Consider the following 56,862-nt stretch of genomic DNA (forward strand, 5'->3'; position numbering starts at 1 on the left):
ATCTGCTATGGAATTATACACATTTCTGAGGCTATATTTGAATCAGACTGCAAGGAGAATCAGTTGTATTGATGATTCGAAACATCAATGTCCTTGGGAGATTAGTGCTTTGGTGGAGGATATAAAGGTGTGACCGGCTTCAAGAAATGGAAGTTTGAATGGTGCTGCTGGGCGAAGAACAAAGAAGTGCACTGGCTTGCTTCGAGTAGTCTTAATAGGAGAATGTTTTTTCAACTGGGTTGTATTCCGCCCGAGTTAGATGCCCTTCTTGCTAGCGATTTTGTCGTCTTAGGGCTGTTTCTTTGTCTTTGATCAGGTCAATAAAAATAAATAAATAAAAGGGTGCTTCTGTTGCAATTTCTTGTGCATTTTACTTTTGAAAGATCTATTCCAGCATATTTGTCGTTGCAGATCCTAAGAACTAATAAATTCGAAGAATCGGTTATCATACATTTGCCTTGAGTGATCATAGAATAAGCTTCTACCATAAATTAAATGGCAAAGATTTTTGCACTCCACTTTCTCATAAATGCACTCTAAAATGTGACATTTAGTGCCAAAATCATTTTTTTATATACGCCAGGTTCTTTTCAAGCAAATCCTTCAGGATATTTTAAAAAATTTAACTGCGGTGGGCTTGCCATAAGTTCAATTTTTGCCAGTGGGGCATAGAGATTTAGTTTTAAGCAAATTATACTTGCTTGGTCAACTAGAGAGTCCAATATGTGGCCACCAAGATTACTTGGTCATCAAGTTTACTTAGCCTACATGACCAATTGGTCAAATAGAGAGTCCAACATTTGGCCACCAAGATTACTTGGTCGTCAAGTTTACTTAGCCTACATTCCCCAAAAAAAAAAAAAAATTTTGCTAGACTGAAACACCTAAAAACAAGGAGATTTTGACGAGAGGTCTCAGGTCTCCTAATGTGTTCTGACACTAGACTAAGTCCCATGAACACTTCATTCAAGCGAGAGGTCCTGCCCGTAACCAAAGTTCCCAAGACAAATTTTTGCAAAATTTGCAAGTCGATGTGCGTTTTGGCAAATTTTCCTCTCATCTGTCATACTTGAACACCAGACACACAGAGAAAGATTAAAGCAAACTTTCTACAGAGGAACCCAACAAACACTTGATCCATGAGTCATGATGACTACCAACATTTTATGTAGAATTAAGAAGCAGCCTGCTAACCATCGAAAGAATGCGCAAATCTACTCTATTAAGCCATCACGCACTCGTCGCCACAAGGATTGACCACCCGATCTCCTATTTGGGACGGTTGGGCGGTAACCAACAGGAAGAGGAAAAAGCTAGTGATAGTGAAGTAAAAGGCCATAGAGCAGTCCAGTACAAATAAACAGCTAAGTAATATCTTGAACATAAGTTCTGCATATATGTAGATACGCAATCCAAAGCTGCTAAATATTAGGATAAAGGCTACGAAAAGATCTTACAAGAGTGAAACCAGTACTCATTAGTTTGATCAAGTTATAAAATACTCACAGTTGGGGATAGAATTGAAGTAATCCCGTATGGAACTTGGGTCTAAGCTACCGCAAACGCAGCAATATTGGCAATTGGGGAAGCTCACGCGCCCGCGCATGCAAAAGGATGCAATGCTTTGATCACTCGGCTAGCAAACTAAGAATCAAAGGCTACCAAAAATGAGGGTGCTTTAAGAGGTGATTCTGGTGGTCTGGCTCTCCAGACGATGCAAAAATTCATTGGGTTAATGGGGATGATCTCTGTAAGGCCAAGTGCCAAGGAGGACTGGGCTTTCGAGATTTTAGAAGTTTTAATCTTGCCCTGTTGACAAAGCAGGGGTGGCGTCTCATTAACAACCCAAATGCCTACTGGCTCGTTTTCTGAAGGCTCTTTACTTTCCTAACAACAGTTTTCTCGACGCGTCTAAAGGCATTAGGTGGCAAATCCATAATGGGGTCTCTGTGGACTTCTGGGCTGACAAGTGGGTGCCTTCCTCCCCTTCTTTCTGCATTCAATCCCCCAACCCTCCTTGGGTTTCTACAAACAAGGTAGCTGATTTCATCAATCCCCTCTCTGGTGAATGGAGAGTTGCCAAGCTCAGACAAGTGTTAACAGAAAATGAGGTGCAAGATGTCATCAGTATTCCTATTTCTAAGTTAGCGGGCGCAGACTCTACAATTTGGGCTCTACATGATATTGGTAATTACTCGGTTAAAAGGGAATACCACAAGGCTTGGAATGATTACATTGCCTCTAGACCTGATCGGCCCTCTTCTTCCACTGTTCCTGGCCCATTCTTTTGGAACCTCAACATTCCCCCTAAATTGAAGCATTTTCTGGTGGCAGGCATATCGCAATAGGCTGGCTTCCAAGGAGAATCTTATGCAGAGGAAGTGTGCAGTGTCTCCATTTTGTCAAAGGTGTGGGAAAGCTGTTGAATCATGCGAACACATTCTTTTTCTCTGTAAATGGGCAAAGAAAGTATGGTTCGCTAGCCCTCTTGCTGCTGGCTTCTTCCTTAATAGTATTGGATCAGTTGGGGGCTGGTCCATGAACGTTAAAGAGCAAATCGATGGGGGCATTTTGGAGTCTGATTTTCTTGCGAAGGCCATCTTCCTTGAGTGGTATATTTGGAAGGCTAGGAATGAACTGGTGTTCCAATCTGTGAGTAGCTCCCCGTATGTCACAGTGACCCGTGCTTTTGGAGCCTGCAATGAATTCGTTTCAGCTAAAGAATGTCTCTCTTCTGGCTGCCAGGGACAGCCTCCTCCTCCCTCCTTAGCTATTGCCCGCTGGACTCCCCCTACGGTGGGTCCCTTAAATTCAATTGTGATGCTTCTTGGTATTGTGGACACAGTAGAGGTTGGGGTGGTATTATTCTGAGAGACTCCCGTGGTCCTCTCATTGATGGAAGGAGATTTCAGATCTCAACTAATTCGGCTTTCCTTGCAGAGGCCTCTGTCATAAGAGAAGCATGCCTCTTCGCCAAAGCCATGGACATAAACTCTACTACTATCGAGAATGACAATGCCCAGCTCATCTCTTTGAGCGTCTCTGAGCTAGTTCCTACCTGCGAAGTTATGGCTATTATTTCTGATATTCGCTCGCTTGCTGCAGAATTGATTGGGTGTTGTTTCCCCCTCCAGTTTTGTCTTCTATTTTATGTAATGACGTGCTGTAGTTTTTTTTAATTATGAATTTTTGTTATATTTCTGGATTAATCAATCGTCTCAACAAGAGGAATCCAAAAAGTAAATAAAAAAAATTGACCGAAAGCACTAAAAAGTTCACTCAAGACAACAAAAGTTTCAAATAACTATATTGTTTGTCTCTAATGTCGTCTTGTTTGAGCTTTTTCAACTTCGGTCCATAACTTTATACTTTTCTGATTTTTCTTGTCGAGACGAATAATTAATCTAGAAAATTTTGACGAGAAGCTGAACACATGATCATTAAAAGTTAATAATACCGACTGTCATTAAGAAAAATGAATTTGAAGTTCAAATGTCATCATAAATCCAGTCTCCATTGAAGTTCACCGCAAGATGTAACCTTTCTACAGACAAGGCATGAGCTTTACAAATACTAGACCATGTGCGACCATGGAAACCCACCAAACGTTGCAATCAAATCAAAACCCCGCCTGTTTGTGCACATGTATCTGTTTTCTTTTCATTGCCTTGTAGACAATCGAGACAGGAGCTTTCGATGGATTCCAGAGACCGACTTTGCAAAAATCCACATGAACCAGCAGCTTTCGATGGATGCCAGATCGATTGTTCGGTTGACCGACTGTACTCCTGAACTTAGCCTTACCAATTGCCTTTGTCACCTCGATTAAAATCGCTCAACTCTCAATTACAAACGACTCCTTCCACTCTGGTCCTATACAGACTCTCCATGCTTATATATAGAAGTGAAAAAGGAATTACAAGTCAGTTAAAGAACGGGATACAAATAAATGTGTGATTTGCCAATGGAATTGCCAACCAAAAGGGAGCTCAGCTTTTTGCAACTTACACAATCAGAAATAAGCAATGAGAGGAAAGCATCAGAGGTCGTAGTAGTACAGTACAAGATCAGCAAATCAACAGATCAAATTGTGATCTACACACGAGTAATAGTGATTTGTGATCTCTACACCCGAAGGCAAAACTGAAACAAGAACACATTTCAATGATCAAACGAAGCTACACAGTGAAAATGAGAGTGAGACAGAGAACTAAGGAACTGAAGAGCGATACTCTGATCGACGAGTCTAACCCTTTTGGCTGAGCTACAAGACTAGCTTCACAGGATACCTATCAATGCAATCCTCCCATGGACCATTACAAGATGGCTTCACATTTCGAAGTGCTTGCCATACTGCACTATTACACTTGAAACCACTCCCAAATGCAATCTGCCAGACTCGGTGCCCTTTCCGCATCCTCCCCTTGGCCTCAATATACGCCAGTTCATACCAAATGGAACTTGACGAAGTGTTTCCAAATCGGTGAAGAGTCATCCTGGAAGCTTCCACATGTACCGGAAGGAGCTGCAAATTCTTCTCCAGCTCATCAATCACAGCCCTTCCCCCGGCGTGTATGCAGAAGTGATCAAATGCAAGCTTAAAATCCGGGATATAAGTCTTGACGCCTTTGTTAAACAACTTCTTAACCGCCAGAGTAGCAAAGAACAGAAGCTGCTCGCTAATTGGGAGCACAAGCGGACCCAATGTGGTAATGTTGGTTTTAAGAGCACCACCGGCAATTGCCATCAGGTCTTTCGATAACGAAACCCCAGTTTTTCCAGCACCATCCTGTTCTTGATAAACGCAGCGAAAGGCCTTATCATCTGCCCCCTTATGCGTCCTCACAACATGAACAAGCTTATACTTGGCTCGACTCCTATCAACAGACTTATTAGACAACAGAACTGCGGAACCCCCGACTCTAAACAAACAATTGGGTATCAACATAGACTTCTTATTCCCAAAATACCAATTCTGGGTAATGTTCTCAGTACTAACGACGACAGCATAAGTATTCCGATGAATCTGCAACAAGTCCTTCGCGAGATCGACCGCAATCACCCCTGCACTACACCCCATACCCCCCAGATTAAAACTCCTAACATGCCCCCTCAACTTATACCTATTCACAATCATAGCAGACAATGAAGGCGTCGGGTTAAACAAACTACAATTCACAACAAGAATACCAATATCCTTGGGCTTAACTTTAGTATTACAAAACAAAGCATCCAAAGCTCCAAACATGACCTTCTCGGCCTCGTCTCTGGCAGCCGCCATGGACGGCTTGGGAGGGACCAAATGCATCGCTTCGGGCACGCAAGTCTCGTCTCCAACCCCTGATCGCTCAAGAATCTTACGCTGGAACTCAAGTGAGGACTCATCAAAGTCCCCGGTGCGCCTAGAATGTTCCATGAAAGCATGAAGAGACGCTGCCCAATCATGGGGGGCGCGAAAACACGAGTAGTCCACGAGGTAAATCGGTCTAGGCCGACTCATTATATATACCGTCAGTCCAAAAACTACAACGGTGGAGAATATAATAACGCTGATCAGATTGAACTGGAGGTGGAGCCATAGAAGGCGGACATCGGTATAACTCATTTGCGAAATTTCGAGGAGCGTTACGGCGGTTATAGGTATGAAACAGAGAGTGAGTAAATGGGAGATCAAGTAGTGGTAACCTAGTTTGACGTACTTGAGGTTCACGCTCAGGAGGAAGTCTGGGAGTCTCCGGCCGTTTGGGCCATCACCGTGGGCGGTGCCGGCGTTGGCTTGAGCATTGTGGCGTCCGTCCATGGCGCTGTGTGTGGAGGTTTTGGTGAGGGAATGAGGCGAGGAGATGGGGGGAGAGAGAGAGAGTATTATAGCTGTGGGATATGGACCACTCTCTCTCTCTCTTGATGAGCGAGATTACAGCAGTCAGCAGCGGGATATACTGGGAGCTTCTAATGAGTAAACTAATCCATAAGTCAGACCTTTCTTCGCGTTCTCAATCCACAGGCTGCGCTCACCTTATCGTTTTTGTGTAATACTGTACTTAATAAATACTTAAAAATAAGAATCTTAACGAAAAAGACCTACAACGTTTCATTGTTCTCGTAAATTTTGATTTGTTTCGGACGATTTTAGAAGACATTGATATGTTCCAGGCAGCTTCCCTCAAGTTTCCCACAGGACTGCACGGGTTGCATTCTGGTCATTCTTTGTCTTAATTCGGATCCATTTCGATGATCGGAGTCGTTCATATGGTAAAACACATTGATTAGAACAACCGAGTAAAAATTCCAAGTCGATTGCTACCGATCAATACCAAAACACAGAAGATTTATTATGGAAAAAATGAATTCGGCAAACTGGATCGTAAACCCATTTTATAACAGATAAATGTTCTTCATTCATATGTCAATGGTATACGATCAACTTGTTTTTTTTTCATGGTTATTCTAATCAACATGTTCTACCACATGAACAAATTTGATCATCAAAGTGGGTCCAAAATGAAGCCGAACATGGCCAGACTACACCCCGTGCAGTTCGATTGGTAACCTGCGGCAAGCCACCTCCCATAGGTTACTGCTCTCACAATTCTCATTCTACACTCATTTGCTTAACTTTTACTTTCCCAAATTTCGACATCTTAGAGATGTTTTTAAAAGGCATTTTTACGTTTGCTCTCCTACTTTCGCACGTGCATCTCCTACTCTCTCCTACTTTATTTTTGCTCGCGCTTACGCACACGCATCTCCTGGTTTTGCTCGCGCTTATGCACCGACATCTCTTACTTTTGCTCGCGCTTACGCACACTCATCTCTTACTCTCGTTCGCGCTTACGCACGCGGACGATGTAGTCAGGGGAGGTTAGTGGAACTGTGAATGGAGCGTGAGTGGAACTGAGATTTTTTTTTTATGGAAAGTAGAAGTAGGGTAACCTTACCACTGATTTTCCAAGAACTGGTCCTACGTTTTACTCATAACCAATAGGAATCGTTTGTATACAAAAGTAGTAAGAAATACGTTAAGAATCTAACTGTTTATTAGCACTAGCTGTCGGTTTCTGCTGGTCCACCACTTCCATTTGTCCTGCACCCATGAAAATGATTGTCATCCTAAATTATTTTGCAGTATATCCCTTGATAAAAAAATAAAAAATAAAAAATAAAAGATAAAAAATAAAAGATCATGTTGTAGTTTCTTTTTCTATATAAAAAAAAGATATACTCCATTATTTTGTGTAAACCTCTGGGTGTTTGGTGCCAAAAAATAATCTTAGAATATTAATGGATCCGATTTTTGTTCACCTTAATTTCACTAGGAGAGACCGAGCGGTACTTCCATTTTCAATACTAGTTTTTTTTTTTTTTTTTGAACAAAATTTTCAATGCTAGTTGATAACGTGTGGTGATCATAGAGTCAATATCTACATTTCGACCAGAATAGATTACATGTCAGGGCGGCCTTGAATTTGATAAGTGCTACAATATACACACCTATTTGATTCAATAAAATATGCATCATCTTGAATCTCCTCGAGAGCATAATCATGTATAGAAATTCATAACATTTGTGCTCATAATTTTGTTTTGTTGAGTTAGTAGCTTGTGCCCTCGCCTAAAGACACGTCGCAACATTATATGAACCCAAACAATTAAGTTATTTTAAGTCACAAAAATTTGGTGGAAGTTAAAATTCAACCATACATATCTACTACGAGGACTCCTCCTAGGCATATTTACTTATTTAGATGCATCAAATAATTTAATCTTGCGAACTCTAGCTTTAGCTGATAAGTGATAAGGCATTTCGATAAAGCATTCCATTGATTTATAGGAGTAAGGCAGGTGATTAAATAAGGTTACATTTTCCAATGAATAATACTAGTACTATTTTGGAACACGTTTATCTTCAAACAAATAAGATAAATGGGTTACAATTCAGTGTTACAATCTTTTTATTTTCATCATATGTGTTCCAAAATCCTATTTAACTAATTTTTGGTAATTCATGATCTTAATGAGATCCAAAGTGTGAACTGTGAACAGTCGCGATCATCAAGATTGACCGTTCACAAGATCAGCCAGGGAGGGCGCAAAAACGACTTGAACTGGACTCTCCAGCCCATTAAATGGACCGCAGAGTCTCCAACACCATTTTGTTTAGGCACTTTTTAAGCAGGGCAAACCTGTTTCTTCGACTGACACTTCAAAAAAACCAAAAAATAAATAAAATAAAGAATTTTGAAGTTACAATGCTAGTTGCGCATTTGCACACTCAAATAAAATGGAAACCTCAGGTAGTGAGTGTGTATAAATGCGTGTAAAGTATCCGTGCATTTGCAAGTAGAGTTTCCGTTTTTGATGTAATGGTAACGCCTATCCCGCATTGTAGTTTTTATGGGAAGAGTTTTTATGGGCACTCTTCGAGCCTACTCAATGATCGGTTTTTACTCATTTCTAAAATCTTTTTTTTTTTGGTAATTACTCATTTCTAAAATCTTGAAGCCTGAATCAAACAAAAAAAAGAGAAAGAGCATCGTAATTCAAAACAAGCAACTTCCGATGAGGGTTCCACACATTGTCTAACAACTACGTCATCAAATGCTCTAAAGTTCTGACTCAGGTCATGATTCCTAAGGTCATGATTCCTAATTCACTGAATTCCAATGAGAAAAACGGCACCCCCAAAAATGAAAAGAAAAACACTAGCGGACCATCGATTTGACTTACTGGAACAATCATCGATTGATCATTTTGATTTCTTTCCCTGCTTCTTCTTTATAACTTCATCAACGTACATTATCCCCTTGCCTTTGTAAACTTCTGGAGGCTTACAGCTCCGAACAGCAGCAGCAAACTGGTGAACCCTTTGCTTGTCTATTCCGGTGCAGCAAACTATATTGGGTTTGAAACAGAAAACACGAACAGCAGGCGGTACTGTCAATTCAACTTCGTGGCTGTATCCCAATTTCAGGTACAAGAGGCGGCCTTCTGATTCAGCTCTGGCTTTAAAACCAACGCCTACAATCTTGAGAAATCGAAAGAATTTTGCTTCCATCTTACAAGGCTGTAGCAGTATGCTGAAAGAAGAATTATGACAGACCTTAAAAGAGATACACGAGAGAAGATATGCAAGTAGTACGATGCAATCATATACAGGTTTGGAGAAACAAGATATCGAGATTAAGTCGCTTTGTTGATACATGCGGGAACAAGAAGGTTGCAAGCAAAACCATATGTTTCTCCTTGTCATTAACCACTCCCCATTGTTGTCCTCATTTTATTGAACAAATTTCTAGAAAGAACAAAGTTACCAAGATCAGCAAATCATGCATTCCCTTGATTTGGGAAAATAAATTGGATAGACCAGTAATTTTCACGAAAACCTTTCTTTTGAAGATCAGCAAATCTTGCATTCTGCTTTCCATATCCGGTGGCTCACTAGCATTTCCACAAAGAAACTTTGAGTCATCTTATTAGTACATACCCATCTAATAAGCATGACTTATGCATCTGCTTTAGACACAAAATATAATGCACATGTACTCTAAACAAAAAAAAAAGACAGAACATCTAAAGGAAAAAAACACTATCATCAGATTTAGAATTTGCACATGTATTCCTGAACAGAAAATTCAGCACGAAAGGAAAATAGACCTTTTAGTGAACCAAAATACGCTAATAGGCTTGAAAGAAAGGAAGAAGTGCCGTGTGCTATGTTACATGGATCCTTGATTTTGGCTCAAGTACCCGTGTCGATGTGTCCGACACCCGTATCCTTTTGGACACTCGGATCCTCTAACTGTCAAGATACTTACAGAAAAGGACTATCAAATCAGCTAGAAAAGCGATATTTCGAGTATTTCACATAGACAATAAATAGGGAAATAGCAAAAACATAATTTTGTTTAACCCTTTCTTGTTTAACTACATTTGTAAACATAGTTTACGGAACATAATCTGAGAAAATTATGCAATATATAATACAATAAAGAGTTCAGGACGTATCCTCGTACCCATACCCGAGTTGGGGACACATATCTACGTATCCTAAGATTTAAGTTTAGGAAGGTCCGACTCTTGGACTTGCACCCGCACCCGCACCCGAGTCCATGTAACATAGGCCGTGTGAAGTATGTATTCTTAGCAATCAAGAAGCAAGTTCATATAATCCTTCGATAATGTATCTTCATAGCCAAGCATGCAGCCTATGTCATTGCAACACCGTCCGCCGAGCAACGAATGAACGCCTTTTATCTCTCGATCTGGAATTCCAAACTGACCTTGATAGTAAACCAAAAGAAATAGATAAACTAACAAAACTTATTCAAGCTACAACTAGTAAGGTTAGACCCTCCTTAACTACCAATGCTTTGCAAAATCCGTTATCGCATACCATCTCTTTTTTTTATCCGCGTTATAGCATTCCATAGCTGCCAATTTTGCAGAATTCATTCTCACATTCAGATTTCCAGCTGAAAGTAATTAAATAAAGACTATTTTGAAGTTATTATGTTTATATATAACATAAAGTACTCTAGCCTTTAAACCATTTGGGATGCTTATAAATCCTTTTTTCCCCAATTATGCTCTGTATCACAATCTCAAGGCCCTTTGATCTTTTTTTCAAAGCATTATTATAGGGCCTGGTTCATCACAGTTCCTTTATTGGTCCACACTTATTTGGTTCGGACTTTGAAAGAAATTATTCATGCTTCCATCGATAAAACATTTAACTAAAGCACAGCCAGGTGCTAGTGGAAACACTCAGCAACAACAGTAAAAGGTCTCAACTTACCACATTTCTCCAATAAAGAGACACAAGTTCAAGTCTCCTAAACTGACCCATCAAAAACAGCAACACTTATACACATAAATCTCCAAACCTCCTATTCCCTAAACAAATAACAGGATTTGCCCTTACAATAATTTCTAAACTAATTGGTGAATAACTGATGAACCAAATATAAGTAGACATTTCTAGTATAATTGACTACTTCACAATACGATGATGGAGACTATGATAAAAATCAAGACCCATTGAATATATTGCTGTAGAGCCTCAAACAAGTTATTCAATATGCATTAATTCAAGTTGCAAGAGAAGAATTTTTAGCGAGCATTCAAGTATTTCGTTATGAAACACTTCATGTCAATACATGGTCAAGAAAATGCAGTGGGTCATAATAGCAAATAGTTGATCTTGATAAAACAAACCAAAAGCAATAACCATTCACATAACTACGACTGTCTGTGGTTTCTACTGTCAATAGCTATATATGTGGCTGGTGAGGTCATACCAGGCTTATCAGATAGGGCACATAATCCGTACCTTCGCTCCCGCTCTCAATCGTCGCTCTTGCTAATTTCAGTACTTTGAGATGATTTCGAAAGACACTTTACACTAGCTTTAGCACCCTCGCCAACACATTATGTGAATTTGGGGATTAGTATTTCATCAATCATTCAATTTAACAACTGCTTTCTTCTTTCTAACCCCACAGGAAACCTAAAATCAACTAGCCCACATAATGAACCAAAAAACAAGAAAAATTCAAGAGCCATAGCTTCCACTCCTTTCATTTCCAGTAGATTAGGAAACAAAAATTGACTTAAGAAGCCTCAAACAGTCAATAAAAATAGGCAAATTGAACCCCAAGGGGTTGGCCTGGGGTTAAGGCCTGAGAGTTAGGGGTTTGCTGACTTTGCTCCCTCCTAAGGTCTCAGGTTCGAAATCTCTGCTATTAACTCATTTGGGGTCAGTACACACGAAGCAATTGCTCCAGCTTTAATTGGGCTCCCCGCAAGTGGACGGTAGTATTGGGCTCCCAGGATTAGTCGATGTGAATGTAAGCTAGCCCGTACATCTGAGATTTCGAAAAAAAAAAGGGCAAATCGAGTTATCACCTAAGAGGACCCTTAAATTAGAATGTGCAGCACTTTAAACCCACTTGCGACGGCTTTCCTTGATCAATCCACAAACCAAACAGTGCCTAAATATGCGTAATTACGCATAGCAAGTACCTCATAGAGGTGGATAAATATGAGAAACAAAGGAAATGAAAGCGAGCAGAAAAGCCTGGAGTTTTAGTACTACATCCAACCAAGTGTATAGATACCAATACCCGTTTACCCTAATCGAAAAGTACGTTGAAACAGTTATAATATATCAAGATACAAGAAAGTTGAGAAGGAAAACAAGTACCTTCAAAAGTCAGAGAAACGAGGAGTGAAATTCTAGGTTTTGGTCTCAAATCTGGGTTTGATCGGAGGGAAATGGAGAGTGAATTGAAAGTGGCGTAGGGGGAATGGGTTTCCAATATGGAGAGAGAGGAAGGTAGCTCGTCGGAGAGAGAGAGAGAGTGGTAATGGGCCCCTTCCCAGGCCATTTTGGGCCCTTTCCCAGGCTCACGTAAACGATCCAAAGTGTTCGCGTTCTAATCATTTCGGGGATTTCGGTCTGCCCGAAATGGGCTGTAGTTGGGCAAAATATGAAATTTGATAGTGGGCCAAATGGCCCAAACTCATCAATTTAAGAAAATTTTGAAATATATAGACGTAAAATACATAAAGATATAAAAAAAACCTTGGTTTATATAGTTGGTTCGGTTCGATCCTAGTCGGTCCATTTAATTGCGGTTCAGTTCGCTTAAAATTTCAGTCACCCGAAACTGAACCGAATAACTTTTTCCTTGTTCTAGAACCGAAACCAAGTAAAAACTGACCGAAAACCGAAAATGCGTTTGTTGAGAAAAAAGAGTGCGAAACACTGGATTGCAAAACCCATTAAACTCATTTACCCTCAAGATAAATGCATTTTTGAATTCATATCAACCGATATCTGATTAATTTGTTGACTTGGTCAAAGTTGTCAACGATCTCTTAAATATGCATAATTTGGATTATTTATGTGGACCCGGAAAAAAGGTCCAAAATGACCGAAATTAGACGTCCAAATGTTGAACTAGATAGGATCTTGATCCCTTCATGAAACATCGCATCGAAACTCGAAAGTGTACACATCATATATCATTATAAGTACTACCAAATTACGTGGAATCAAACATAAACTCACTTAGTGATTTAAGGGAAACAACATTAAGTTTTTTTATTATAACCGGATGTCTTAATTAACTTGCGTGCACTTCGACTAATTTTAGAGGTTTGAAATTATCGATCAGGCAAACCTTTCGCTGGCCCCTAAGTGTGAAACAACGTTAAAGTTTGATCTCATTACAGTTTTGATGGTTCACCAAATAAATACTACAGTACTACGAAACTTCTTTGAACACCCATGTCCAATAGCAGCCCCTAAGTTACATAATGTGTGTGAAAAAAAAAGGAAATTGATATTTGCGCTTTTTTTTTTATGCAAGCGCTCCATTTTGTTCATAAAATTTCAAAAAAAAATGAACAAAGTAGAACGCCTGCATAAAAAAGGAAGCACGAATATCAATTTCCAAAAAAAAACACCTTTCGAAAGTATCTTGAACTAAAACTAGTAAAATTGAAAGCGCGAACAGAGAGAAAAACGTACAGTGAGAAGTAAGAGCAAAAGTAAAGAATCCAAAGATTATGTCATCTAAAGTTGTTCAGATCTCTATAAGATGCTTCTATCAAACCGTGCTGCTTTAACTAGACTTCAAAAAAATAAACTTGTAAACCAGTAATTAGGATGGATAAACTAATCAAGCTTTCGAGTCCAAATTCATGTTTGACTTGTTAAAAATCCATTCGGGATCATTTGTTACCATAAATTAACCAAGCGTGTATATTTTTCGAAGCTCGTTAAACTTTCAAACAAAACTTGAATAAACTATTTGCTCAAATCATTTTGCTTGTTATGTTCGAAAAATTCAAGTTGTTTGAGTTCATCTCATTATCGATCTAATTAAAACTCGTTTCGGATGAAACATGAATATATTTTGTAAGCTCATTAAACTTTTAAATTATACTCTTAACAATCTAGTAGTAGGCTTTTTTAGGACCTTAAGTAATGTTCACCCACTAAACAAACCAACTAAAACTGCATTTGCATTTATGTATTGGGCCCCAATAATAAACTAAATAAAAGAGTTTTCTATCTTAAAAAACTCTTTCTTGGAAGAAAAAAGAGCAAATTGTTGAACATAAGGGGGATAAACAAATGAAGTTACAGCTCATCAAGTTTTCAGATTCATGAACCAAAAGGACTCTAAATGGCAGGAATTTTAGGTGAAATTCCAAGTTACAGAACTAGAGAGCCTCCAGTATAAGTCTCTCTGTAAGAGCTTTCGGGAGCCCCATCATGCTCTCAGTTGTTCCTACCTGCAAAAACAAGTTCGAGAGGAAATAAATCTTTTTTGCACGGGAGGTGAACGAAAAATGATCGGGCAATCCAGCTTCAAGAATCAAAATTTGATTTCCGTTTTTGGATATTATTCCAGTCAGCTAGGAAACAGACACGTTTTGGAAATGTTTCTAGAAGCATAACGGAAATGTCAAAGGAATTTGGCAAGTACGTAACAGTCAGTTATTGGATTTTTCTAATGCACGTTGAAAAACATGGAAGCAACTCAATGTTTCCATATGTTTTGTGGCGTTTCGGCATGTTCCATAGGATATAGGGGCAGACACTAAAGTTCAAGAAACGTTGCGGTCGGGTCAGTGGAAATGTATCAATTCTGTTCCTCGTACACCATAATAAAACTAGTGCATTCTACATTCAAGGGAAAAAGGTCGAGTCCAATTGACCCTAGTACCCACAGATCTCCATCAAATTCTGCATGCCGATTTAAGTAGTACAGCAATCTGGATCCAAATTTCTCAGACATGAACAGGGCCACACAATGGTCTCCACATATTTTGCTTTTCCAATCATTGTGCATTTTCATGCATGGCCTCCTACAATACAGTAATAAAACTAAAAACAGAAGGTAAAGCAGAGTTCAAGAAACAAACCAGTTGTTTAACATAGGGCAGTAGCAAAGGATGTTCACTGATAAGCGCCCCAGCAACATTGAGAACCATTTTCTCTTGAATCTGGACTCAAAAAATGGTAAAAATATCGCGTATCAATTTTTCAGTTTATCGAACAAGATGAGAAATTAAGAACGACAACCTGTTCCAACAAAAAGAAAATCATATACCAGGTTATCAACGACTTGATCGGGTATTGCATGGAAATGGATCTGCAAGTCCTCACCACAAATATTGTTTCAGCACATGGTTCAAAAATAGTTTATCGGGCAAATCAATTTAAGGATTCATAGCGCAAATGGAACAGCAACTAGCAAATACAGCAGAAGAAAATAACATCTCTTCTCTCTATGCAAATCAAATAAAAGTATTTGGAGCCAGAAATTTACTTTGGAAATAAATTGCATGTCATGACAAATGTTCAAGTCAGTCAAAACTGCAAACCTCTCAACCATTCTGTTTAACAGGCGAGGGAAGGTGAGCATTACCGTGTTCTAGTTAGCTTCCTTTTACAGGCATAACCATGATTTTTCCAGGTTCACACAAGTTATCTATGAAATAGGTTGAAATCAACAACCACAGGTAAACAACACATTTCTACGTAACTGACACTGTCTTTCTCTAATCCCAAAGGAGAATTATATTTTTTGCAATATCAAAACAATAAGCTTGCAGCTACAATAAATAATTTGCCTCCGGATATAGCTGGTAACAGCTGGGTAGAATAATGTGCATTTCAAGCCAAAGGTAAGGTGCGGACCTAATCAACAACTCGCAGAAATCCATTATTGCGTTGCGTACAGTTTTGGGAGAACAAATAAACGATATCACATACATTGTTTTTCGTTTTCCATCTTGTTACCAATCTCCGGCAAAGTAAGCATATTTGACTTGTATGGTTATGATAATGAAACAAGAATTACAAGAATATTAACCAAAGAACTTCATAGCTAGTCCAAAGGCAATGGATAGATCATAGAAGTAAATTGTACCTCCGCTTTCTCCCAGTCTCCCTTACTGAGTCCAGACTTTAGATTAGTAACAAGAACAGAGCTCACCGTCCCTGCAGTTCCGCTAGAATAACCTGTAATGTGGATTCGTAAGACTGCCCGATCCATAAAATACGCAAATCAAATCAGGGAAATTGTGGTAGAAGCGAAGCAAACCTTTGATGAACTGGCGCGCTTCTTCCTTGCTTGATGGTTTTTCCCTGACCTTACCTTCGTAGACGACCACCTCCAAAGCATTAGAAGATAGCAGTAAGATACAGAAACTGAAAAACTCCAAACTTAACATCTTGTTTTATGGTTTAAAGTACACGACTACACATCCACTCCTGATCATTAAAAACAGTCCAAACGAAACTCCATTGATTATCAGTGTTCCTTACCAAAGGTAACCACAATAAAGCACAAGCGGGTGACTGATTCATGTATTAGGTACATCTGGGTATGTGTGTTTACTGGTTTATAACAAGCACGAAAGTTTGCTTTGCAAAACAGGACTTTGGCCACTTAGCTTCTCCAGCTCCAATTCAAATTCTTCACCCCGCTATAAACCACCTCCTTACAGTTCCGCCTTTACGGAAAAAATCTGCGTCTTTATGGAACCAAATGGCCCAAAATGCTCCGGTAGTAAGAACAGACAACAGAGAACTAACTCGTCTCAATTCTCTATTATTTACTAGCCAAATATGGAAGAATTCCTATTCCCAGTCCACTGATCTCATGTACCATTCCACAAAATAAAACCGACAGTGCACATGCTGGTCTAAGTGTGGAGGGCCTTGAAGCAACAGTTCCTTATTGTGATTAAAATGGAAACAAGGAAAACAGTACTCGTACTGGTGTATATGAATTCCTATTACAGGGGACCCAGGACTCAGGAGTTACCTAATTTACCTTTCCCTTTCGCTTTGCCCAAATGTCAAATTTCCATCAGGGATTCACATTGTAAAAGGAAACCATAAACTAAAAATTCTTCTCCATTTATCTTTTCATTTGACAAATAATCAAAGGATTCTTAATTCGCAACCCTCCGACCTCATGTGCCACAGCACCAAAGTTTACGAGTCTATGACCTTATTGAAGCGATTATGAACTCATACAACCGCATAAAGAAGTTTCAAGCTACAGAAAGAGGTGTTTCTTTAGCATTAGTATGCAGTTAAATTCCCCCCACAAGCTCACAAATCTGTCAAAACTCTCGGGCAATGACATCACTCACTGGAACATATTGCTATCTCAATAAAGTGGCTTTGAGGCTTACAGAACTGTCACATTTTGGTTGCAATATATGCCATGAATAAGCCAAGAAAGTTATTAAATGAAATAAGAAATGCTAAGTAATTGAATTATACTTGGTCACCAGTAATTAAGAGTGGCGGCTCAGCATCCTGCTTGCAGTAGTCAATGGGAAGCTTTGCTATGATGGCTTCTGCCTGATAAAAGGTTCAAAACCGTCATGTGAGTTCTTACGAGTAATATTCAAATGAGGGTGTGGAGGTAGCCCCAGGAACAGAAAGAGAACCAAGTGCAGCCATATATATCCAACTATAATCTATGAAACACAATAATCTAAGAGCACGGCATCCTATGACCATGATCACACTATAATCTAGTAGCATGGCATCCTATTACCTCTCCTACTTTTTGCAAAATATATCCTTGAGTTGTCAAAAAGTTGAACCTTTTAAGATAAACAGCTGGGATCTAAACTAAACAAAGTATGAAAATATCACGGAAATAGAGCATTATAATCTTATAGTTGGGCATGAAAGTACCAGTGAGTACATTGAAAAATACATTCACTTATCTTAAGGAAATGATATGAAGCCAGCTGCATGATCTTGTTTGTCCCCAAAGAGATCATCAGGTTACCATAGTTTGCTACATAAACCAGCATAGAAACAAGTACAGTGGGGTATGAATGGTGCTAAGAACACTCTTCTGCTTCACATCTAAAGTAGATTCCGACATTTACAAAAGCCTCGCGGTTTAGAAAATACAAAGAAGAAAGGTCATGTAGGAGATTACTAAAAAAACAAAATCAAATAGCTAGCTTTTGATTTAATAAAATAAAATAAACTAATAAAAAAATCAATGGCATTTAAAAAAATAACCAAATAAACTAGTTCCTCAATATAATTTTGTGAAGCGAAGTCCCACATCGCCTGGGTACCAAAGTAAAATGAAGTATATAAGCCTGACGGCACCCTCACTTCAATAGCTAGCTTTTGGGGTTGAGTTTTACCCAAGACCGTGTAACATGATATCAGAGCTCGGTCATTGAGTAGGTACCAAAGTAATAAGACATATAGAAGCATGAGGGCACCCTCACTTCAATAACTAGCTTTTGGGGTTGAGTTCTACCCAAAGACGGTGTAAGAACTAGCAAACCGGATGCAAAACCTCTTCAACAATAGACAACATGTAGATTCTAAATTCTTACAGTCCAAAGGAAAAAAAACCCTACCTTTGCCTCGGCAATGGCCATTACCATTTCTTCCGGCGTATTTCTTCTGATACTTTTCTCATCTATGTCTGCAGTCTAAACCAAAAGCAGAGTCAACTTTTGGTCATCTATTAAGTACGCTACAGAGAGTTGACAATAATATACCATGATTGTGAAGTCATATCCCATCTCAGCAAGTACTTTTTGACGGTGTACAGAAGAGGATCCCAAGATTATCTGCAACCAAACAAACAAGATATGTAACAATCTTCAATGCATAAAAGTTCTAATTTTGTTGGCATCTTCGATCATCGCGCGATGTGCGAAAGCACCCATCTGCTTTGCCCAACCTACATCGATAGTATAGGTCACGCCATCTGTACTTGTCCTATAATCTATCCATGATAACACTAAAAAATTTATCACTCTTTATGTCTGTCGAAGTTGCATTCCAGGCAATCAGTTTCAAGGTCACATTATAACTTATTTTGGATGCTTTCAATTTCTGTGTTTCACTGCACATCTCTAATTCAGTGTTGATTCTTCTTTCAGTTTCGTCCACTATGACACAATCATCTGCAAGTAGCATGGACTATGAGAGATCTACCCAAATGTCTCTAGTCAACTCATTCATAAATCATCATTACGTCAAATAAGCTAGGACTCAAGACTGATTTGGAACTCACTTAGCAAAGGGTTAAGACAATGAAAAAGAAAATTTATGCGCTCCATTACCATTACAAGAAGAGATTAAATTCTTTACGCCGCCGGTGTAAAGATTTGTTTCCTCTAAATCAATTATATTGCGTCACGTCACCATGTTTTATTGATTGAGACCACTGTTTTGCAACGTGGCGTAATTTAATTAATTTGGTGGAAACAAATATTTACACCAGCAGTGTAAAGAATTTATTCTTTCACAAGAAAAAACCAATTAACAAGTGAAGGGGCTAGAGCTAGAAAACTGAAAACCACAAATTTGGCTCCTGGTTTTCCATACCAGTTCGGAAGAACACTTCGTTTTTTTTCAGAAACCAGCCAAAGACTCCTTATTCAACTACCATATAATCTTCTGCAAGAGATAAATTCCAGGATTTGGAAACCCTTCTGGCTTCTTTCTTCTAAAAAATGGTGGAGGAGGGGCGGGGGGTTTTCTTTAGTTGCAAGAATCCCATCAAAACTGGGTTTGTCGAAAACTGTCTTGGATTACGAAAACAAACCTTGAATTTTGAAGCTGCAGCCTCCATCTTCTTCTTGGGAAAGATACTACTGAACCCTGAACCAGTGACGAGTGCGGGATTGATTCGCAACAAAAACGAGCTTTCAAATCAACGAAACGGTGTCGCGTCGTGTTCCTCTTACTTCGCACGTTCAACATACGAACTTAGTTCTAACAACTGTTGGGGAACTTCACAGCCAATTTTCTATCTCCATCAGTTATCTTTCAATGATCTGGTACACTCACTTTTCAGATATGATCAGAAACATGATCCATGAACAAAATCATTTCGATTCAATGCACATTGGTACCTGATCTCAATCAATCTTGATGTATTTTTGCTTTTTAAAATGGGTTTTGCCACACAGAATCAAAACAATTAACCCCGTTTCGTCCAACAAAACGGCGTTTGAGTCGGGGTCCTATGACTTCGCAGGTTAAACCTGGGAAGTCCTTTCAAACTACGCGGTTTCAAGTCGCGATCTTGGTTCTAAGAACTATTGGGGGACTGCACAGAAAATTTCTATCTGCACCGATCTTACCTCAATGATCTGATACATTCAGTTTGTAGATATTGTGAAAGTCATGAATCGCAAACAAAATCATTTTGATTATGTAACGATCCGCTTCGTCTTTGTACAATATTGTCCGCTTTGGACACCCAAAATCCATATACTTCCCAGTAGGTCACCCATCCCTGAACTAGCCCAAGTTTGTGAAGTTTCTATGCGCTTTGGCCCGCCCTCATGGCTTTAAAAGGTCTTGTACAAGTAGGAGGGATCTTTCCTTATAAACCATGACTTGCCCCCTCCCGTCCGAACGGAGCCTGCTATCCTGCAGTACCGCTGGCTATTTCAGTTTGTGTGGAGATAGAATCTTGGCTGTGAAGTCCCCCAAGAGTTGAACTAAGTTCGCATGTTGAACCTGCGAAGTAAGAGGACCACGAAGCAACACCGTTTCATTGATTTGAAAAGTTCGTTTTTGTTGCGAATCAATCTGGGCACTCTCGTCACTGGTTCAGTAGTGTCTCTCCCACCCAAGAAGAAAATGGAGGCTACAACATAAATTTAGGGCACAAAATTTTGAGAAAGTAATATTCAACGCACAAAATCCAATAAATACACTAAAAAATCCAATAAATACACTAAAAAAGGTACTCAGTTTTTTATTTACTGTATTTCTCTCTTAAGTACACACTGAAAAGACTCAACAAACTCAACTGTAAACAAAAGACTCCACAGACTTGAACTGAACAGGACTCAACAGGAGGAGAAGAAGGCACGTAGGAGCCTTGACAAGCTCAAAACGAAGTTGGAGGTTTAGAAATCAAGGCTGTCTGGAACAGTCGAAGGTTTCAAAGCCCACAACAAGAGGCTTGCACCCACTATTATTGATCCAACCGAGGCTGCCGATATTTTAAGTAATCTTCATGAGATGAAGTAAATTGAGCTCTCTGCTGAGGCAGAGATTGGTGAAATTGAGGGTGAAATGGTACCAGTCGAGCTCTTGATTAGTCAGGAGCAAATGATTGCTTTGCAGGTGGAGAGAGATTTGAGGAAGCAAACTACCATCTATGTCTCAACTAAGAACGAGGTGAGGGCTGAAGAATAGTGAGATAGGGTATGGGATATCAGTGGTGAAATCGGCTAAGGATAGATCTGCTCTAATAGTTTCTGTAGGGCCCTTGGGTTTCATCCCGCGTACCAATAAAGTATTCCAGTCTGGAGTCAGACAAGAAGTAAATAAAAGTAAGTAAATAAAAGTAACATGTTTGAGTCATTTTTTAGTCAGTAGTGTACTGTTGAGTCTTGTTGACTCAACATTACATGACTCAACAGATGATTCAACAAGACTCAACAGTACATGACTGACTAAAAAATGACTCAAACATGTTATTTTTATTTACTGCTTCTCTGACTCCTAATTGGAATACTCTACTAGTACACGGGATGAAACCCTACGGCCCTACAGAAACTAATTAGAGTAGATCTATCCTTTGCCGATTTCACCACGGACAGCCCATACCCTATTCCACTATTCTTCAAAACCCTCACCTTTTCTTAGTTGAGACACAGATGGTAGTTTGCTTCCTCAAATCTCTCTCCACCTACAAAGAAATCATCTACTCTTGACTAATTAGGAGCTCGACTGGTGCCATATCACCAATCTCTACCTCAGTAAAGAGCTCAATTTGCTTCATCTCATGACAATTACTTAAAAGCCTCAGTTGGATCGATAACAGTGGGTGCAAGCCTCTTGTTGTGGGCTTTGAAAACTTCGACTGTTCCAGACAGCCTTGATTTCTAAACCTCTAACTTCGTTTTGAGCTTGTCAAGGCTCCTACGCGCCTTCTTCTCCTCTTGTTGAGTCCTGTTCAGTTCAAGTCTGTGGAGTCTTTTGTTTACAGTTGAGTTTGTTGAGTCTTTTCAATGTGTACTTAAGAGAGAAATACAGTAAATAAAAAACTGAGTACCTTTTTTAGTGTATTTATTGGATTTTTTAGTGTATTTATTGGATTTTGTGCGTTGAATATTACTTTCTCAAATTTTTGTGCCCTAAATTTATGTTGTAGCCTCCATCTTCTTCTTGGGTGGGAGAGACACTACTGAACCAGTGACGAGAGTGCCCAGATTGATTCGCAACAAAAACGAACTTTTCAAATCAATGAAACTGTGTTGCGTCGTGGTCCTCTTACTTCGCAGATTCAACATGCGAACTTAGTTCAACTCTTGGGGGACTTCACAACCAATTTTCTATCTCCATCAATCATCTTTCAATGATCTAATACACTCACTTTGCAGATATGATCAGAAACATGATCCATGAACAAAATACAACTTGAATTCATAACATTCAGTGTTAAGGAAATGAATTCCACATTGCTTGGGAATGGAATGGGTGATCACTTAATAACATTAGGGACCTCTCCACTCATTGCCAATTGATTTTGAGATAAACATAAAGTTTCCACATGGTATCAAAGCGGGACTCGTTCCACCCCACATTTTATAAAATTCACAATCCACATCTCGCGATGACAGACCAGCGAAAAGGCTGCACGATGATAGGACCCAAAAAGTGGCCACACGTGACAGACCTCGAACGCGGCTGCACGTGAGGGGGGATATTAAGGAAATAAATCCCACATTGCTTGGGAGTGAAATGAGTGATAACTTAATAACATCTGGGATCTCTCCACTTATTGCCAATTGGTTTTGAGATGAACATAAAGTTTTCACCCATTATCTCGTTCACATGGGCTCCGACAATGTCCGGATTTGTCTACGGCAAGTATTTTACCAATCTAAATTGTCTTTTTTATTGTTTGAAAATAAGAGCAGTGCCCGGACTGGTTACGAGTTCTATGAACTCTACGACCGTACCTCCTTTTCAATGAACAGTTATTTCGTAAGTTTAGTTAAATCTCATTCAAAACGACAAAATGGTGGCTATCTAAGAGCCAGTTTAATCAGTAACAACCCAAATTTTTAGTCAGCACACATCACCGTCTCTGTGGATTCGACTTCGGACTTAACGGATATTATACTACGTGACCCAAGGATGGGATCAGGGGGGGTCTAGTAGCGGTGACTGCCACGATAAGAATTTTAAAAAATGCAATTATTATATATCAAAAAAAATTTATGCCCAACTTATATAATCTCGCCACCACTAAATTTTTTTAGTATACATTTCGCCACTGCTAGAGTAAAATCCTGGTTCCGTCCTTGACTACGTCAGTCTCCGTCCTACTCTTGAAACAACCCAATATTTTAAAACTAAAAAATCGTCAAGCATTTTTGGAGGTTCAAAATTGTAACTATTGCAAATGTTTTCTACCTTTGTCGTGGCAATGGCCCCCACCATTTCTTCCGGCGTATCATTTATCATACTCTTGTCATTTATGTCTGCAGTCTAAACTAAAAGCAGAGTCAACTTTTTGAAATCTACGAAACACATCTCAGAGAGATGACAATCAGTCAATGACCAAGAAAATGTGTGCGCTCCATTACCAATACTGCAATACAAGAAAAACCAATTAACAAGTGAAGGGTCTGTTGGGGGAAGAGGGCCCAAATGCACACAAATATCACCCAAAAAAACAGTCTTAAACTGAGGAAAAATCACAGCAGAAATGCAGCACACACAGGGGCGGATCCAATTAAGGCACAGGCGGGTCACGTGACCCACCTGAAATTAGCCGGATTTTTTTTGTGTGAACCCGAAAAGAAGTAATATATATTAAAATACCCGAAATATGTTAAAATGAAAACTATGTTCAAGTACTACCACAATTCCAACATAACGCATGCTACCTATTTCATCAATAAAAGTATAGGAGTAACAAATTATCAAGTACAAATACAGAAAACACCAATCTATTTTTATTTTTGGTTCTCGTTATATTATTTCACGTTCTTGTTATATTGGATTGTGAGAATCTTTATACTCCCTCTGTCCCGCCTTGTTCGGTTGTGAGTTTGGAAAATTTTTGGGTTTGATTTTTGGATAATGAAGGAGGAGAGAAAATAGGGTAATAATTGGGGATAATGGTAATGAATAGAGAGAGATAGAGAGAGAAATGAGATTAATGATTGGATATAGAGATAATGAGTGGGAGAGAAATGAAAGTAATGATTAAAAATATAGGTAATAAGTGGAGATGGGTTTGAAATTTTTTTTCCAAACCCACAACCGAACAAGGGCATATAAATATTCGGCACGCAAATTTTGGTTTTTTAAAAGATGCATTTTTTTTATTAAAAAAAATTCAACATTTTTCACAACTTGAAAGAACTCATCGATATCTATAGATTTTTGAAAAAAATTTAACGAATAAAATGCATCTTTTTAGAGACTTAGGTTTGCGGTCTGAACAGTTATTCAGGGACGGTGGGAGTAAAATTTATGCTCGAAAAGTGACCCATCTATGCGAAATTTCTGGATCCGCCACTGAACACACAAACTGAAATTTTGTAGCACCCAAACACCAACCGAAACGAGCAAATATCACAAAGGAAAAAACAGGGATTGAGAGGCAGCAGAAAGGCACTTATCTGGGCATCAAATTTCTGAAACTTCTTCACTAATTAAGAGCTTTTCAAAGCTTTATCCTTCAATGCACACGAGCACGCAAAAAACCCACTTTTTTTCTCTTCTCTGTTTCTCACGTTTTTTTACTTTTCTCTTACAAAGACAAAGACACACACCACTGGATATTTCTAGTACTTCTAGAACCACTTTTTAACATATTACATTAAGGGGGTGTTTCACACTCTAAAAAAAGGAATTTTTAAAAAAGAAAAGTAATTTTAAGTTTAAAAATCATATGTGTACGCAAATAATTTTTCTATCAATATAAATCTTGTTTGATAGATCATCTATTAAATGGTACAAAAAAAATTTAAAAATTATTTCTCATTTTCATTATATTTAAACTTAAAATTACATTCTTTTAAAAAAAAAAGATTTAAAAAGATAACGGAATGAGGCCTAAGTACAAAAGTATAAAGACATTACATAAAAGCCCCCAAAAGTAAAACAAGGAAATATCAAAATTGGGTTTACATATTTCTAACAGGGTCTGGGCAGAAAACCACATATTTGGCTCCTCGTTTTCCTAAACAGTTATGAAGAACACTTTTTCTTTTTTTCTTTTTTTTTAATCAGAAACCAGCCAAAAACTCCTTATTCAACTACCATACGATTTATATTCAAAAAAAACTACCATACGATTTTTGGCAAAAAAAAAAAAAAAAACTACCATACGATCTTCTGGAAGAGATAAACTCGAGGATTTGGAAACCCTTTCTGGCTTCTTTCTTCTAAAATAATGGGTTGTTCTTAATAAAAAGTCCCCCGAAGAAAGGAAAAAAAGAAAGAAGGGTTTTTCTTTAATTACAAGAATCCAAACAAAACTGGGTTCGTCGGAAACCCTTGTGAATGAAATAGCCAAGAACAATCCAGTCCAAAAAAAAGAAAAAAAAAAACTGTTTTGGAGTTACGAAAACAAACCTTGAATTGTGAAGCTGTAGCCTCCATCGTCTTGACTCTTGAGAGAGATGCTTCTGAGTACTGAACCAGCGACAAGCGCAACAAAACGAGCTCTTGCATCAACGAAACGAGGTGGAGCCGGGGTCCTCTTACTTCGCAGGTTCAAAATGCGATCTTAGTTCTAAGAACTCCCACGCGACTGCACAGAGAATTTCTATCTCCATCGATCATCATTCAATGATCTGATACACTCATTTTGCAGATACAATCATAATAATTGTCCTTGAACCGAATCATCTGATTCAATGCACATTAGTACCTGATCTTAACGAGTCTTGAATGTATTTTTGCTTTCTAAAATGAGTTCGGCCGGCGTTTTTGCGGATCAAAAAAATAAAATGGGTTCGGCCACACAGAATCAAAACAATCAAACCCCGTTTCGTGCCTGCGAGCTTTTATCAACAAAACGGCGTCGTGGTCCTTCAATTTCGCAGGTTGAACATGCGAAGCTTATTTAAACTATGAATCTCAAGACGCGATCTTAGTTTAAAAATCATATGTGTACGCAAATAATTTTTCTATCAATATAAATCTTGTTTGATAGATCATCTATTAAATGGTACAAAAAAAATTTAAAAATTATTTCTCATTTTCATTATATTTAAACTTAAAATTACATTCTTTTAAAAAAAAAAGATTTAAAAAGATAACGGAATGAGGCCTAAGTACAAAAGTATAAAGACATTACATAAAAGCCCCCAAAAGTAAAACAAGGAAATATCAAAATTGGGTTTACATATTTCTAACAGGGTCTGGGCAGAAAACCACATATTTGGCTCCTCGTTTTCCTAAACAGTTACGAAGAACACTTTTTCTTTTTTTCTTTTTTTTTAATCAGAAACCAGCCAAAAACTCCTTATTCAACTACCATACGATTTATATTCAAAAAAAACTACCATACGATTTTTGGCAAAAAAAAAAAAAAAAACTACCATACGATCTTCTGGAAGAGATAAACTCGAGGATTTGGAAACCCTTTCTGGCTTCTTTCTTCTAAAATAATGGGTTGTTCTTAATAAAAAGTCCCCCGAAGAAAGGAAAAAAAGAAAGAAGGGTTTTTCTTTAATTACAAGAATCCAAACAAAACTGGGTTCGTCGGAAACCCTTGTGAATGAAATAGCCAAGAACAATCCAGTCCAAAAAAAAGAAAAAAAAAACTGTTTTGGATTACGAAAACAAACCTTGAATTGTGAAGCTGTAGCCTCCATCGTCTTGACTCTTGAGAGAGATGCTTCTGAGTACTGAACCAGCGACAAGCGCAACAAAACGAGCTCTTGCATCAACGAAACGAGGTGGAGCCGGGGTCCTCTTACTTCGCAGGTTCAAAATGCGATCTTAGTTCTAAGAACTCCCACGCGACTGCACAGAGAATTTCTATCTCCATCGATCATCATTCAATGATCTGATACACTCATTTTGCAGATACAATCATAATAATTGTCCTTGAACCGAATCATCTGATTCAATGCACATTAGTACCTGATCTTAACGAGTCTTGAATGTATTTTTGCTTTCTAAAATGGGTTCGGCCGGCGTTTTTGCGGATCAAAAAAATAAAATGGGTTCGGCCACACAGAATCAAAACAATCAAACCCCGTTTCGGGCCTGCGAGCTTTTAAAATCAACAAAACGGCGTCGTGGTCCTTCAATTTCGCAGGTTGAACATGCGAAGCTTATTGAAACTATGAATCTCAAGACGCGATCTTAGTTCTGAGAACTCTTGGGGAATTGCACAGGAAATTTCTATCTGCACCGATCATACATCAATGATCTGATACATTCAGTTTGTAGATATTGTTAAAATCATGAATCTTGAACAGATTTTTTTTTTATCAGATGCAAATTGGTACCCGATTTTGATGATTCTTAACTTAATTTTGTTTTCTAAAATGGGTTTCCCCGCACACAATCAAAACCATGAACCCCGTAACGCTGTCTTTAGGCCTTTCCCTTCGGATACTGCACGGCTTTTTTTGGGCCCTTCATTGGGCCCATTTCTGAAATGTGAGTGGGCTATTCATTTTTTGTAAGCCCGTTGTGAACGTCAATCATGCTAAAATTTTTATTAACCGGATGTCGACTAATGCATTCCGACTTTCGAGCAGTTGTTGATCTGAATTTGATTAATACTTCATCCGTCCTAATTTACTTGTCCCTAGTTCCATTTCAACCGGATAAAAAATTAGTTATATCTTTATATTGGTAATAAATTTTATATCCAATTAATATGGATCTTATTTGATAGATCTCGATTTGTTTCATAATACAATATTTTTAAAATCACATAAAACATTGTAAATTATAAGATATAATCAATTGAAAAGTGACAAACTTTGAAAAGTGAATTAAATTAGGACAGAGAGTATAAACTTTTGGCATCGTTGATATATATTCTCAATAAGCTTCAAAAAATAAACAGTCTTAGCTAGTAAAGTGGACTCAACGAGAAAAATAAATAGTCCCCAACTGCATAGTTTCTCCGAGATCTCATGTCGAAGATAAAAAACCAAGATTAATATTTAACAAACATGGTAATTTTTTAAAAGATGAAATTTGAATGTGAGAAGAAGTTCAATATATATATTTTTTAATGTAGAGTCCGCCGTGAACATTAACCATCTTAAAAATCACATCAACTAGATCTTGACAAATGCTTTATTAGTTTCATAGAAACCGGTTTCATGTACTAGGTCAAACCTATTTGTACTGCGCCAAGCCCACTAACAACCAGGTGTCCAAACAAGTCCAATTGGCAAAATCCAAAAATGGAAGCCTTTCATCTTGTAATTTTTAATGTTACAGAGGCCAATCTCGGTCATTCAAAAGTGTTTTGGACGATCCAGATTATAGACAAACTATTAACGGTAAGAGATATTTATTACCGGTCAAATATTAAAAACATATCTCAACCATTGATTGCCAAAACGGACACTTGAGATTGTGCATATTTCGTGAACAGCTTATTCACGGCTCCCCTGTGAATACGTTTCTCTCTATCTATATACAGGTTTAGGTTTTTTTTTTGGTGCAACAGAATAGAGAGGTAGGAATCCTTTATTGTTGTTGTTTTCCTCTATTCTTGGTAATTCGATAGTTCCATTTTATAGAAATTGAAAACACCTATGGATGAAACAAGGTCAAAAAACCAATGGACAAGACCCCAAAGCATATCATACATCTTCATTAGATAATGTATTACAGTAGCAACCAGTTTTAGAGAGTATACACAGTTTACACAACATAACCACTTTTGAGCAATCCATGAGATAACTCTGCATCTGCTCGCGATACGGGATTCACCCCTAGTGTATAAATAGCTGCAACTTCTTCTCCATCGGAGCTTTCGATTCTTCAGAAGCCTGCTGATAGCGAAAAGAAAAAATAGGGAGAGGACAAACAAACGCATGCATTAATCTTTTAAGAAAATGTGATGTATATGCAAAAGGCCAGATTATCTATCTCCACTCCACTGACAGAGATACAGGAGAGAGCAAATATGAATGTGGTGGCGTTTTGACGCTTCAATGGGTGATCCCTCGAGACAATAGCTAGGCCAAAATTTTAAAACTACCTGTAATGAAGGTTGACAGATCGAGCTTTCTGGCGTAGGACCACGTTCGTGTGATCTAAAACAGGCAGGATTAGATTCATGGGGTTTCTTTTGCGATGTTGAGCAGAGTACGATAAATCGTTTAAGCCATTATATTAGGTTTACTTAAAGGGTATCAGTGACTGGTCTTGATGTGCACAGCAAAATGAAAAGGGTAGCGACCTCAACTGGCTGATTACGTCGCAAAATACATTTCGAAAATTGGAATATCTGCTTCAACCTAGGAGTTATAAATGTTTTTAGTTTGTAAAAAATTTGTCGACTTTTATCTGTGTTTTCAAGTGAGAATCTGTTTTATTTCATAAAATTTGTCTCTATACTCGAGTAGTCATTCGATTCTGCTTTCTTTTCCTATTTCTCTTTACAGTAATGACTGCCAACAAGAATGAACTCAAACAGCTAGCAATGGATGGAGATTACGTGTATTTTATCATATAATGAATAGGAGAATTACCACCGTACTTCCTTCGTTCATTTCCCATGACCCTGCCATTGCTCCCGGTGGACCTGTAATTGGGTAGAGGCACTTGGTCGGATTCTATTTTCTTGATGTCCTTCTCAAGTATCTCATAATGCCACTTCACTTCCTCCACCGACTTCCCTCCCACCGCCCTGGCTATGTTTTGCCAGCGGTCTGGGGTTTCCTTGTCGTAAAAGGCTAACGCCTCTTCAAATTTCTTGTTCTGCCTCAGTGTCCACGAAGAACTGATAGAGTTCGATGCCATACACTTAAAGCTTAGAAGTCAGAGGAGTTTTAGCAGCAATAAGAAGACGAGGGAGGGAAGAAGAACGTGTATGCGATATCGGATGGAGGTGGAGAGCTAAAATGAAAAGAGTTAAGGAAAAGGGAAGAAACTTTGGAGTGGCCTCGGTCTAGGGAAAAGACTCAAGTCAAGGGATTTGTATGGTTTAAGAGATCACCATTCAGCTACTTATAAGCAGGAGGAGAAGGTGGTGGTGTGGAGCTAAGTGGTGGAATATATTTGTTTTCCATGCAAGCTCCTTATAACCACACGATCGTGTGATCAAGATCGTGTGGTGATTCTTTTATCGTCGCATTCGAGTGAAAGCACTTTTTGTGTATAGATGAACACGCGGTAGTAGTTTTAAATATCGGCCGATACGGTTCATATCAGCCGGTTCATACCAGTATTTGAGACTTCCGGTTCGGATATAGGCCGGTATAACGGGGAGACTGAAATTCACAGGTGAACCGGCCGATTCCCGATATGTATCGGTATGTAACCGATTTGTGGACCGGTTCGGCAAAAAAAAAAAAATTTGTTGCGTAATGTGGCTAGTGATCGATTATGTAATGTAAAACCTCTATGGTGTGTTTATTTTAATGTCTTCATCTTATTTTTGCTATTTATGTCAATTATATCGAAACTCATAATGTTGCATTTTTCTCATATTTGTAAAATCTTATTGACTTGCGGGTTTTGATAAATTATCGAATATTTCACATGAAGAGAATGGGCTATTACATGTCTTAAATTAATTAAAATGTGATAATTTAAGCCAATGTTGGGGGCAAAAGTATATTTTTCAAGTTTTATACATGTTGCTGATGATTTTTAAAAATTCACGACCGCGACACCCAATTCCCGCGACGTATCACCGATACGTCCCGATACCGATATACCGCGACCGATACCGCGACGGCGACCGATACCGCGATTTAAAACTATGCGCAGTACCGTATAAACTTACAGCCGGGTGAAGAGTGTCGAATGACTGAGTTTTTTTTTCTGAGTTCTCGGAAAGTCCTTTTTTCTTCTTTTTAGTATATTATCGTCAGCAAGTGGATTTCCTGGAGAATTCTCCCAAGTGGTGGGGATTAGATACCAAAATTCCAAGCCCAGCCATTGAGATAGATGCACCAAGAAGATGAATTCCTTCCCCGGCCACAACAATTTCATTAAGTTATCTTGACATCTTTGGGTCGGATTTTGCCGTCCTGCTTATTTAAGCAACTAGGTAGAAAAGTAAGTTTCCATGATTCTTGGAGTTGGACGATTCGATAAAAGACAATCCTTGAAATGGCTGTATACATCGTAGAAATGAACGACAATTTGGTTATCGTTAGTTGTATATCGTTCGGTATCTTCACAATTCAACCTGTCATACTCTTGTGAGGTTTTAGTATGAGTTTATGTGCATAGCTTGTATGTGGGACTTTAGAAGTGTTTCTTAGGAGCAGGGTTCAAAGATTTTCTCCTCCTTTTTTTTTTTTCTTTCCCCGAGGCTAGATGAGGCGCGGTTGCTACCTGTTCAATCACCTTCTCTAGCTTAAGCTATTAATAAATAGGCTCCACACAAGGACGGACGACCACAAGTATTCCAAGCTAAAACTGCCTGATGGCATCCTTAAGTAGACGCATCACTGATTTGCACCAGAAACGATGGCCTAATAACTTCCCTTAAGGGCAATACTATCTGCGTGGAACTTTCAGTGTTTGATTTTTACTACTAATAAATTCGCTATAGGGGATTCTAGTATGAAATTTTTTTTGAAAGGCGAAAAAGGATTTTGAGAATTACAAAGATTAAAGAGAAACACGTGAGAACGGCATCACAACAAGAAGAAAGCATTTCAACTATGTTAGCACCTAAACCCTTGAATAAAGCTACTAATATCCAAATATGCATTACACAGTGTTTTAAATAAAAGCCGATACATATCGTATTAGCTATTACATAACGAGATTTTAGACCTTTGATACTGTTATTTCATTACTTATGTATTGGCCATTAATATTATGGTCCGATAGGGTCCGATGTCAGCAACTGTATGACCGTAACACCGATACTGTTACGTTTCCCGATGCCACAATAATTGACACCCTGATGCATTTTCTAACCACCCTTTAATTTGCAGGTGGATACCATATTCTGATCCTATTTGTTGGCAGGGCTGTGGAAGTAATTGAAAGGAACCATTGGCCTCCAACTTGCACATGTCATTTCCTAGTACATACTTTCCAGATGCAGGGGGACCTGGGGGAGTGCCCTCCTTATGTTCAGGTAACTAAATGTGTTACGAATATGTATAGAGTACACCATTGCTTTTGATGATTTGAATCCCCATTTTGCTATTAAAGGACCGAGTACCGGTATCCGATACGCGTTCCAGCATTACAAGGTCAGGCCTTCATAAACTTAAATTTTGGGATCTTGGGAGATGCGTGCAAAATTTGGGTACGGGTGGGGACACGACATATGAATACTTACGCATTGTGGATTACACAACATACTTAGATAATGTGTAATAAGTTGTTTGAAAAAGTAGGTGAAAGGAAATGGGATAAAAGAAAATGTGAAGGTAATTTCTTTCTCTCATCCCCGCGAAATGCTAGAAATATAATGTTTCTTTCGTTTTTTTTTTTGGGTAAGCTAGCTAATGTGAGTGTTTTCTTTCTTAAACATGAAAATTTATGAATAAACTGGATGTATCGTGTTGGATGCATATATAACGAGACCCATACCCAGGTCCTATTCACCGGGCACGGCCCGGTACTTAGAAAGAAATAGAAGAGTCTATGTAATATTGATTGAAACCAAGGTGTGTTAGGATTTTGAATTTGTCAAAATGACTTCTTAATTAGGAGCTGATCAAGGAATCTACCAAACTAAATGGTCCACTTGACTTGTCTGTGCTAGCAAAAGCTTGGGAACCACACTAGGAAGAAATCTTTGGGATTACAGATTTGGCAAATAAAATAAACTCTAGTTGTTGAATCAACGTGGAAAAGATGTAAAAAGAGATCTTTTGGTCTCCGCAAGTGGGTGGTGGATTGGTCCTCCACGATGAGTCAAGGTGCGTTTAAGCTGGCCGAACACCTGAGTTATCAAAAAAAAAGGATATCTTTTGGTGACGGAACGTTCCAAAAGATAAGGAGATAGACGCATGAGGTTCATCTAACAACCAATAGGAATTGCACAATCTTGTGATTGGTGGTGAGGTAAGCATATGCTCATTCTTATGGATTTCTAGGACACAGATTATGTGGTAGTCTAAAGCAGATTTGCCCCCTAAATTAGTGATTGATTTGTGGTTATATTCTACCGGATATTAGATATGTTTCATATATAATTCTTGGGAGTCAGAAGGGCATAATTAAGCTCGCTGGAGTCCTTTTTGCTAGGGAGAATTAGAACAATTCCTTATCTTTCTCAATACTTAAATATTTTAATTGGAGTTTGCATCAAATTAAGTTATTTAAACTAAACTCGTGGTCAACTTGTAGTAGAACCTAGTCGTTACCTTCAGGCCCTGAAACTAGTTGAGGTGGCCGGTCCGGACATCCAGTTGTAAAAAAAAAAAAAAAAAACTTGCACTCCGATTAACCCATGTGAGATGATTGACTGGCTATTTAAACAAGTTTAAAATTAAACAATTGGAAACTAGTTTATTAATTTTATGTTTCCTATTTCTATAGTAGAATTTTGAGAAAGATGTATTCGACCCGTAGATTCCTGCTCCCAGTGCTCTCTAGTGGATTTGCTGGGAAAGTGTTTGCATGCAATTCTATTTAAGGAGAAATTCTTGGTTGTAAATCGGGTACCACGTGGTATGTACCCGACGCGTATATTCGGGCCGTCTAAAAATGCAACCGATAGTCCGGATTGAAATTACCAAACGGATTTAAAAAAAGAAAGAAGAAAAAGTGTGTTTCAATCCGGACTGTCGGTTGCATTTTTGGACGACCTAGATATGCGCGTCAGGTACCATGTCAGCCCCAAATATTGAGGGTAACGGTGCGTGGTGTCACAAGCAAATTAAAATCAAAACGTGAAGGAAATAAAGTGGTAAACTTTTTTTTTCCCTTCCCAAGTAATATGAAATTTTTCAATGTTTACTGCCATTTAAGGTTCATTCAAGCTCTTAAACTATAAAACCAAGGGGTTGGCCTAATTGTTGTGGCACTTTCTTACCAAATAAAATGTCTAGGTTCGAGTCTTATTGCTGCGAATTGCGGCAACATTTCTAGTATCCCGTCCTATCGAGTGAAAAAAAGAAAAAGAGAGGCCCTTAAACTATGTATATATAAGGGCTGGCCCGAGAAAAAGGCCCTTGAGAGTATGGCTGGCAAAGGACTTCATCTTTGGGCTGGACTTGGGCCCTATAACGTGTTTATTATTTATATTTTGGGCTGGACAAGGGCCCTGTAAGTTGTTTAGAATCGATTACGGCCGTGTCTCAAAATATCACCCATGGCCCAACACACCTTTATTTGATTATTCAACCTGTTGCTATCGAAGCTTGGGCTAACGAAGCTATCGAAGCTATCTCCCAACACACCTTTATTTGCTATCGAAGCTTGGACTTTGAGAATCGCTTGTGCTGCGGCTATATATGGAACGGGGCTTTCAACACGTAATCTTTGAGTCGGACTGTCAAGACCTCATTCGTTATGTCTCTAATATCAATTCTGATTGCCCCTGGGAGATTGAAGCTATTGTGAGCCACATTAGGAAGTAGGCAGCCACTAATCATTGGAACTTTGTTTGGTGTCGTAGAAATCTTAACAAAGCAGCTCACTGGATTGCTTCCCATTATAGCAAAGTGCATAGTTTCTATTTTCTTTCAGATTGTATTCCGCCCGCTCTTGAGTTTGTTTTGTCCAAGGATTTGTCTGGATTTCAATGAAATACTCTGACATTTTCAAAAAAAAAAAAAAAAACACCTGTTCATTCATAGGGTTCGGTGCGTCGTTCGCACAAAAGATTAGGTACCGTAGATCTAACATCAGTATTCGTCCGACCAAACTGGACGCATTCATTTTTCTCCAAATGAGTACCATTCATCAATCGTCGAGAACCGATCAACCTGATGTTTGAAACGAAATGTAAACACATCGATGACTGCAAGATAAACGGTTCGAATCGCTGGGAGGAAATCGCGTGAGTCTCGTCTTGCGTTACATGATGGCCGATTGGGGGGGGGGGGGGGGGGGGGGGGGGGGGAGGGGGGGTTACGATGATATCAATTCGTGTGTGACATAACAAAAATGCTACGAATTCACACAGACACATCGTGGACACGTAACAGACATGCACGTCATCTATATACTCTTGTGTCCACTTTGGCATGTGATTGCATGCAGTAATACTTCATTCCTTTTTTGGAACTTGGCGATACTCAGGAAGAGGCGAAAGCTATCTCTAACTCTTTGTAAGTTAGTACAAAATATCTGGGTATAAGATCAACACCACTTGTGCGAGCCGCCATATTGAACTACCTCTTATATATAGTCTCATCTATTTTCTGAATAGTTACAAATTTGTGTTTCTGGTTTGAGCAATTGAAGTTGTTCATCAAAATGGGTTCTCTAATGGCAGGTTGGAACTCTCCTGTCCGTGATCCTAGAACTGGTTAGTCTTGGTTGTCAGTTTCGAGATATATTTTCGAGATAAAAATACTTTATAGGGTTGCATATTTTTTCGTCTTTAGCCAATTTTTTTAAAACATTTTTGACAAACTTTTTGACTTTTCGAATAGAAGTACGCTCTATACATCCTAAAAGTAGAAAATTTGATTAAAAAGAATCACTAAAAATGAAAAAACACGGATAACGAACCAAGTCAAATTTTTTGGAGATCGAGTATTTCTGAGAAGGGAACCAAACAAAGCGTTAGCCTTTCTATTCAATAGTACCGTAATTTGTTTGGTGGGTTTTTGATAACTAGTGTGATTCTTAATTCGCAGTGAAATTGGAGAGGAACAAGTCATTGACCAAAGAGGGGATTGAGGCTTATTGGAGGTCGAGAAAGAAAGTAGAGGAAGAACAAGCAAGAGACATTTCTGAAGTTGAAATGAAGAGGAGTCAGGTTTGATCGCTAATCCCAAATCAACCACTTTAAGCGCCTGCTTGGATGCAAAAATTTCATGTGTCGCGATGCGTGTGCAAGTCGAATTTCGGATGTGTACATGTCAAACTTGCAAAGTTTCATTTGTTGTTAAAGTGTAAGGGTGCGCCCGGGGCGCATCGAAATGTGTCTGAGGCGCACTAAAGCCGCTTAAATAGTCAAACTTCTTGGGATTGTCCCGGACACTCCTTAACTTCAATTTGTGAGTGATTTGGACCGTTAAAAAAGTTTTTTCAATTTGCTCTCTATCCCAAGTAGTGTAGATCCAAAATGATTCATGCATAAATATACGACAATGGTTTTGAGTACCATGCAACCGAGTATGTATGTCGGATGCAATACGTCTTTCAAGTTTTTTTAATCTGATTTTAGTAATTTTCATTTCAAGGATACAGGAATAAATACGTAAAATTCATAGTGTTCAACCTTTTCATGCCTAGCATAGGAGCTTCATGCGTTGTCCGTCCAAAATTTGACATGCTTTGTTGCGTTGTTCTTCAACTAAACGTATTCGACACGGACCTTCATTCTCGTGTCAAGTGTCTGATATGCAAACTTTATCCACTTTGAAGGGTCCATGTAACATATATTGATTGATTAAAAAGATGTGACGTGGTGAGTCGATCTTGGTAATGTTCATGACAGGAAAGCGCAGCCAAGGAGTCTGAAAGATCTCTGCTATTTGCCAAAGCAAAAGAGGGTGATCTGGGCATGGAAACTCAAATGAGTCTGGAGGAATTTCTAAAGAAAACTGGATGGTATGCTTGAACTTGAGCTGACCCTTTTGATCTCACATACATTACTACTATTATGTATCAAACCATGTTATATCGTTCCATCAATGGTGCAGGTGGAGCAGAACCAGCTCTGCATTTCTGAATGAACCTCCAGTAATTGCAGCAGATGATCAGATCCCTGCCTACAAGTATGCATCACAGTTCCACGTGGCGGGCACCGATTCGCACTCCCTATCTGGAATAACTACATGATATATGCAGGGGCGGAGGCAATAAGTGGGCGGGAGTGGCACGTGCCACCCCAGTCCGACAAAAACAACTTGATTTTAACAGAACACTTGTATTTTTGTGAATATTAAGTACATTAATAATGATGGGTTGTTAACCTATACAAAAATGTGTATTTGTTTGAGTATTATGAATAGTTAACCTTGGAAACACAACACAGCGTATTTTTTTGGATATTAGGTATGCTAATGGATAATTTACCCACGAAAATGTGTATTTATTTTAGTATTATGAATAATTAATCTTAGAACACGTGTACCTTTTCTTTAGAAATTATATTTATTTTGAGTGCCACTTCCGAATTGAAATTCTAGCTCCACCACTGGAAAAATTCAATTGGTGTTTTTGGGTATTAAACTGATGCTACCATCTGATCAAAAAAAGAAGAAAAAACCGATGCTACCAGAAGTCACACAGTGATGCGAGTCCTAGATTTAGGGGTAGACCGTAGATCCCACACCATCGTGAACATTGAGACAGAGCAATGCTAGAAACACATTTTAAAAACACAATTCCGAACACATATCTGGACTTTTTATTGAGGTGCAAAGCCAAAGGCACCAGCTAGCAGCCTAGCTGTACATTCGTAGCTGAGCTCCAACTACGGAGAAAGAGGAGAGAGTTTGGCAGGGTAAGAGAAGAGAGACTGTTTTAATTTGAGCCGTCCAACACACTTTTGGACGGCCCGAATGGGTTGCTCGAGCACCACGTGGGCACGGCCACGTGGTGCCCACAAACCTCTCCCAACTACGTACCTCTTATCTGTAGTGGGGTGTGAGAGTTTTTCTTTGCAGCCTGTGTAGTAAGACACAAGATCCTCTCACTTGCTTTCTGATTCGTCTTATGATGCATAATCGGATCCACCAGAACTCTATTCAGTTAATCGAGACGCTTGTTTTCCAGCTTCAATATATTTTTATGACTCGGGCAAAAAACCATTTCGATCGAACATTGTTATCGATCAGAACAAAGTGTATTTGTCACGGGAAAATATAATTTTAAGCATCCTTCGTCGATGCTTGAGATCGATCTAATTTTCAGCATGGTCGATAAACATATTGAAGATTAGAAAGTGAACGGTTCGAATGGTCGAGCAATTCTCTAATCATATTTTGTGTCACATATCATATACGAGTAGTACTTAATACTAATATAATTACTCAAGTGATCTTTTGGGGTTCGTAAAAATTTGTTTATATAAGAACTCGTAAAAATTATCATTGAGCTCGTTTGACTCATTTATCCCCCATATGAGTCTTACTAGTTGTCATTACTCTCAAAATATCAGCATGCAGTTATATGAAGAGATTATCCAATATCCTTGGGGCACCATGTGGCGATGCCCCAAATCTTTCTTCATTACATATTGTTATGGGATCCTCAGATTTCATTTTGAACCCCACAAAAATGTGTGGTCAAGGAAAAATCTGGGGCACTGCCACCCACGTGACAGTGCCAAGGGCATTTTCAATAAATTTTCGCAGTAGTGAGACTTTGTGGCTATAACCTAGGCCCACTTACGGGTGGCGGTGCCAAGGGCATTTTCAACGATTTTTCGCAGTAGTGAGACTTCGTGGCTATAACCTAGGCCCACTTACGTAATATGGTAGTACGTGCTGCTCAAGTACCGAGTGGGCCAATAATAAACTTTGTTCATTTGTAAAGCATTATCGTGTAACAGCTGCAATGTTGAAGACCACCAATCTGCTCTTAGACGATTCAAAATCTTCTGTACCGAAATCTTGGTATATACATGCATCAATTAAGAAATTTCCAGCCGCAGGATTATGTATTGAGATTCTGATCCTGCAGTTGAAAATCATTTGGTACAGGGTACGCCAAAATCTTGGTACAGAGGATCTCTGGCCTTCTTATGTGGTTAGAAGAATCATATCGATTGTCGTTGGAACTCACCGTCCCTTCGTCCCAACGCAATCATTAGTGATTTCTAAATTTCAACAAATGTTCTTAATTTTACTCCTACCTAGTAGAGAATCAACCCATGTTCCTATGTCATTATCTCCAAGCATAGGCACGTCTGCACAATCATTTCATATGATATAATTGAGGCTATGGTTGCATATTTTTTTATGATTGCTTATTGATGGATTGGAATCTTGAAAAGCCAAAAGAGGGATTGGATGATTGGAACCCTATACCTAAGAAAGCCTAAAGACGAAATGACCGCGCAATTTCAGCTGGCCTGGCTTTCGGTTGAAAAGCCAAAAACATATCTCTCAATTATGCCCTGTTCTATATGTTCCTCAAAAAAATAAAAAAATATACTGTGTTTGATTGTCATTGTTTATTTCTCACATATTTCAAGTTCAACCCCAGGTCACATAAAGCGTGTTCAGGTGTAGGAGTGCGGATATGGACGTGAAAGTGTCTCTTAAGAACTTACTAAAGTCCTAAAATTCGCTAGAATGATGATTGAGAGCGCAAGCATAAAGCGATTATTGAAAACTCCGTGATAAGTATAAAATAACCTCTCAAGGTCAGCTCAGACCAGGAAACCCAGCACAACACGAAGGGTCATGTAGGAGACCCAGTGACGCAGAGCTTAGCTTGAAGAGCTGAGCTCAATGGACTAGCCCAAGGGCAAAGGTCATCCCAAGGTTAGCCCAAACCAAAGTGCTCACGAGCACAGCCTTAAGGGCTCAAGCTAGAGTCCCAAGAGCATGAAATCTAGCCTATAAGAGCTAGCCTCTATTAAACTAGCCTAAGGACGGAGGCCAGCTCACAAGCATAGCTCATAAAAGAATACCGAGCTCAGTTCATCAGGTGAGGTCGTAAATATGACAAACCTGCAGCCAGAGACTTATAAAACACTCCACGGCAAAAGTTTGTATAGTCTATGGGACTTATAGAACAGCCAGGACTTTATCTCGTTCGAAGAGATTAGGCCACGAGTCTTAAAGGTAAACACAGAGATTCATCCACAATGAAGACTCCTAACCTTGATGACAATCATAGAATCCAAATGAGAGGAGAACTCCTAAACATGATAAGGGACCTAAGAAGTCCTAGGTAAGGAGGACACTCCAACCTATTTCCGTCATGTGCAGATAAGCCCAAGAGGTCCCAGCACCGTAAGGACTCTTAACCTGATAAGCAGGTACAAGAGTCCAAAGGTGAAGGGACTCCTCAAACCTGATAAGGACCTATGAAGTCCTAGGTAAGGAAGACACTCCAACCTATTTCCGTCATGTGCGGATAAGCCCAAGAGGTCCCAGCACCGTAAGGACTCTTAACTTGATATCTAGGTACAAGAGTCCAAAGGTGAAGGGACCCCTCAAACCTGATAAGGACCTAAGAAGTCCTAGGTAAAGAGGACACTCCAACCTATTTTCGTCATGTGCGGATAAGCCCAAGAGGTCTCAGCACCGTAAGGACTCTTAACCTGATATGTAGGTACAAAAGTCCAAAGGTGAAGGGACTCCTCAAACCTGATAAGGACCTAAGAAGTCCTAGGTAAAGAGGACACTCCAACCTATTTCCATCATGTGCGGATAAGCCCAAGAGGTCCCAGCACCGTAAGGACTCTTAGGCTCCGTTCTAGAACACCTTCTTAAAAAATAAGTACTTATTTCACATTTTCAAACTCAAAAATTATATAAATGAAAAATAATTTTTCAATTTTTTTTTTACCATATAAAAGATCTCAATGAGATCTATCAAATAAGATCCATATTGATAGAAAAATTATTTACGTAAACACATGATTTTTGAGCTTGAAATTGCCTTCTTAAAAAATAAGTACTTATTTCTGTTTCCGGAACGGGGCCTTAACCTGATAAGCAGGTACAAGAGTCCAAAGATGAAGGGACTCCTCAAACCTGATAAGGACCTAAGAAGTCCTAGGTAAGGAGGACACTCCAATCTATTTTCATCATGTGCGGATAAGCCCAAGAGGTCCCAGCACCGTAAGGACTCTTAACCTGATAAACAAGCACAAGAGTTCAAAGGTGAAGGGACTCCTCAAACATGATAAGAATCACATATAAAGATCACATCTCCACCTCACAAAGGTACGCAATGCAAAAGCGACAGAACTCATACTCAGTCCATACTTTCTTCTAAAGCAGATCGACTGACTTAGGCATCGGAGGGGTGATGGCGACAGCCACGCCGGTGCCCATAGCTTTTCTGTTTTGTATTGCAGGTCGTTAATTGAGCATGCAGGAAGCCGTTTCATCCGCTGAAGGACTAGATGGACGGTTGAGGTACCTCTCTTCCGGAGGTGACCAAAAACCGCTTCATCACTCCGGCAGATCGAGTTCTTTTTGGCGGATTATTTGACTAAGGTTCAACAAAATTAGTTGAACACCTATTTCAATCAATTGTGAGCACTCAGGTCAGTGAAATTTGAATACCTAATAGTGTATTATCCCACCCAAAGACATCGTTGTTAAGAGAAAAGATTATTTAATTTCTAATTTGCATAGATGTGAGTAAAGGATAAAAAAAACTAAATTTACTGCAAAAAGACCAAAGAAGTATGAAAAATTGAATGTTTTGTGTCAACGCGTTATAGCCAATTTTTTCATTTTCTGGTGTGATTTATTTAAAACTGACTGAATTTAAATTACACACTCAATAATATGACAACCCTGCGAAAAATTCTAGAGCCACTACTGTATGCGAGTAAGATGGTTCGGACACTCTGAGATATCAGAAATTATTTATTTGATTATTTTGAGTTTAAACTTAGCGACAAATTGTGTCCAAATTCATTTCAACGGTCCAAATTTTCAAATCATTCATATCTAGCTCTTTCAAATATATTTGTGTTTTTCTTTGAATCTCCAACTAAAAATTGTTACTTATGTCTATTCATGATAAGCACCCATTAGTTTTTCTTTCCTTGTTGGAGTATCCAACTCAGTTCGAGAAGGATTTAAAATTATAGGTGGGTGTACTGGACAAATAATAATCCCATGGATAATCGATGAGATAGAAGATGGGATTATGTGCAAGATTACGAGCATGGGATATATGATGAGATAGAAGATGGGATTATGTGCAACATTACGAGCATGGGATATATCCTAGAGTTCCTAATAGGGGTGTGAAAAAAAACCGAGACCCGACGAACCCGACCCGACCCAAAGGGTTTCGGACGGGACCGAACATGTGGTTTAGTCGGGTACGGGTACAATTTTCCAAAAAAATCAATTTTTCGGTTCGGGGCTCAGGGTGCTGTTTTTTCTTACCCGACCCGACCAAACCGACAAAAAGGCAACTAATTCATATAGTTTACCTCGGTTTTGGTCGGACCCGACCCGACCCAAACCCGACCAGACCAAAAAAATCGGTTACACGGACGGATATCTCCCCTCCTTCGGTTCGGGTTCGGGTCCCAAAAAAGTGATAACCGACTGGTCGGATCGGGTTCGGGACCGAACCCGACCCGTCCGACCCGTACCCACCCCTAGTTCCTAATACGATAGCTAATAGGGCGGCAGAATGTCAACAACCTTGTGATAAGTTCCTATATTCTTCCACTTTTAATAATTTTATCTTATTCCGCAATCAAACAATGGCTAAAACATTTGTTGAGCCCTCATATTTCCTAATCCCCAAACAGGGAAGGTTATTTTGTCAACTGTGTTCATTAGTTCATTACCTAATCGCTATAGTGAATGAAAGCAGTATTAGGGTTTTTCCTTAATTTGGTGGGTAGGATGGTAGTGAGTCTAGTGACCTATCTCCGTAGCCATGAGGCCCATGATCCATAGCCATTGTCACATTTGATAACACTTTTCTGCAACTTGAGTTTAAAGAAACAAAAGTGCTATGTACAAAGAAATGTTACTAGGAAATGACTCGGAATACACTATTTATGACCGGTCATAAATAGTGTATTCCGAGTCATTTCCGGATAAAATTTCTTTGTACGTAGCATGCTCCTTAAAGAAAAGAATCAAAATGACAGAGAAAATGAGTTTGAAAAGGAACAGAGGTTAAAATAACAAGCTATAATCCCACTGGTTGGCTAGTGGTCAAGACAGTGTGCTTAAGGATTTGTTTTGGTAAATAGAGTACTTAAAGTTTGTTCCTTCTTAATGTCTCAGCTTTGTAATTTCTCATATGTTATTAACTTCCTCTGGATAATTTATATAGAATTTTACTTTGATTTTAATTGAGATCGTAAATTGGTGGTGAAATTATAATCCCTAGAATTAGTTAAGGTCCGTGCCAGGGAAGCGGATTCTCAGAGTTATCAAAAACAAAATGAACATGTCAACTTGTTGGATCTCTGATATATCTGAACCATTTTGGTACGTGTAATAATAGAACCATGGAAGTATACGGCTGGTCACGCCCGACCACTTTGTCATGTTGTTGCTTATGTCTCGATCATTGCTTTTTCGTGTGAACTTTCACTTTACATGGAGTAAAATGAAATGGAAAATGTTATAGGATACATAAAAGTGTGAAAGAGAAATGAGCGGTTAAGATTTACGGACATGAAAGAGAAAAGAACGATTCACATTCACCGCACTGTGAATCTGAACCGTTGTTTTTTATTTCGTGTTCCTTTCCATGGAACACTTTCACAGCACTGTGAATCGAAACCGTTCATTTCTTTTTCATAGAACGCTTTCATGTACAGTATCAATCCCCAAATGGAATTCATTACCGTGTCCATGATTCGACGGTCTAGTACCTAATCGACTTTATTTTTTTGTCTATAAACGTAACGAGAGAAAAAATGAACGGCTTGAATTTTAGATAAACCATAATGGATTCCGTCTTACGTTACATGCAAACTCAAAGTGAGAAGTCGTCACATGAGAGGGTACTATTCTTAGGGTTGGGGTCCTGTTGTGATTGGGGCATAGCAGGTCCTATTGTGCTCTTAAAGTCGTGGCCAATCTCGAGCCCGAAAAAGTGTTCCAAATTAATCGTTCATGTTATTCGGCTCGTTGAATTTTTCTCGTGTGCAAAACATGCATTGATCAGTACGATACCCGCTGTAATTGATAGACATTTGTCTTTAAGTTCTGTCCCAAAGTTATACTAGTCGTTAAATTTTTCCAAAACAAATGTATTTCATTCATGTCGTTCTCGATGTCAAATCATTATGATTTTTTGCATACCCGATAAAATCAACAAATTTAACAAAATAAATGAATTGAATCACTCTTTTCAACCCGAGATCATCAAATATTTGAATACCATCAGAGCCCCAGGTCCTATTTCTGAAGGATACTATCACCGACTAAACAGTCAAAGTCATCCTCCCCATTGAGAAAGTGAGGTGAAGTCCAAACATGTGAGGTAATGAAATTTAGAATATCTTTTTAATGAAGCTTCCGTGAACAGGTGTTTACGGAGATGAATTGTGTGCGTCCATTTCGACTTTAGAAGGTTCGAGATCACTCACCTCCGTGAATAAGCAATCTCAATAAAATTACAATTAAAGAACATAAAAAAGAACATAATAGTAAGACATTTATAAAAGAAGATAATTAACAAAGAACATAAAAAACCAAATACATCTTACATGGACTTATGGCCAGGACAAGGGATACTATGTGCAGCGTGTGTTATAGCTGCTCTCTCTTCTCGATAACTTGGCATTCATTTTTAGCAAGAGAATATGTCAGTTTCGTATTACGGGAAAATTCTTGTTAAACCGCAAAAAGATTATTGAGATGACTCAAACATAAGGTCTCGTATCAAATATGTCCCCAAAAGAGATTTCCAATTGTTCCTTCTGTCTGCCCGCGTATTGACGTTGATACAGTTAAAATAAATTAATGCAACATTGAATTTATTGATAATTGTCCATATGATTCCCAGGTATATAGCCATAACGAAATGGGGCATGCTACAATAATCTATCAACCATATATAGACATCATTCACGCAATTGTTAGTCGAGAAGAATGTGTAACTCATCTTTGTAGAGTAATTTTAGATCATTTCAACATAAAAGAGAGTCATTTCAAGTACCACAAGTATGGCACGGATTTTTTGTAAATAGCATGGGGAGTCGAAGTAAGTAAAAAAAGTTTAAAGAGAGGGTAATCTGCATTCATTTTATAGTTTATAAGTGAAAAATAAATGGAGGGTTTGGATTCAATGTGTTGAATTGAAAAGTGAGGGTCCAAAGCGGCAGTGAGGTAAACATTGGAGGATCAAAATGCAGATTCCTTGTTAATAAAAGACTATCTGCATTAAAGAAGAATTTATAATGCCACCTCAAATTTGTAATGCCACTCCTAAAATGATGTGCGATTATCAATTTAAAAAGTAGCATTATTAATTTTTATATGGAATTGATTGTGCCGCCCCTAAGAATTGACATTGTCAATGGCCTGAAGAAATCTCTACAGCGCACACACTAGATTGTAGTATGTATATATAGACACGCGAAACAGAGCAGGAGGGGGGAGGGAGGCGGAGGGAAACTCCCTGTCTCAGGTTGAATTCTGTAGAGAGAGAGAGAGAGAAGCCCGAGAAGAAATGGGTGTAGAATACCAGCCCAACCACCACCACCACAACGGCGGTGGAGAAGAAGGAAAAGAAGGGCACTTTGACTCAGCTCCTCCTCTGATACTTGGCCTTCAACCCTCTGCCCTAGTCGACCACGTGGCCAAGGTCGATTGGTCCCTTCTCTCCCAAATTCCCGGCGAGTCTGGTGGTTCCTTCCCCGTAATTCTCTCGCTCTCTCTCTCTCTCTCTCCCCTCGGAATTATATCGATATCTATATACACGTACGTTACATATGTGTGTACGCATATGTGTATTTGAATATTGCGAATAACCTGGCTCTGATATCACTTGTGGTGCTTAGAAACAAACACACACGCACCCAAACACAGACAAACAATTTTTAGGTGGTTCGGCGATTCGCCTTCTCCACGGGCTACAGATTTCAATATGTAGAGGAGAATTACAAAGATTGCACTCACCGAACCCCCAAATCAGGAAACCCACCCAGTTTCTTTCTCACTCTTTTAACATTTTTGCTACACTTTTGCACAAAGGCATTTTAAATCATTTTATGGGCAGAGATGATGGTTGTTTTGGATCAAACTTGAGGAAGAGGAATTCCTCTACAGATGCTAAACTCATTTATGGAAGTTTTATCTCCAAAGCTCCCGAAAGTCCACAAAACGGGCTATGCTCAATTTGGGTCAATATGAGCCAACGAACATGAATTCCGTGTGGAAATTCAGCAATTAGTTTGTGTAGTGGTTGGTTTTCAACTGGTGGTGTTAAACTCGGCTTTGATGCTTCATTAGTCGTAGAATCGAGTATATATGTGATTATGTTTTTAACATTTATGTTGCTTTAGAAGCAGGGCCGGCCCAAGGTATTTGGATGCCCTAGGCCAAGTGGTGGAATAGTGCCCTACATAGAATGAATTTTTTTTTGCAAAAAAATACCCTACCAGGATTGAACCCAAACATCTTATGTGGAAAAGCAAACACTCTACCACTAAACCACCAAAGAAGTTTGTATTATAGTTGCACACAGAAAATATATATACTTATCTAGAAATGGGTGCCCCATTTTTTGCCCAAAATGTGGAGGCCCAAGGCGGCGGCCTCTTGGGCCTCCCCATTGGGCCGGCCCTGTTTAGAAGCATCTGACATCAGATTTTGTGTGTGTGTGTTTGTTCAAAATCTAGTTGATTCTGTATTTTGATTAATCTGTTGATAATAGTTCTTCAAATTCAAATTCTTGTATGCGGTAATACCCCTACCCAAATGTATGTATATGACGAAGGACATAAATTTTCTCGTTTGTGTTCATGGTTTATGGCTGCCTTTTTTTCTGTGGTGCATTGACCAAGGTGGAAATTCCGATGTAGAAAAGAAATGAGAACCCTTTCACTTATTTGGATAGCTGAAAGGAGTAGAAATGGTGAGAAAGGATAAGAAAGAAAGAAAAATATATAATCTTGTTGATCTGTTTTGTTTCACCAAATCTTATCATTGTGGGTGAGATTTGGTGAGAAACTAACTCCCTTGCTTATGTCACAATCCAAAAGGGCCTGTTACACCGTTATGTTCCGTGGGTTTGTGTTTTTAGAAGAATAGGAAGAAATGATTACTTTGTTTTAGAAAGATATGAGTGGTTATTTTTCGCGTGAGAGGATATTGGCTTATGAACATCATAGATCGTTGGTGGTGGACATACGGAGATACTGAAACTTCTAGTATGCCTGCATCTGATGACGGGATTATTTAATGATCACTTGTTGTTTGCTTTGTTTATTCTAGATTTAGGCTCAACACTTTATGAAAATTGCTAGAATTGGTCTATTGTTCCTCTTGTGAAGTATTTTTGCAATACAGACAACAGCCGGGAATTGAAGATATCACCACTAACAGTCGGCTGTTACTGCTTTTTAAGGATTACCGATACGAATGCAATCATATAACAAAGTAAATTGCGTGTTTGTGTAAAATCCTAACTTGTTTCTATTTATCCGATGTAGGTTGAAATTGAAGAGCTTGAGCATATATTGGGTGAAGTGAAAACCCATTTTCTCTCTTCCCCTAATGATTCAACTTCTTCGAAGACAATAGCAGGGGGCAGTGTTGCTAATACTATTAGAGGCCTGACTTCTGGCTTTGGGCTATCATGTGGTATAATTGGGGCCTGTGGGGATGATGAGCAAGGAAAATTGTTTGTTCGCAACATGAGCTTTTATGGAGTGAACCTCTCCAGATTGAGGAGGAATAAAGGATCTACTGCTCAGGTGAGCTTCATACGAGTCCAAGAATGGACTATTTTTTACTTCATTCATTTCAGTGCTTTTGGATGCTTGGTGCTCAAATTGCTGGTATGGCACAGTGTGTTTGCCTTGTTGATGAGTTGGGTAATCGTACGATGCGACCCTGTCTCTCAAATGCTGCTAAGATTCAGGTACATGCTGTTTTAGTATGTACTCATGATTATTACTCCCCCCGTCTCAATTCTTTAGTCCCTTTTGGGAGTCCGTGTCACTTTTCAAATGATTATATCTTGCAATCTATAATCTTTTAGGTGATTTTGAAAACATCGTTTAAAAGAGCTTATTGAGATCTATCAAACAAGATCCATATTGCATATAAACAGTATTACCAATTAAAAGTTATAATTAGTTTTTTATCCGGTTGGGATAGGACGAGGGACAAAAGAATGGCGACGGAGGGAGTAAATAAGTGGAGGTTTCATATTGGGATGAATTTATCATTCTTTTTGTTGTCTTTTCCTTTGTCAGGCCGATGAACTAATGAGAGCAGATTTTGCAGGTTCCAAGGTAATGCTCCACATCATGAAACTAGATTTGTGTTGATTTTTATCTGGAACGCGAAGTGTTCTTCATTTTATTTTTAGGTTTCCTATGTTCTTTACTCTTTCTTCATCTAGTTGTGATAAGTTAAGTACTTGTAAACTTATACTGGATAATTTATTTCGCAAATCAAATGTCCTATTACCAATAGCAATGAGCTGGCAAGGTGATCCCTTATTAGGAGTGATGCCTGAGTTCGAGTCTTATCACTGGGAAATGCAGCTTCCCCTTGCCTTTCCCCCTCTTCTTAATTGCCAAAAAATTGTCCTACCAAAAGTGAAGATGCTCCTTATTTTTGTTGGAAACATGAGATTTCGTACATTTCGTACATTCCGTAAATTCTGGAAGTTACCGCAGACTCTTCAACTTATTTTCTTCTATGTCTTGTGTTCACAGTGGTTGGTAATGAGATATGCCATATCCAATTTGGAAATCATGCATGCAGCTATTCGGATTGCCAAACAGGAGGGCCTTCTAATCTCCCTTGATTTGGCCAGTTTTGAGGTAGTAATTTATGTCAAAGCTTGTTCTGTTCCATGGCACTCCACTTTGGTTACTGGTATCATTTAAATCTGGAGGGCAATTAGAAGTCATGCAAAGGTGGAAATAAAGCACGTTATAGAATATTGCAATAAGTTTGATCTTTAATCCAACAACGAACAACTTGGGCAGAATATACTTGTTTGTTTTGGGTTTTGAAGGAGGTTTGAGTGGAGAGAGATAGAGAAAATGCATTGGGGACCGTGCATAGGGGTTTTAAAAGCCCCCAAACGAACAAGCTCTAAGGGTCTTATTTGCTTTACAGGCAATATCAAATCATCAATGTATTTCATTTGGCATCCGTTTACTCAGTTCTAGTTGCTATAACCTAACTTTTAAAGGTTTATTATCCAATATTGTTACCAGATGGTTCGGAAGTTCAAATTGCCTCTCCTACAGCTTCTGGAGTCAGGGAATATAGACCTTTGCTTTGCCAACGAGGATGAAGCAACAGAGCTGCTAAGGTGACTGTCAACTGGTTCCTTTCTATACCATCTAACGTATTTGATGCAGAAACAAGAGTTCCAGTCAAATTTGAGCTAAACTGGCCGAGTTTCTGAAACATTTATGATATTTCTCAAAAGCAAGCTTGGATTTGTTTCTTAAAACTTAGCCAACAGAAATTGAATCTTTCATCTATTGGATAGTGTTTGATTTCTCTTCTTATGATTCTAGGGGTGAAGAAGGTGCCAATCCTGAGGCGGCTCTTGAATTTTTGGCAAAACACTGCCAGTGGGCTGTTGTGACATTAGGCCCTAATGGATGCATTGTGAAACACGGAAAAGAGGTGAGCGATATTTCTAAAACATTGTGAATCTGCACTTGTTATTTCTCATTGCAAGTACTTTAGCTGAACTATTCTGCTTTAACTACACTCTGTTTTTTCCAAAATCGATGAATACAATTCCATACCTCTGAGCTGCAAGATTCTCAAATTGCCGTGTGCTGTCCTTGTTGATATTTAGTCCCACTTTTTTAATGCATGCAAGAAACCTAATCTAATAATACATCTAACCTAGAAGGTGAGGAATAAAACCCCACGATGAGTATCAAATCCAGGACGTAATCCTTGTAATGGGGAAGCCTTATCACTTAGCTATCCCTGTGTTCTCATGGCAAAGGGATAACAAGTGCAGGACGAGGAGAATCAAATGCAGTAAACAAGTGCAAGTTGTTAGCCCAAAAAAGATGAGATAACAAACGAATCAATGCAATTTCCAGTTGTTATCGGGGATGTTTTCTTTTCCCCCACACACCTTGATACTTCTGCATCAAGTTTCTATTGTTACTTGCCTAATAAATAAACTTCTGCAACCTCTTCAGACTGTTCGTGTTCCAGCCATTGGGGAATCTAAGGCAATTGATGCCACTGGAGCAGGGGACCTATTTGCAAGTGGGTTTTTGTATGGATTGGAAAAGGGGCTGTCGCTTGAAGAATGCTGCAAGGTGGGCTCGTGTAGTGGCGGCTCTGTTATTCGGGCTCTTGGGGGTGAGGTCACACCAGAGAACTGGCAATGGATGTATAAGCAAATGCAGACCAAGGGCCTAACTATCCCCAGCAGTGGCAAATGAGTACTGAAATTTTGGGGTGCTTTTGCCATTGTTTGACAAGACCATGTCATTTGGTTATGATTTTAGGTTATGTTTGATTAGTTGGATTACTAACCAGGAGATAAATAATCTCATGGAATGAGTTATCTCGCCAGACTAGGGAGTTCCAATGTCAGATTCCCTAAGGTACTTGATATTAAATCTTCTGAGGGAGTTATTATCCAACTCAAAATTGATTGACAAGAGAGGTCGTCTAGAGTCATAAACTAGTTTTTGAGATTATGATTAACCATTGTGCGATGAGTTCGCATGTGCAACTCTTGACCCGCACGTCAACAGATAAACAATTGATCCAAAAACATATCATCGCATTGAAACAGTGCATACTTAGGTCAAAATCAGCATGGCAATCAGTGAGATGTTCAAAAACTTCCAGAAATTTGACTTGCATACTATGTCAAAGCATCTAACTCAACACTAATTGATAATAGATGGAGAGGCCGTACATACTTATATAGGTTTTGAAGGTTAATTTGACTCCGATACCATGTTAAGCATTTAACTCAAAATAAACAATAAGTCTAGGAACACACCTACTAATCACATCCCTCTCACATATGTGTGACAAACCCTAACATCAAATGCTGAAATTCAATCTCACAAAATTCATATCCAATCAATCTCTTGTTTAATCAAGCCAATCAAACTGACCTTGTATGAATTGTACCAATCACACCTCCCACTTGCAGGAGCAAAGCTCTATATGGAGACTCATCCTAAAGTGGTTGATAGCACCTAAGAGGGAGCCAACCCCTTGGGGTTAAAAGTCCATTATTATTAAGTTACATTTGGGAGTACTGACATATAAGGGTATCTCTAGTGATAGAGTTAAGGGCTTGATGTGGTCAAAAATTTTCTGACTTAGGTTCCGTTCCAGAAACCTTCTTAAAAAATAAGCAGTTTATTTCACATTTTCAAACTAAAAAATAATGTAAATGAAAAATAATTTTTCAATTTTTTTTGCATCGTATAAAAGATTTCATCGAGATCTTTCAAATAAGATTCATATTGCATATTTTTAGATTTCAATAAAATTATAATTTTTGAGCCTGAAATTACCTTCTTAAAAAATAAGAACTTTTTTTCGTTTGCGGAACGGGCTCTTAGTTGACCATCTCTAGTGGGCTCCCTAGCGGTTTTTAACACTTCGCTACCTTTAAAAAAGGCTAACTTTGTGGTTAATGGTAACAAAACTACAATACAAAGAGAAGAGAGAGAAAGAGAGATCAGGGCCGGCTCATAAGTTTTGGAGGTCGGAAGCGAAACTCTTGAATAAGGCCACCCTATACTTTTCATATAAAAATGGTCTACAGTCATAAAAAAAAAAAAAAAAAAACCAATACAAAAAATTTATCATACCTCAAAATCCATCATTTAAAAATTATTTTTCTCGTACTTTTTGCTGCAAATACATTGATTAAGTCTCCATAGTCAAGCTTCTTCTCCAATTCCTTCTCGATAGACAATATAGCCAATCCATATAATCTTTCTTGAGACATGGTTGACCGAAGATAATTTTTGATCAATTTCAACTTTGAAAAGCTTCTTTTCCCCGATGCAACTGTAATCGGTATAGTCCACAATTTGGGTCTATTTTGTGGCTCTTAAATTTCAATTGGGCCTATTTTGTGTAAAGGAGGCTAGTGTAATTTTTTTTATGGACCATATATAAATATATAGAATCTTAAAAATTTGGAGGCCCTCGTTTTTAATTTTTTTCGAGGGCCAGAAGCGCCTGCTTCCCTCGCCTTGGCTATAAGCCGGCTCTGAGGGAGATAAGAGGAGAGATAGGTCCTGATGTGACAGTCTTTTACAGGAGATGTCGCTATCATGTTGCCGTTGAAGAGAGAGAAAAGGAGGGATGAGAGGGAAGAGAGAGAAGATGATGGGTCCACATGCGCTCACACACATATTTTTATATATTTTAATTCATACTACTACACATCTTAACTACATTATTATAATACACATTCACTTTTTAAATTTATACACTCTTAAAAAACAAAAATCGGGACTCACTTTATATCATATAACACACAATTTTTAACACCACCTCTAGAGATGCTCTGAGAGGTTGATCAATGAGAGGTTGATCAAAGATACGGACTATCAATCAAAAGAGACCCCATGAATGAAAAACCCCATCTCCATCTCAGACCAAGGTTATAGGGTGGTGACTCCACTGGTTAAATAGAGTGTTGCTAGCCGTACCGATCAAAACCCACCGAAATCATATCGACGGCCACCGTCGGGTCGTCTCCGGCCCGATCCGAGCCATCCAAAAATTCTAAAAAATAAAACCGAGGGGGTCAGCGCAGGAATCAATGGCATCCGATGTGTGTATGGTGGTTGGATCAAGCACCCAACTTTTTCGTGTATTCGTGTATATACATATATACACGAAAAAATGGGTGCTTGATCCAACCACCATACACACATCGGATGCCGTTGATTTCCGCACAGATCCCCTCGGTTTTTTTTTTTAGAATTTTCGGACGGCTCGGATCGGCCGTCCGATGGCCGGAGACAGCCCGGCGATGGCCGTCGGTACGATTTCGGTGGGTTTTGGTTGGTCCTCGTAGGATTTCTGGGTTAAATACTACTACAATAACATCAGGTTTTTCCCAACACACATATCATTTCAGTTTGGTAAACCAAGGATTTATGCTTTGTTTGGTTTGTGTTTTGAAAAGTTTTTTCAAAAATAGTAAGGATTACAAGTGGAGAGAAATAGAGAGAGAAATGTTCGAAGTAGGGGGAATCTAAGGGGAATTTTTTGAAAAATTCTTTTTGAAAAGAGAAGAGAATAAGCATTGAAATCTCATTTAAATGTCGAAAAATAGCATTGATTGATCTGCCGTGAAAAAGAGATTTGAATGGAAAAGAAACGAAGATCACAAAACAGTATTGCATAAACAGAATGGCCCGAGCCAAGCTTTTCAATTCCATCGTCAGTCTCACCAACCGCATCGCCTAACCTCATTATCCAATCCTCTAAAGAGCCCCCCTTGGACAGATGGGGACGCAAACGACAGCTCTTTTTTCTAAATAGGCAACAGCTGTTGTATCCTCAAATATCCATTGGAGCCGCACCCCCCTCGGCAGTGGCACATTGGTCATCGGCAGCAGGTTCAGCGGCAGCACCTTCTTCTTCAGCAGGTGGAAATTCTTCTCGCACAATTTCAAATGCATCAATCAACGATTGCACACTTTCATTATCCAATATATGAAATGCCTCTCCTCCTCCTACCACAGCAACCGTGCACGTTGAGCTATTGAGCTTTTCTCCTTGTAAAGTTTCCCTTAAAGCGAAAAGCACATCCTTGAGCAAATCTTCTCGCGAAGAGCTCGCGAAGCTCTCAAACCTGCGTTCCAAGTACGTCTTTGCGGCTTGTGAGCGGGACCCAATGGCAAAAGCTTGATATTCGAAGTAGTTTCCACTTGGGCAGTTGTAGTAGAGGTGAGCCCCGCATTCATCCAAGCCAGCTACCAGCAAACCAACACCGTAAGGTCGTTTCCATGAGCGCTGGGTGCAAACCTGCATCAAAGAAAGAGACAGTTACAAGAGGATGACCTGATCTTGGATCAAACTTTTCCCAACCCTTACAGAACGATAAAGCTAAACGTGTGGTACAGTGCATAGATTTAAGTTCTACAGGCATTGTAAAGAGTCTAGGTAAAGAGTAAAACATTACCACGGACTAACATGTAAGTAGGCAATCCAAGATGTTAGAACTTAATCATGAGCCTTCGGAAGCTAGAGTCGTGGGTCCGACAAGTGCTTGTTTCATCCTTCCTGAAGTGTTTAAACTATGTCCTCTTTAGTCTTTCATCATGTTATAGATTGGTGGAAGGATAGCCAAGGGTAGGGCCTATATTAGGTGGTCCTGCGTGCATGCAATAGTTTTTTGCCGTAACGATGAATAAGTAGATTAGGGTCTATTTTAGGCAGGCAGTCCCTTGTTAATTCTCTGCAACTTCACTCCCCAAGAACAAACCAGGAGAGGAGAATTCTGAAGGGCAAACAAACCCTACAAAGGCAATGACAATAACAATTTTAGCAACCAAAATATGAGAGCCCAGCAAGTGTTACTTTCCGATTTGCGATGAACTCTCATATTTTGGTGTCTGAGGATGAACTCTCTACTTAATTCAACTACTCCCCAAAGCACAACTGTAAGGTTGCAGATCCCCAAAGCACAACTCTAAGGTTTCTCTATTAAGACGTGGATGGGTAAAGTTGCATACATCTAAAATTCCCGCAAACTCTGCAATGGCAAGAGAGCCTCGTACACTGAGCTGACAGCTGACTATTTTAATCAACTTAAGTCTCATTACACTTCAAATTCTTTAGAGAATAATGAAGAAATGATAGACACGCAAAAAAACAAATATGTGGAGTAATAACGGAAGCCGGGGCCTTCTAGTGAACAAACTCACTACAGGGTGTGGTGAGTGATCGCAACCGTCTATCTCAATAAAAAAGGAAACCCAACCTCAACCCACTCTGGATCAAATAGGAAAAAAAAAAAACCATACTTTTGATCATGTTTTACATAAATCATATAAGGGCTCCTTCTTTCTTTCCATGACTAAGGCCCTAGAAAGCTTCAACAGAATTGAGAGAGAGAGAGAGAGAGAGAGAGATGGGTTTTAACCTCGGCCTTATCAGCGAGCTGAACAACGAGTCGACCCACAGGCAACGGGGACTCATACGTATAGCTGTAATTAATGCATTCAGACCGCATATAACATGACAGTAAGCGGCCGTCTGCGGTGAGTCTGGCGATGGCGATGGCGATGTGGTCGTCGACCTTGAAAATCTTTCTCTGGTGGGAGGAGAGCTCGGACTGGGCCTCGTTAACCGAGGCCAACACCACGTGGGCCTTGGATCGGAGCCCAATTGCCGCCGAGCCCTGCTTTACGGCCTCCATTGCGTACTCGCCTTGGAAGAGACGGCCCTGTGGGCTCCATGTTGTTACGTCGGTGGCGTACTGGTTCCTGAACATCTTCTCTCTCTCTAAATGGAGTCCATAGTTTCAGGAGGGATTTGAAGTGGTGGAGTAGAGAAGAGGGCTTTTCTTTCTGTTCAAGGCAAGACTAGAGCGGACAAAAAAGAGAGATTTATTGGTTGCAAATCCTGCGCCATGTGGCATTTAATTTGAAACCTTTATGTGTTATTGGACGTACTGCAGGATCGGCCTCAGTTAAGGAAGATGTCTTCAAGGGGACTGCTCTCCTGGTGGCATCAAATTTGGCTCTCTCCCAGCTTGAAGAGCAGCCGAAAGCTAATACTGCAATGAGTGGCAGCTTCAAAATATGCTCTATGACAAGAAAATAAACTATGTAAATTTATATACTGACATCAACTTTTTTTTTTTATCCGCTATACTGACATCAACTGTCTGACAAGAAAACATAGAAATAGTCAAATGCATGGAAAATTACTCTCTTTCTTTTTTCCTTCGAACGGCCATATGAGATTACAATTGGCTGCATGGGTTGAGATCTTGACAATTTTTATTGAGGATTCTAGCTGAAAATGACAAGGAATCTTTGAAGATTTTTTAGTATGTTCCAAGTCTCAAGGTATTGAGGAGCCAGCGTTAAAATCAGGCTAAGCAGCCAATTTGTAGCTTCATAGATCTTGTCAATTGTTTGAGCATGTTACAAGTCTCAAGGTGAAATCAGGCTAATCAGCCAATGTACTTTTCCAAGCTAGGGAAGGGATACTTAAGTTTCCAATGCGCAACACGTTTGATTTTCAGATTGTATCCTCATTGACTGAATAATAATACGCGGAATTTGGCAATCTCAAGATGGAGAAGGTATTACTAAAATACTTTCATTACCCAAAATAACAATCTTTTGGACTCTTAATCTCTGGATTAGTTCAGCAGTCAAACGTGCCAACTGCCAACACATATGGGATAAGAAACTGATAAGACTCCGAACTCATACAAGCAGACTCGTACACCATTTGAGACACACGTACAATATATACCACTGTTACCACAACATATGACGGAGCAATACTTCTTTTTTCTTTTTGTGTGGTCAAACGGAAATAATGGGGCAATACTTTTTGATGAAGGTGACGGAGTACCATACTTGTACTTTTATTTTACACCCAAAAAAAGTGGTATTTTATATGCATCATAAGTCTGATGGAGGAATAGCATCGGTAGATAGAAAACTGTAGACAAACAAATCCTTGAGG

At 39.0% G+C, this 56,862-nt stretch overlaps 7 protein-coding genes across 13 annotated transcripts; 2 read left to right on the top strand and 5 right to left on the bottom strand.

Moving 5' to 3' along the window:
* The first annotated feature begins 1,204 nt into the window (after positions 1 to 1,204).
* LOC131333011 (uncharacterized) lies at positions 1,205 to 3,792 on the top strand. The gene is made up of 7 exons (XM_058367311.1): positions 1,205 to 1,327; positions 1,404 to 1,470; positions 1,712 to 1,811; positions 1,898 to 2,270; positions 2,335 to 2,656; positions 2,746 to 3,115; positions 3,675 to 3,792. The coding sequence occupies exons 1-7, from the start codon at positions 1,205 to 1,207 to the stop codon at positions 3,790 to 3,792; spliced, it is 1,473 nt and encodes a 490-aa protein (XP_058223294.1).
* Positions 3,793 to 3,927: 135 nt separating this feature from the next.
* On the bottom strand, positions 3,928 to 6,098 carry LOC131332527 (3-ketoacyl-CoA synthase 4-like). The gene has a single exon (XM_058366829.1). It carries the CDS (start codon positions 5,798 to 5,800, stop codon positions 4,265 to 4,267), a length of 1,536 nt encoding a protein of 511 aa, XP_058222812.1. The 5' UTR covers positions 5,801 to 6,098; the 3' UTR covers positions 3,928 to 4,264.
* Positions 6,099 to 8,536: 2,438 nt separating this feature from the next.
* On the bottom strand, positions 8,537 to 12,450 carry LOC131332528 (large ribosomal subunit protein uL6m). 5 transcript variants are annotated; one of them, XM_058366832.1, is made up of 2 exons: positions 12,203 to 12,360; positions 8,537 to 9,077 (listed from the first exon to the last, which is right to left on the bottom strand). In XM_058366832.1, exon 2 carries the CDS (start codon positions 9,053 to 9,055, stop codon positions 8,747 to 8,749), a length of 309 nt encoding a protein of 102 aa, XP_058222815.1. In that variant the 5' UTR covers positions 9,056 to 9,077; positions 12,203 to 12,360; the 3' UTR covers positions 8,537 to 8,746. The 5 variants fall into 5 exon arrangements, 4 of the variants coding, with proteins under 4 accessions (XP_058222815.1, XP_058222816.1, XP_058222813.1 ...); XM_058366833.1 differs by lacking the exon at positions 12,203 to 12,360 and adding an exon at positions 9,655 to 9,705; XM_058366830.1 differs by lacking the exon at positions 12,203 to 12,360 and adding an exon at positions 9,201 to 9,503.
* A 1,561-nt stretch (positions 12,451 to 14,011) lies between these two features.
* LOC131334549 (uncharacterized) lies at positions 14,012 to 25,671 on the bottom strand. Of its 3 annotated transcripts, XM_058369623.1 has the most exons (10): positions 22,248 to 22,270; positions 19,629 to 19,697; positions 18,574 to 18,645; positions 18,430 to 18,504; positions 17,315 to 17,395; positions 16,122 to 16,191; positions 15,948 to 16,039; positions 15,126 to 15,167; positions 14,938 to 15,018; positions 14,012 to 14,304 (listed from the first exon to the last, which is right to left on the bottom strand). In XM_058369623.1, exons 2-10 carry the CDS (start codon positions 19,653 to 19,655, stop codon positions 14,233 to 14,235), a joined length of 612 nt encoding a protein of 203 aa, XP_058225606.1. In that variant the 5' UTR covers positions 19,656 to 19,697; positions 22,248 to 22,270; the 3' UTR covers positions 14,012 to 14,232. The 3 variants fall into 3 exon arrangements, with proteins under 3 accessions (XP_058225606.1, XP_058225607.1, XP_058225608.1); XM_058369624.1 differs by lacking the exons at positions 19,629 to 19,697; positions 22,248 to 22,270 and adding an exon at positions 25,643 to 25,671; XM_058369625.1 differs by lacking the exon at positions 22,248 to 22,270 and having other exon boundaries at positions 18,574 to 18,758; positions 19,629 to 19,684.
* A 3,159-nt stretch (positions 25,672 to 28,830) lies between these two features.
* Positions 28,831 to 30,229, bottom strand: LOC131334550 (protein RADIALIS-like 4). The gene is made up of 2 exons (XM_058369626.1): positions 29,746 to 30,229; positions 28,831 to 29,040 (listed from the first exon to the last, which is right to left on the bottom strand). The coding sequence occupies exons 1-2, from the start codon at positions 30,014 to 30,016 to the stop codon at positions 29,033 to 29,035; spliced, it is 279 nt and encodes a 92-aa protein (XP_058225609.1). The 5' UTR covers positions 30,017 to 30,229; the 3' UTR covers positions 28,831 to 29,032.
* Positions 30,230 to 45,504: 15,275 nt separating this feature from the next.
* LOC131334547 (uncharacterized) lies at positions 45,505 to 50,825 on the top strand. Its single transcript, XM_058369621.1, has 8 exons — positions 45,505 to 45,856; positions 47,652 to 47,915; positions 48,011 to 48,082; positions 48,420 to 48,458; positions 48,888 to 48,995; positions 49,398 to 49,495; positions 49,707 to 49,818; positions 50,355 to 50,825. The coding sequence occupies exons 1-8, from the start codon at positions 45,668 to 45,670 to the stop codon at positions 50,601 to 50,603; spliced, it is 1,131 nt and encodes a 376-aa protein (XP_058225604.1). The 5' UTR covers positions 45,505 to 45,667; the 3' UTR covers positions 50,604 to 50,825.
* Positions 50,826 to 53,539: 2,714 nt separating this feature from the next.
* Positions 53,540 to 55,703, bottom strand: LOC131334548 (proteasome subunit alpha type-1-A-like). Its single transcript, XM_058369622.1, has 2 exons — positions 55,301 to 55,703; positions 53,540 to 54,180 (listed from the first exon to the last, which is right to left on the bottom strand). The coding sequence occupies exons 1-2, from the start codon at positions 55,649 to 55,651 to the stop codon at positions 53,713 to 53,715; spliced, it is 819 nt and encodes a 272-aa protein (XP_058225605.1). The 5' UTR covers positions 55,652 to 55,703; the 3' UTR covers positions 53,540 to 53,712.
* Between the last annotated feature and the right edge of the window lie 1,159 nt (positions 55,704 to 56,862).

The sequence above is a fragment of the Rhododendron vialii genome, chromosome 7a, assembly GCF_030253575.1.
Source record: "Rhododendron vialii isolate Sample 1 chromosome 7a, ASM3025357v1".
Classification (NCBI taxonomy): Eukaryota; Viridiplantae; Streptophyta; class Magnoliopsida; order Ericales; family Ericaceae; genus Rhododendron; species Rhododendron vialii.

Bases quoted from the DNA above. Each gene is read 5' to 3' on its own strand.
- LOC131333011 (XM_058367311.1), top strand. From the start codon at position 1,205: ATGCGCAAATCTACTCTATTAAGCCATCACGCACTCGTCGCCACAAGG. The intron at 1,812-1,897 runs GTTGACAAAGCA...TCCTAACAACAG, and splicing joins AGAAGTTTTAATCTTGCCCT to TTTTCTCGACGCGTCTAAAG. The intron at 2,657-2,745 runs GTAGCTCCCCGT...TCTGGCTGCCAG, and splicing joins ACTGGTGTTCCAATCTGTGA to GGACAGCCTCCTCCTCCCTC.
- LOC131332527 (XM_058366829.1), bottom strand. From the start codon at position 5,800: ATGGACGGACGCCACAATGCTCAAGCCAACGCCGGCACCGCCCACGGT.
- LOC131332528 (XM_058366830.1), bottom strand. From the start codon at position 9,250: ATGACAAGGAGAAACATATGGTTTTGCTTGCAACCTTCTTGTTCCCGC. The intron at 9,078-9,200 runs GTATCAACAAAG...TTCTTCTTTCAG, and splicing joins CAACCTTCTTGTTCCCGCAT to CATACTGCTACAGCCTTGTA.
- LOC131334549 (XM_058369624.1), bottom strand. From the start codon at position 25,669: ATGGAGGCTACAGCTTCACAATTCAAG. The intron at 16,040-16,121 runs GTTTGCTTCGCT...TCCACATTACAG, and splicing joins AGCGCGCCAGTTCATCAAAG to GTTATTCTAGCGGAACTGCA. The intron at 15,168-15,947 runs GTACAATTTACT...GAGGACTTGCAG, and splicing joins GAGACTGGGAGAAAGCGGAG to ATCCATTTCCATGCAATACC.
- LOC131334550 (XM_058369626.1), bottom strand. From the start codon at position 30,016: ATGGCATCGAACTCTATCAGTTCTTCGTGGACACTGAGGCAGAACAAG.
- LOC131334547 (XM_058369621.1), top strand. From the start codon at position 45,668: ATGGGTGTAGAATACCAGCCCAACCACCACCACCACAACGGCGGTGGA. The intron at 45,857-47,651 runs GTAATTCTCTCG...TATCCGATGTAG, and splicing joins AGTCTGGTGGTTCCTTCCCC to GTTGAAATTGAAGAGCTTGA. The intron at 48,083-48,419 runs GTACATGCTGTT...TTCCTTTGTCAG, and splicing joins CAAATGCTGCTAAGATTCAG to GCCGATGAACTAATGAGAGC.
- LOC131334548 (XM_058369622.1), bottom strand. From the start codon at position 55,651: ATGTTCAGGAACCAGTACGCCACCGACGTAACAACATGGAGCCCACAG. The intron at 54,181-55,300 runs GTTAAAACCCAT...TCTTTGATGCAG, and splicing joins AGCTCGCTGATAAGGCCGAG to GTTTGCACCCAGCGCTCATG.